This window comes from Liolophura sinensis, chromosome 1 (assembly GCF_032854445.1).
Source record: "Liolophura sinensis isolate JHLJ2023 chromosome 1, CUHK_Ljap_v2, whole genome shotgun sequence".
Classification (NCBI taxonomy): Eukaryota; Metazoa; Mollusca; class Polyplacophora; order Chitonida; family Chitonidae; genus Liolophura; species Liolophura sinensis.
In genome coordinates, this window is record NC_088295.1 from 58,926,846 (window position 1) to 58,997,489 (window position 70,644).

The window sequence follows — 70,644 nt, forward strand, 5'->3', positions numbered from 1 at the left end:
GCCCAAGCGTAATATAACGCAACCAAGGGACAGTTGTCAAAAATGCATACGAGCATATTACCCACACAAAATCCCCTTTAGGATCTGATCGTACCCGTCTTCGCTAACGGTATGACGATTAATTAAAATCACACCCAGAGATTTAAACTGTCCTGTGAAGGAATCCTGACTAGGTCACTGTGTGGTTTAGTCACCTAACCACCGATGACAAAACGATCACCCGAGCAAAGCAGATGGGTTGGCCAGAAGGGACAATAGATAAGGCCATACTTGAGCGTTATTCGCTCTGTGATAGAACACACATTAACCTCACCAACGGCTGGAGGAGGAATAGTTTCCCAATTAACCACGTGGTTTTGACGACCTGACGTTCAAACGGGTGTGTATGTATACAGTGGTATTATGTCAGCTTGAACCCCCATTTTCCACTCTGATATAGTTTAGATCGCCTCGAACTGCCGCGACTAAAACACACCGATTACCCCCAGTCTAATATTAAAGACCGTTTTAATCAATTAATGGCCACCGTACATAGAGATGGGTATAGGTAGGGAGAAAGCCAGAAGCAAAAACAGTATTTACCCTTTGCTCTGCAGTCTTGGGGGTGGTTTTTGCAGGTAATGTTTTTCGCATAAAAGGTCATTTTTTCATCAGATGCCTTTTGGTGACCATTGCTCCTATGCTCTCGGTCAAGACGGTGATAGCAAGGTTTTAACAAAGTACCATCCACAGGTTAGTGCTGAATCTAGCATGAGAACTAACCAAACGCCCTGGGTATTTTCATGTGTAAAAAGAACATTGCATAGACTAAATTCTGCATTCCCAAATCTTGATTTTGGTGACTATCAAACATTATACCAAATTATAGCCCCCTTTAAACCTTACAGACATAGGAATATGATTGTGTATTAAAAGAAACAGCTTAACAATTCCCCCTCCCCATCTTTATGAAAAACGAACATGCTGCATTATTTTTGTTGGGGTGTGTGGCGGGGGATGCTGGTATTTATTTTGTCGATTATAAAAAATGTATCTCAGTTGCGCTTTGATTCCAACTGCTCATTTATCCAACGTTGCGATCTAATTCAACACAGTGAAGATACCGTCCCTCACAATCGTGAGGCAACTTGCCTGAGATTCTGGACGTTCTGTCCATATTTACTTACAAGAGAAATACACCCTCTGTAAAACGTATGAAACCTGGAGAGAAGGCATTTGATGGAATAACCTTGACACACTAGCTTTTGCATTAAATGAAATCGTCACATAACACCCAGGATCTAACAAATTCTACAAGGTGAGATGCATGTACATGTACACTCCATGTGCGGGGACAACCAGTGCGCACTGATCAAGGGGAGACCACTTTTCCAGCAATTGTGTTCATGAGAATTCCATGCCATACAGGTTAACCATTTCCAATACATGTACTCACTGTTACAGAAGGTTTAATCAACATTTGCCTCACAACGCCAATGCACTGATTACGCATGCATTACTTTACAATCATCCGTTAAATATAAAATACAATGATAGCTTTGGCTGAATTAGATCGCGTTTCTTATACTCCATTACTTCGGTATACAGCCTTCCATCAAACAATTCGTCATCCGAAATTAATTTTAGTCTCCTGCGGTATCTCTGCGAATGTTCCGGGTTTCACCTGTGCTCTGCCCGGTTCCCTCCTTCCATAATGTTGACCCACGTCATGCAAGCGAAGTGTTCTTGAGTACGGCATAAACGTATGTCATATATGTGCACAGAAATTGTAAAACGAACATGTAGCACATATGTGCGGAATTATTGAAGGCTATTAATAGAAGCCTATTTATTTATTTTGATTGGTTTACTCAAGAATTTTCATGAAGATGAACTATTGCCTTTTCTTATTCAAACAGACCACCTGACTAAGAATGTCATGTTCTCATTTTATGTTAGACAATACGCAAATAGCCGATCCGTACCAAACTCAAACTTATGTATAGTATGTATAACAGAGGTAAATTTTATGGGTGGAAGAAACCAGAGATCTTCGTTAATTACCTCGCTCTTCGCTTAAAACCGTATTCAGGCGAAACAGCGAAAGTTGGATTCGAACTTGCCACCACATTTGTTAAGCACCTGATAGTTGCAGAGAGTCAGAACTTAAACCATCTTTCAACCAGTGATGTACCTCTGCATGCACATGTGCAACTGTGATTGAATACCTGTCTTTGGACAAAGTGTATTTCGCGTGATTCCGTCAATTCCTTCAGACTAAACGCCAATCTTGCTGAAGGTTATAATCCGCACATTTCGGTGGCTGCCAGGTATCATGTAAAGACACAATGTATTCATCTGTGGGTGCTTGTGTGCTAACGTCGTACTGAACAATTTTTTTAATCATGTGACAACAAGGAGTCATTAGATGTGTGTATATATAAAGTGTCTTCTTGAGGGAGGGCGGGTCCATGCCACCCAAGTGCCACTGCCACTTGTGTATCATGCCGAAGACGTACAAACCAGACACGATACACCACCCAGTCACATTATACTGACAGCGGTCAACCAGTCCTGTTTCCTTGCTACAACCTCTTAGCGCCATTTTTAAAGTTAAAGACACAAGTGAATTTTTTGTGAGGACGTATGACATTAAACACCAATAAATAAATAGTAGTAAATAAATGAATATATATTCCTTGACCTAGGAAGAAATTCTTATCAATCAGAATATGATGTTTTGGGGGAAAACACCGGTCGGACCACTTAATTGAAAAATATATGTACACATGTGACTTTCCACACGTATATTTCCGAAAGTATTTTTGTATCAGTTTTAAATTTCAATAACACATCAACTAAATAAACAATACTCAAAAAAAAAGAACCCAATACGACAAAAAAAGATAGTTTGGTTTAAACTCACAGTTTATTGAACAACAACTGAACAGCATCGGTGAGACATAGACCTATACATATGATGTATTATTCAGAATTAAGTGGACTGGTATAGGTTCGAACCTATATCTGGTTATATACATGTATACAGAACTATATAGACACAGCCCTGCGCGCGCATGCATGATGTTGTGGAGACTCGATTCGCCTCATATACGTGTGTATGTACAATCACAGCTATTTGGAGTGGCGCTCTGGTACCTTCCTGACATTGGCATCTCTTTTGACATGAATGATATATCATCTGACACACAAACAATGCAAACATTTTACTCACATGCTTTTAAAAAATATCTGTTTTCAATATTAAAACCAAAAAATGTATATGAGTAGCGTAAAAGTCCGCGTAGAAACAACTGTACTCGACTACTGGTCATCGGAGGTTCCGGTTGCGCAGGCGCAGAAAGCGGCAGAGATTCTTCGTCTCAAAGACTTCAAGGTCTTGTCTGTAAAAGAGGAGGGACATTTAAGAATATGCAAGGACAGCCATTCATCGCGTAATTAATTATATTGGTAAAATATTATACTGTGGAAAAAATAGTCTTAGATATGCCATGTCGCCATGATATATATTTTGTCAGTATTTGTAATTCCAATTTCTAACTGATTCTAGCCCAAGTTTCAGATTAGCGCTGCGTGTTTGTTTGGAGCAAATGTCTCACCTGTTCGGTAGATGGCGCTACGAGGGGAGATTCGCAGTCTTGCGAAAAAACTTTTCACCTAAAAAAGAAGACATGAACACTATCAACATCAGTTTAAAGTAAATTATACTGCTTTTAGCCTATACACAAGGCCTGGTGCCTTTCTTCTGTATAGTTTTTTTTTTTTTTTTTTTTTTTTTTTACTTCTTTTACTCGTCACATAAACATGCCATTTTGTGTACGTAATTATCAACATTAGTGATAAATAATAAGCTGGACGAATACGATAAACAACTAACACTATCCCATAGACTATTAAAGTTTGACTAAATTTCAAAACCACAACAACATCAACAGCAACTCACTTTGGTAATCTTTGATTTTTTCATCAAACGAGTGTCGACAGCTTCGTTTTTGTGAATGTTGACACTTTTAATAACTCTACAGTCGGTTATAACGTCCGAAGTGTTGTCATTGCAGTCCGATTCAATCTTCAGGAGGACTTTTGGTGGAGAAAGACGCTCAGCAGCACGTGGGGATAGCACTTCCGATAATTCAAACGGACACTCAGGCACAGGACGGGTAGAAACTTCCTGTTGGACATCAGAGAAAATGATTTTAAATCAGTTTATGGATGCAGCTTGGATTAAGTGTCAGGAAATTGCATTTTCTTACAATTCTTTGCTTTCTTGTTTTTTTTCCCATTAATTCTTACCATGTGTTGTCATCAGTCTGCGAGATGATTTTGTATTGACTCGGATATTGTGGAAGCCACGCATAATTTATTCTTGTAATACATGTATGGGCTTACTCCATTTAATGTTATCTATAAACAGTATGAAGAAAGTTGTTACTCAAGAGAGATTGAATGTATTGATAATGACCGTATCTATGTTTTTGTATGGGGGTGGGGGTTCGGGGGGATTCTAGAGCTGGCCAATATACATGACACCAACATAAAGTGTAAAAATGAGAAATGTCTTCAAACACTTACCATGGTGTCCAAGGCGTAGTGGTCGGGGAAGAATTCGAGGGCTGAAACAGAGGAAAAAGTAGCACGAATAAATAATGTGTCATCAACTTTACGGCAGTGTGACGGGGGTGTGAGGGGATGTGACAGTGTTGTGAAGAGAATGTGTATGTAGTGTGACGAGAATGTGACAGTGGTATGATGAATTAATGTGACACCAATGTGAAGGCAATGTGACATTGTTATGACGAGAATGTGGCGACAGCGTGACGGTAATATGGCTATAGTGTGATCGCAATGTGACAACAGTGCGACAAGAATGTTACAACAGTGTGACGAGAATGTGACAACAGACATACAACGGCGCGGCGGGAATGTGACAACAGTGTGGAGAGAATGTGACAATGTTGCAGCAGTTTGACGTGTGACCTTACAGTGACACGGATATGAGATCAGTGTAACGAAAATAAGATATCAGAGACTGACCGAAATCTGAGCGTAGCGTGACAGGAATGTGACAGCAGTGTGACAGTACGCGCTACGGTCTCTATTAGGGAACACCTGTTTCTCAGCTGAATAAATGTATATGCATTACGCAAATACACTTTTGTATTTACCTTTGGATATTTACTTCAATCAGATAGAAAAAATGAAAAAATTAGAACTGAATATATACTTGAGATGCACGTATCAAGAAATGAACTGTAGAAAGTACAATAAAACTTACGAGTCTTTCCAGTAGTCTTCCTTGTCTTTTCCAAAGAGGTGAACTTTTCCAGAACTCTAGTTGCAAAATTGTTTATTTTTTCTGAAACAGAGACAGAAATACATCTTAATAAATACTTAAAAAGACGTATCAGAACTGATTAAAACGATAGTTTTGACTACAAATTACATTTCATCTTATTCAATAGAAATTTTTGCATAGCTATGCTTGAGTGAAAGATTTACTAACTCACCAGTCAGTTGCTGAGGACACTGCTCTCTCCAGTATAGATATTCCAGTGTCTGGCTCGTGTACTCCATGACGTAATCTATACATGGGGGATAGAATTAATACAAAATGTTGTATTATTTACTTTTGTTTTACTTATTATACAGAATTGGACTGATGTTTAACCCTGATGCAAAAAATAAAGACTGTATTTAGATTTTGGCATTTAATATCTGTAGAAAAATCAAAAAGTAAATGATGAAAATAAAATGTCTTATCGTTTTTTTTTTTTGTAGAATATAGTCTGATAATTAAAATAGTGTTAAAATGATAATACTGTGTGATAAAAACGTATTTTACTTCGAGCATAATAATTCACGCAAGAGCGGTCAAGAATAAAATCTTGAGAAAACGTGAAGCATTACAACAGTAAACGGGCGATACATTTTATATTCGTAAAGGAAACCAGGTACGAACTACACAAAAACGGTCACATTAAATTTCACCATCAAAAGTCACAGAAGGCAAAACCTAAAAATAACCCTAAGTGTCAATAAATGTACTAAATGTTTCCTAACTCACCTCTGTCTGCCATGAGAACCTCTGGGGTGATATCTTTCTTGCGGTGAAGTGTGGCACGTTCTCTCTCCAGAGCCACAAACAAGTACAGCCAATACGTGTACTCTGTTAATAGAGAAAGACAAATGACTAATCAGGGCATTACGTGTAATCTGTTTATAGAGTAAAACGAGAGAAAGACAAATGACTAAACAGGACAATACCTGTAGTCTGTTTATAGAGTAAAACAAGAGAAAGACAAATGACTAAACAGGACAATACCTGTATTCTGTTTATAGAGTAAAACGAGAGAAAGACAAATGACTAAACAGGCCAATACGTGTAGTCTGTTTATAGAGCAAAACGAGAGAAATACAAATGACTAAACAGGGCAATACTTAGACTCTGCTCATATACCAAAGCGATTAAACAACAAAACTTGAAAACTTTACCCTTAATCACTTCAGCCTCTTCTTCTTTATCAACAGGCATTGTGCTTCCAATATTTTTGGTTACAAGAGTCTATTCTCTGAAAGGAAATACAGTACAATATGTTCAACTGTTAGCTCTACATACAGTATATCTCTATGACATTTTGCTAAATCTTGTCCACTCTTGTCGTGTAAATGGCAATACATGTATACATAATCAAAGCATGTACTCAAGACACGCTTAAATTACAATTATACAAATATGCATTTTTACATCGGCATGCTCATACACAACAGAGAAGTTAAAATTCACACAGGTATATGAGAAAGTCATTTCGGTTTTATATTGTAGGCCTATATCCCAAAATACATGCTTGTTTTACTGTGTTATATCTATCCGATTTCATCTACTTAACATTAAAAAATGATTTTATCTAATCCTTTACTTGGAGACACAGTCCTCCTATTACAAATCAAACATTCTATGTAAACTTGCCGTACATAGAAGTAATTAAACCTTCTGATTTCGAATGCATCACACATACGATGTCGCCTGTATGGGTTGACCTTGGGTATGTGTTGGCAATAACAATACCATGACGTAACCGTTTGTTCACGTCACTTAATGACGTCACAACGATGCTATTATAACATGGCGTAATATGTTTTTCATAAGAACAGTGACGTCATAACTGAGATAGACGTTACAGTGTCACGTTCATGTAGACCTTCCAACTGATAAATTAATAATATAACTGAATGCATCACACTGGGTCCAGAAACTAAATTTAGCCGAGCTTGCAGCTCCTGAACTTCAGAAAGATTACTTCCAATTTAATTTAGCCAAATATAATAAAGGCCATGGCCCTGAAAACTTTTTAAGCCATATAGGCCTACTAACCACGAGGATAGAACAAATTTGACAGTTTGTAGGAATATTGGAATGTGTTATTTTTGAACCTCTTCATAAGGATACATGATAATAATTGGTATTATCCGATACACCAAGAAAAGTTTGGATGCCTTCTGTAAGAAGCAATTCACAACGACTCACATAAAATATCGGCTCCAAACCGCATTTGGTTAAAGTAAGCAAAAGGTTCAGAAACCAAATTTAGTTTTAACGTTCATTAAAATGTAACTCAGTTAAAGATACGTGTGATTAACGTGTGCACCTATTGTTATATTAGTATGCAGGTGACGCTTTGAACAAATGTAAACATTAACTCACCTTTTTGGCGCTTTGCAAATGTGTACTGTCAACAGTGGCACGATTCATCTGAACTCTAGAGTTTTGACGCCTTTGGTGAACAATAGACTTACGTGGTCAAACGTCATTATATCTGTGACGTCACAAAGCGTCACAAACGTCACAAATAAACAATGGTTATAAACTCCCAATTCGCCATTCTTCGGTGGTTTCCGCTCGTCTGAGGATTTAGAAGCCTTGCGCACCACACGCAGATTACATTTCTACATACAGTTTTTTTCTTAAACGGTGATCTCGGTATATATATCTAAAAAAACTGTTGCACGCACTGATTTACTCAAAATTTGAAACCTCATTAATAAAACATCTACAGTATACATATACAGTCTGAATCAACTTTATATGCTGTATCTGCATGCATATGCTTAATTATAGGGCTTGACAAATACTTGTTTAGAGACTCCAAGCAGATTTCATGAGACGTATCTTGTACACACATTGTACTCCGGTATACAAGACTTCTTGTTCTGAAAATGAGTTCTTCGATTGTGCACACAGTATACAAGCTGGTACCCTCATACATGGACTGAACAATGTTCACATACATAAGGGCTATACAGTCATATATACACTGTATTCTTGTGGCAGGACGAGCACATGGAGCTAAAGTGATGCCGCCACTGAAGTAGGCTATCATGTCGAAGGCACCAAACATGACACCCCACCCAGTTACATTATACTGACCCCGTGCCAACCCATCCTATTCCGTTGCTCTAAGCTTTCAGTGATGAGCGCCAGGCGAGGAAGCAACAATACCGTTTTTCAAGACTTTGGCATGCTCGACACGGATTTGATTCTAGGTTTCCCGATTTCGAGGCGGAGGCTCCAACGATTAGGGCACCAAAACGGTCTGTACAACATTCGGGATTGATTTATTTTTCTTATATATTGGCTTTAAACAAATACTGGGGATGGGAACTATACAGGGGGAGTCCATCGCCTGACAGTTTTCAAGACATTTTTTTTATTGTGCATTGAAAATCGACATACAAGCCTTGTTCACAAAGTTAAGATCAAGCGCGAGTCCGGACAGTTTCGTGGATTTTCGAAAAAAATATGGCCATGATTTTGTCGAAAATAGAGAAAGTTGGGAAACCACCCAAACCTTGATATGGAACTTGTCTCGACGAAGTCATACACTAAGTCGTAATCCAGTAGGTAACAGGTACATGTAGGAAACTAAAAACAGGATTGGTCTTCAGAGAACGATTCTTTGAATTGACGAGAAGGGACAGATCACTGGACACGTTGAGTATATACATGCTCTTTCAACCACAAATCTGAATTTTGTGCCTAATTATTAATCTATGCGTGGAAACAGACATTCGCACACACAAAAAACCCTTGCGTTGAAATCTAGCAACAACTTGTTTCATTCAACGCAGAAATGTGTTACCCCAACACAAACACGAATCAAATAAATGTCAAGTCCACACGTTTGTGTTACAAAACAATAAAACGAAAACAAGGTCTTGTGTTAATTCAACACAAGATAATTGTTCACATAAGACAACACTTTTATTGGAAAGAACACAATTTTGTGTTCATTCAGCACCATTGTTGTTTATGTGCATACCTACCGTCAATCGAGATTGGTCAATAATCGCAAGTCCCATTCCTCAAATTACGTTTAACAGACAGCATCACAAAGAAAAACATGAATGTACATAATCATACAAATATAAGCAGTTCACACTTTTCACTGATGGGAAACGGCAAGATAAGCAGTCCACAATTTTCAATGACAATGGGGAACGTCAAGATAAGCAGTCCACAATTTTCAATGATGATAGGAAACTGCAAGGTAATCTGTCCACAATTTTCAATGATAGGAAACCGCAAGATAATCAGTCCACAATTTTCAATGATGATGGGAAACCGCAAGATAAGCAGTCCACAATTTTCAATGATGGGAAACTGCAAGATAAGCAGTCCACACTTTTCAATGATGATGGGAAACCGCAAGATAAGCAGTCCACAATTTTCAATGATGATGGGAAACTGCAAGATAAGCAGTCCACACTTTTCAATGATGATGGGAAACCGCAAGATAAGCAGTCCACAATTTTCAATGATGATGGGAAACTGCAAGATAAGCAGTCCACACTTTTCAATGATGATGGGAAACCGCAAGATAAGCAGTCCACAATTTTCAATGATGATGGAAAACCGCAAGATAAGCAGTCCACAATTTTCAATGATGATGGAAAACCGCAAGGAATGTTCCACGTCAATGAATGAAATCAGTATCCAAATCCCAAACCAAACTAGCAGTAAGCATGTAGAATCATTCAGTCAAAGACCAGGTCACGTTTTTATTTTTTTTATTTACCTTAACAAACTACACTTGGCAGTGCTTATCTGTAGTGATAATTAAAAGGGCTAGTACATAGAGGATTTGTAATATGCAATTTCAGGCATAACATTCTGCAAATTATTTCACAGAAGAGAAAGGAAAACAGAGAAAAAAACCCAAAAAACAAAAAAACAGGTACAAAAAAAATTCAAGAGCTTAAAATATTTCTCAAAGTCAGCATCCAATTACTAAGTAATACAAATGAAAACTAATAAGCTAAGATACACAAAATAACCACATAAAGCCATATATTTTCTGAATGTGTTATTTCGAATCCCATATGCCTTCCAATCTTCATGAATAATCATTACGGAAAAATACACACCCGCAACAAAAAGATAACAAACCATAGATCATAAAAGGGTAAAAGTACGCTGTGAGCTTAATTTATGATCAGAAAAGACTTTTAAACAAGGGGATAAAAAAAAAATCAACATCTGCAGAGGAAATCACTATTACATCAGCCCTTTCAAGTGCCATTAACAGATACGGTGCTGTGTTTTACGGCCTAACAAATGTCGCCAGGGCATAACATATGTCGCCCCACAGTAGAACTGCCTTCCATAATAACACGCAGCGTTAAACAAGACAAAATGTGTAGCCAGTGTTTCACATAAAGGATTATCCTGGTCAAATAATCACACGTAGAAAACGTATATAGTCACTCGACTTTTAAGTGACTACAATAAATGTACAGCAACATTCCTGGTGCACTAAATTACAATCACTGTAAGACTGTCAGCAACTTTATACATATCTCATCAACACATGATACACACCTTATATATCAAGTGAATGTACGCAATGACAAGACACACTACACATGAACAATGAATAGAATAATATCAATGACGCTGGTGACTTTCCAGTTACGTATTAAACAGTGTAATTCTACGTTAAATTAAATCCTTTATTCGACTGTAGTGCATCTACACAAAATCTATTCTTAATTCTAAAGCTGAACACATAAAAAGACATTTCCTTTAAATCGCCTACTGCGCCTTCTTCATTTATACATACACATGGTGAAAAATTAAAACTTCATAAATCCGCTGAATTACAGTGGGCCATTTTCCCAAGTCCATGTAACTTCTTAAAGAGTAACCATCACAAAGTTTTTTGGCTCTCTGCGCTGCATCTCTTAACAAAGTAAGTGGTGATAGGAGAAGACTCCATATTCAGAATTTGTAAACTGGACAATCATGAAGAAACAAAACATTTTAACTGAGCATTTATCATAGTTACTGTGATTAAAAAAAAAAAACACACACACACACACACACACAGGTCCACAATCTAAACACTTGACCGGCAGAGGGAATTTACACAGAACACAAAAGCGCACAACAAATTTTCCTGATGAATGAAGAAAGCACAGAAAGAGAAATTCCATTCATATTGACCTCATGATTAGACAGTAACGAAAAACGCCATCCTGATTAAGTTTCGCTTTATGGAACTAAATACATGCAGTGCATTACTGTCCAATTCCATTCCTAAGAACTTCTAACAAAACTTGAACAAATAGACATGACGACAACAAAAATAAAAACAAGCACTGCCCGATAGCATTTGAAGTCAACAAACACAGCATAAGCATGATAATACCGGTGTCTACGACAAAACAACTTCATCGACTCAAGCTCACCTAACCAGCAATTTGCTAGTACAAAAGTTCTCTTTTAATATATACATCAAGGAGTTTCATGCTTGAAAGCTTTGCCATGATAACCAGATAACAGGGCTGGGTGTTTTATTCCCCTTGTAAGCTTGTATCAACATGTTCCTGCACTTTTACTATGACTATAATTAACATTATTAGACAAATGACACACACACACAAAGAATAACAAGAAAACACACGTGCACAAAGAAATCTGGTATTCAGCTTGGACTTGTCCGCATCTTGAGCCCTTTTTGTATCGCCCTATGAAAAAAAGAGTTGTGGTGAACATGTGACGTACCTTGTCATCTAGCTAATCAAACACACCTGAAGTGGTACAGATAATGTAGTTGTATGTACGATAATACATGCTTAATAATCTCCTTTAAACAAAATTCAGCATGCATCAAAAAAAAAATTTCAGATCATTCCAAAAAAAAAATGCTGGCTTTTGAGCAGAACATAATCTAGACATAAACGATTCCTGATATCAAATTAACAAATTAGTCCCAGCATCTAATTGATTAGTAATGACAATCCAAAATGCAAAAAGGTATTAAAATAAATATATATTTACGTTAATATTAATACTTGAACCAGCAAAATGTTACCTTAAAAAAAAGCAAGAAATTAACAATTACATTCACTGATAATCTTCATAAACAAAGTCTGAACAATTTTAAAACCAATTCATGCAAGTGTGACAAAAGGTGTTAATGAAAGGATGTACCATAGTTTTGGTGTGGGAAAAAAAAAAAAAAAAAAAAAAAAAAGGTGGAGAAATAAAAAGTGAAATGAAGTAAATCTTTACATCGATAATTAGATCCATCTGCTAAATCTTCACTAACAGTGTCTTTCACACATTCTTCCTTTTTTGCAAACAAGCACAGCACTTACTGTGTACTGACAACTCACACCAGGAAGCCACAGAAAGTGCAAACCGCAAGCAGCATGTGCTATGTGCAGTGCTATCACTCACAACGGGTCCAATTAATGCCAGTCCTCCCACTTACAAAGTCACCCAGTGCAGTTTTGAACCGCTCACCAGCTGTCCAGTCTCGGGGTGTTATGTTCGTACTCTTTAAGTCATAATCAAATTAAAGGACTAGTGAATCTTGATGGCCTTCCCTCACCAAATGTCAATGAGGTATGCCATTTCACAAAACAGTATTTTTATCAGGAAGTTTTGATCACCAGGTTCTTCATTTTATCTTCCACGGAAGCTAGAAGCTCTGGACTTAACATCAATTCGAAATGTTTCCAGATTTTCTTCTGCTGTTGCGCGGTACTTGGCACCTGTTTGGAGAGGTTCGAGAATGAAATGGAATCCACTGCTTCGGCCACATTCTGTACAAACTGCGTCCTGGGGAAGATAAAGTGTTAGGAAAATCGGCAAATAAGAAAATCAGCAATCAAGAAAATGAAATTCGGGGCAATCTTTCACTGCTGTTTGAATTTGGTTAACAGACTAATATAATCCAAGAATGTGGAGTGTAAATAATGGGGGAAAGGATGAAGAAAGAAAATGACACAAACAATTCTAAACTAAATACACTGGTGTCTTCATTTGATGTTTTAGATGTTTTACGTTGGACTCAAGAATATGTTACTTCTATGGCAGCATTATTATGGTGGGAGGAATTACTACAGAGTTTGAAAAACACAACGAGGTAATTGTCTCAATTAGTTTTCTTCATCAAAAGATTACTAACTTAGAGAGTAAATATGCATAACTGCCCAATCAGATTAATCATTGATTTCAGAGTACCCGAATTCTTCAACCACCTCTGCAATTAATGATTTGAAATAGTCTGACTATGAAACCTACATCTTCCGTGACACAAACAAATCATTTTTAGTGTCATTTTCATAATAATTGTATGCATTAATTCCACTGGGCTTTTGACGTGAAAAAAGGTTGAAGATTTACAGCACATCAAGACAACAAAAAAGCCTTCTTGCTAGTGTGTAATCCTATTTATTTATTTATTTGATTGGTGTTTTACGCCGTACTCAAGAATATTTCAGTTATACGATGGCGGCCAGCATTATGGTGGGAGGAAACCAGGTAGAGCTCGGGGAAACCTACGACCATCCGCAGGTTGCTGCAGACCTTCCCACGTATGGCCGGAGAGAACCAGCATGAGCTGGACTTGAACTCACATCGACCGCATTGGTGAGAGGCTCATAAGTCATTACGCAGCGCTAGTGCACTAACCAACTGAGCCACGGAGGCCCTGCACTAACCAACTGAGCCACAGAGGCCCCGTAAGCCTATTAAGGAATGGGTAAACCCGAGACCTATAATCGAGCACGCTACTTCATTTGTCGGCTTTGATCTTGTGACTATATATCACAATATTTTCCATTTGACATGTTATACTGCATAAAGGGTAAAAATGTATTTATAACACGGGATTTATTTTACTAATTCCTTAATTCAATATGATTACAGTAATTGACCTAAAATTTCCCTCATGACCAAACTGCACATTCTGACTCATTATTACAATTCTCTGATCTTTGAAAGGTGCTTTAAGGTTTGCTTGGCAGATAGGATGATATACTACTGGAAAAATCTAAGTTTCAGCACCAAAAGTAATATTTCAACACATTTATTTGCCTCTTAACATTCAATTTTTTTTTAACAAAATTTGAATAATTTTACCTTAATGCCATTTCATTTTCCAGGATAACCGATTTAAGAGTTTTTTCCTTAAGCAACCTATTTCTTTGAAAGCAGAGAGTTGTAGGCAATGCATAGCCTGGGAGCATGTTAAAACTGGCCTTTTACACTGAGTAGTCATTGTTTAACTCACCATGTGGACTGATGCTCACTGTCCAGGTCAATAACTGAGGTACTGCAGTAAATTGTATCACCCTGAGCCAACAATGTGTAGATCACAGAGCTGCCAAACTGAAAGTGAAAGTACTTAGTGTGACTGGCATCCAAAGATATAATACCACAGAGCTTTGTGCATTGTGTCTTAAATGGGATTTGTCTCCTACACAATTCACAAAATACCTATTCAATCCAGATGCAGATTAGCTGTAAATTTGCTTCAAACATCATTTTGCTCATATCACCATATCATCTCCTTGTAGTATGCCAGCCCAGACACAGATGTATTTATAGTAATATGGTTTGAAATTGAAATGAAGATAAAGTCTGCCACTATATACACATAGAAAAAATGCTATAGGAAACAGTTATCACAGAAAAATATGTAAAAAATGCAATAAAGTTTTGACAGCCGAGAAGATGAAGTTCAGCATTGGAGTGAGTGAGTGAGTGCTTGGGGTTTAACGTCGTACTCAACAATTTTTCAGTCATATGACGACGAAGGAATCATTAGGGTGCATGTACGTGTAATGTGCCTCCTTGTTGCAGGACGGATTTCCACCGCTCTTTTATTTAGTGCTGCTTCACTGAGACGACTTACCGAAGGCAAGTAAGCTGCCCCGCCCGAGCCATTATACTGATACGGGTCAACCAGTCGTTGCACTATCCCCTTCATGCTGAACGCCAAGCGAGGAAGTCACAACTTCCTCTTTTAAAGTCTTAAGTGTGACTCGATCAAGGATTGATCCTGGATCTACCGGTCCGAAGCGGGCGCTCTACCAACTGTGCTATCCGGGCCGGTAGTTCAGCATTGGAAACATGGCACTGGCGGACAATTCACTCTGAGTAACCATGTTGTAGAAGCGCTTATGAACTTGATCAATCACTAGCGCTGAAAGCGTCATGTGATAATTGGCTGTCATGTCAAGAAACCTATTAGCTCTCGATTGTCATTGTGGCTTCTGAAAGTGGATTCGCAGACATCGATGCAATAAATTGTATTTTGCGGTCAGTTTAAGTGTTCATGCATTTTGAACAACACATTTCTGAGCAGGGAACTGAGAACGTCTGCACCTGTCACAATGCGTGCATGCTTGGCAAGATACTGCAGTAAGTTGTCAGGGTGAGCTGGCAAGACAGGCGCCTCTGAAGAGTCATCGCTTGAAGAAAAATATTCTAACTTCGCATTATTTTTCCTTAGCAAAGTCAGATTTATTACGAAAATATTTCCCAAAAATCTCAATGAAAGGGTCTGTCATCAATCAGACGGTCCTGCTATGTTTGATGAATTCTGGTACAGCCAGTTAGGCCAAATGCTTACACCTATGCAGGACGAGTAGGATCGCTAAAACAGGACGCTTGTGTCCACAAACATTGCCCTGACCGAGTGCCAATAAAAAAGAAACATCGGCCTTTTGAACATGGAACAGAGCTGATACTCTTTGGTTGGGTATCAGGCAATCTTGTTTGTATTTTCTCACTGTCACATTGTTTCATACGAATGGTACGAGAGAGCCCCTAGATTTTGTGACGTCACTCTAGATAGCTATAAAATGGCGAAATGGCGTCACCAAATAAGTGGTTAGGTACTGATGATTGTTTGCTATATATTTTGTCGATAAGCAGTGTAGAATTTTTAAAAGATTTTTAGAACATTTCTGGAACACTACTTTATTAATTCATTTAGCATAAGTGGCGGACTTTATGTTCACTTTAAAGGTGTACCCACCTGTTAGCCAGTGATATTCTTGAATTCTTAATTAAAATTTAACTTGAAACCATGTTTTTCCACATTAGGTGGGGACAATCTCATTTATTTACATTATTGTTGTTTAATGCCTTGCTCAAGAATTACCCAATTCTACAATTTTATGGGTGGAGAAAACCAGAGGTAAACACAGACCTTAGAAAGTTAAAGACAAATAGTTCAATACACGTATACAGGCGGAGACCATAATGGTGGAAGACAGAATGGTTTTCAACAAATGTTAGACTGCACAATGGCCTTTGCAAACATCCTTGACCGTCTTGTCTTACCAAGGCCCCATGAATAGTGAAAGTAAGAGAATCTACAAATTTTGGGTCCAAGGCCAGGGTTGAACTCAAACTTTTTGTTTCTAGCGAAAGGCTGTACTGATAACATCAGACATCAGTGACCCACACTATTAGAGTATATGGTCACAAAGCCGACCAATACATGGTGTAGACTCTTATACTGGCTGTCCAGCAGACGTGCTAGTATTGCTAAGTCAGTACTATCACCGGACTTAGGTCTGAACGAAGGTTTTCCACTCAGGTAGAAAATACAAAGGTTTAATCTTACCTTGTTCTGTAAGGCCATGGAGACGGCTTTGGTAGAGGTCTGTAGGTCCAGTGTGAGTGTGGTGAGAGCCTCTAAATCACAGTTACTGATCACCAGGGCTAACGACCCAAACAACAGCGGTAAGGACTGAGGAGAAAAAAGGTTTCGTATGTATTCCATGTAATTATTCAGTTTTTCTTGCTTTATGATTTATGTCATGAAAAAGAATACTTCAGACTTCTATGTTGGCAGTTAGGATTTGGGTTCAGACTCCATGAAAAGCTACTATCAGCTAAGGTTGCCTTAAGACACAGTGTTGCTCAATGGGTCAACACCAGAATTAGGGAATACAGGCATTGATTTTTATGAATAGTTGTATTGAGATTTGTTATAGTAAGGAGGCATAGAAATCTGAAGTGTGGCATGAAGAGAATTTCAAGTGTAGCAGAAATAAAAATATCAAACTCAGTTTGAAGTTTTTCTTTTTATGTTTTTTGTTTTAACACTACAGTCCAAAACAAAACCTGGCAAGAACTTAATCTTGGAGAGCTGATAAAGGGATTAGACAAACACAGCAAACATCCATTAAAATTTATCTTTGCAAAAACACTGACAGTAGGCATTCATCACTGTGATACAAGCTATGTCGCAGGTCAAGCAAAGAGCCTTGGGCACTGCTTGATTTCACATTAACTAGTTCACCGTTGGGTACTGCTCGTCAGTTTGCTACGGCGTGGTCACTTGCTTTGCACCAAGTCCTTTGAAAAGCTGGCTGGCAACGCAAGCTGCCTGTGTCGGTTTGGTGACAAAAGCTCAAGACGATGGATACGTGATTAATGCGACACTGAGGAAACTATCTTTCAATTTGTCACTATACTTTTGCTCACAGCAAAGCTCTAAAAGCTTGATATTTTATGTCCTATTACCTCAGGTTTGTCCACAGTGCAACCATTTATTCCAAACAAACATTTTGATTTACTCATAAAACCAAAGGAACCATTGCCGCAAGAATCAATGTCAAAGGGCAAAGCAAGGTCATCATCCTTTACTTACATCATCAAGAACATCCTTCTTCATCAATGTAGGGATGTTCCTGAGCACTGCCCCTGCCATTTTGATGGATTGTTCCTAGAAATGTAAGTCCATTTTACAACTAAATCATATCCATACTGACATCTAGTATATGCCCCAAAACAACCAAGACAGAAACCATCAGACAAAACAATTTCGCTTTCAATAAATTCAAACTCCACTGTCAAAACACATGTAAAATTCTTGCATGAGCTTGGAAAACAATATTACAATCGTTGTCAACATTGTTCACCTGATTTAACATCAGACAATGAACAAGACTTTAAGTATATAAAAGGTGACCTAGGTCACAAATTTCAGTGAATATTAAAACTGATCTGCCAGTATGCCAAGGAGTTAGTAGAATACAGAATGCTTATATCAACGGGAAAAAATTACAAGAAATATGCTGAGAGATAAAGAAAAACCAACCAAACAATAACATTCCACGCCCAATCATATTAAGAAAGTAAATGCCACCTGCATGGGTGTTATAGGAGAACTGAAATGTCAACTCAGAAGAGGGCTAACCTGGTCTAATAAGGGTATAATTCTTGCCAGTAATTTTCTGCCTTTTCTCACAGTCAAAAGTCCTCCAAGAATCTCATCCTTCTTTTCTGGACAACACACTGTTCGGTAAAGCTGAACAATTTTAGCTTTTCTTTCCTCTAGCAAAGGTTTCCTAAAGAAAGAAGATACTTGTTTATATCATCCTTCAAATACACCTACAAATATATAAAATGGCCATTATAAGAGAAGAAAACAAGAAGTTCAAGGGCAAATTCCATGAAGCGATTTCTGAATATATACAAAATTTTCGCACTTAGGGTGTTGAGTATGGATCAAGACGTTGAAAATTGCTTGTTAAAAACTAAAAATTTATGACTTTTCATGTTTTCTACCATATGAAATGACAAAATCTAAAGATCGTTATCAAAAAAAAAAAAACCCCTCAGATACTGGACGCTTGTTCAAGATACTCCGTTCAGATCTACACATACCTTGATTCTTCTGGCAAAGCTAAAACCCTTTTTTCAATGTCGTCTATTTCCAACAGTACGATGTAACACTGCAAGAAACAAAATACCAAGACTAGAATTAATTGGTGAATTAAACTTACTGGTGGCCATTTTCAGCTGAGTGCAGGATGCTTTTGGACAACTGACAATCTGACATGCTACAGTCAGGCACAGGGTGCAGAATAATTATTTGTGCCAATTTTGATGTTAGGCTCACTGAATTAATTACTGGACTGGTTTCATACCATACCCTATCACTGATCCCATCAATTACTTGACAGCGGCCAGGTGTATTACCCTTGACAATATCCCAGGCAGGACTAATGCATGTTGGCAGGTATGGAACGAGACAAATCGTGCATGCCAAAGCCAAAACCCATGCCACTGTTTTTCACCTTCCATGTTAGCCTATCTGTTAATACGGTGGTGACCACGCAGCATGCACTTTATAACGCACATCGCCTTTAGCCATGTGATGATGCCGTGACAAATTCTGGCTCCGTCTTCAAGCTTAGTGTCAAATTTTTATTTTGGCGACCAAATTTTACTTCCCAGTTGAACCGACTGATTTTTGGTATATACTTCCCAGTTGAACCGACTGATTTTTGGTATATACTTCCCAGTTGAACCGACTGAGTTTTGGTATATACTTCCCAGTTGAACCGACTGATTTTTGATATATACTTCCCAGTTGAACCGACTGATTTTTGGTATATACTTCCCAGTTGAACCGACTGATTTTTGGTATATACTTCCCAGTTGAACCGACTGATTTTTGGTATATACTTCCCAGTTGAACCGACTGATTTTTGGTATATACTTCCCAGTTGAACCGACTGATTTTTGGTATATACTTCCCAGTTGAACTGACTGATTTTTGGTATATAATCAATAGGTTATTGACAGAATCCAAGCCGATGTGGACAAGCTCTACTTTTGAATGGTGGAAGCATCATGAATTGGTCCACATAAGCACATATTCATTATTACACAAATGTTGGGACTCAAGAATGGATTTTTTGACCACTCCTCATAAATCTCAAAAGGCCCACCAATCCATTCATTCAAAGAAATTTTGCTCGGAAGCCAGAAAAAAGCTTACACAATCGGCGAAAAAAAAAAATACGTACAAGATAACAAAATCCCGTATACCTTTTCAATATCCATTAGGAGTTGCCTGAACTTGCGGAGTTCCTTACTGACGCTCTTTGTCTGTCCCTCCGGCTCGTTTGACGGCACCATAAGAGGTTTGAGGTCAATGATCTGCCGAGGGTTGTGAACACTGGAGGAGGTCAGGCGGCCCAGGGAGCCTTCAAACTGAGCTGTAAAATAAATATATTGCTCAATTATCTCACTGATGTTTGACGCCGTATTGCTGTACTTCACCTTATCAGTATAAAAAATACACTTTCATAAGCACATACCAGAGTTTTTTTCTGGTAACAAATTAATCGAACTTCCCAAAAATTTTTTAAAAAAGTCTTAAGTGACCATGTAATATGTATATATCAAGTGATATATAAAGTGAACATATGAAATTATGTCACCTGAAAAGTGCTAAATTTTTAAGTGAAATGCAGTAATTGACTGTGTGTGTTATAACTACAGTAAATGTTGCTGACAACACAGACACCCAGAGCAAAACTTTTTGGTCTCTTTTAACTGGGGGGGGGGGGGGGGGGGGGAACCCTAAATATGAGTTATGTTAGGGTTAGGAGAACCCCTATATGTGTGATATGTATGACTTGACCTCTACTTCAGCCAGAGTTAACAAAAGCCCTAAATGTATGTTCAGACAGTTCTTGTTTACCTGGTCTGTAGGATTTTGCCTCTATTTTAGCCAGGGCTGGGAGAACCAATGTGGGATCCTCTTCTCCAGTTTTATTTCCTTCAAGTTTTTCTCTTGCAAGTCTTTCACGAGCCTTCTTCTTTAATGTATAATTCTGCAGTACAATCGCCACAAAAACATATTACAAATTTGTATATATTTCTCCCCCATCTTAATACAGCGATAAACCTATTGACAGCTTATCAACACGTACAACTGAAAAACATACCAAAAGCAAACCATGTCAATCTGAGGCAGCTTTTAAATGACACTAAAACTGGTAACATTTTACTTCCAAATTATATAAATTTCACCAAGCATTTTTAATAATAAAAGGATGTTTTTTAAATTCGGAAAACAAGGAACTCCCATCCACCTGTCGCACAATTTATTACTCACTGTGTAATAAAAATCATCAAGATATGGGTTTTCTGTTTGGAGTTGTAATAACTGGATTTTTATTATCCAATCCTTTTCCTTCTTGGTCATCAGTCCTGCATATTCGTCTACTTCTTTTAGGACAAAGTTTCCGTTCGTGGGTCTTGGGCGAAAGTTAAAGGGTTGCTTATGTAACGATCTGTCAAAAAAAAAAAAAAAAAATATTATGAAAGACTGCCAACAACATTTCCTTACATTTCTCTTTTTTGTGCTCCAACATACATTTTACTGATGCCTGTGACAAACATCACTACTAAAGAAGTAACAAGAAGTTGAACATTGTCCATATCAATTTTCTTGAAAGGTGCATACAAACCTATGAAATAATCGGATTTAAAAGGAAGTCTCCTTACCACAAATCTCTTTGATCTCACTTTGAGTTTTACATCGCATTCAAGACCATTTCACTTTCACAACGACGGCATGCATTATGCACAAATCTGTTCAAGACATTTGGCAAATATTGTTAATTTATGTGAGATTACCTGTTGAACTGGTGTTGTTGTTGGAGCTGCTGTGATTGCTGAATGCCTCTATTCCTTACCAGATGTGCTGGGTCACTGTATGGCATTGGGTACGGAATTCTGGAAGAAAGTTCAAATCTTCACATGTTTATGGGCATACACAGAGTACAACAGGCACCACTTTCTGCCATAGGTTTAGCCAGGGGTGTCTCAGTGTCTTTGAGACACCCTGTTCGGCGAAAACTAACATGGGAGAGAACGGAAAAACAGGACAGAAAGTGGAACTGAGATGGCCTGATTTCAAACTCTGGCTAAATCTATGCTTCCTGCCTACACAAGCTATTTACAAGATACTAGCATATGAAAATGCTTTTTTCTCAACACTTGAATCCTACAGTGCTTGAGAATGACTGTGCCCCTTAACCTTAATAACAGCTAAACTATTACAAGGTCTAACAGGGATAAACTGCTTGGACAGATGACTCGACTTGTTTTAGATGCACCATGTTAGCAAATTCAAACCTTTTGACTCAACATGGGGCCACACTGTGGTGTGTTAGTTCATATTATCAGCCTATTACGTGTTACCCTCTACTGTTTTTCACCAAACTCCTCACCTGGGTGGAGCGACAGGACTGCCGTATGGGCTCTGTGCCCCAGGGCTTCCGTACGGCATCCCCCTTCCCCCGACCATGGCGTGGGGCATTCCATTGGGCATGCCTGGGACAAACTGATTTGGCGTTGCTGCTCTGGTGCCTGAAACACAAATTCAACTTGGCATGTAATTAACTGTTTTCAGCTCATCAACTAAAAATTTAAATGTATTTATGTATGCTTGGGTTTTTATGTTGTACTGATCTATATGTTATATAATGACAAGGAGTCATTAAGTGTGTGTACATATTGTATCTTCTTGTAGCAGGGCAAGTCCATGCTGGCAGTACTGCTGACAAAGTGATGCCACCATTGAAGTATCATGTGACATGACACTCCACCCAGTCACATTATACTTACACCGGGCCAAACAGTCCTCTTTCTCTGCTCTCTCAGTGATAAACATCACCGGAGGCAGCCACAAATACCATTGCTAAAGTCTTTGGTATGAACCGACCTGGGTTTGATCCCAGGTCTTCCTAGATGGATGCTCTAAGCATCAGGCCACCGAAGGTTTAAAAAAAAAAAAAAATGATTTTAAAGAGGTCAAGTAATGATGATGGAATACACTGATGTGACACCAATGTGACCCAACATGAAACTGATCAATTATGATAAATTGTACTGAATCCTCAAAACTTGCACACTTTAACAAGAATATGTATTAGGCATGAATTCAAATCTAGGCAAAAAGCCTCTAATATTTGAACAGTTTGCGATTATATGCAAAAAAGGCAAACAAATAATCACTTGGTTGCTACATTTATTTATTTAATTGGTGTTTAACGCCATACTCAAGAATATTTCACTCATACAGTGGAGGTCAGCATTATGGTGGGAGTAAACAGGGCATCGCCCCGGAGCGAAACCCACGACCATCCGCAAATTGTTGCAGACCTTCTCTGGTACAGTCTAAGGAAGCCCACATGAGCTGGACTTGAACTCACTCCGACCGCATTGATGAGAGGGTCCTGAGTGGTTGCTAGAAAGTCGAACCCCAAAACGATATTATGCCCTCAAAACAAAAATATCTGCCCATTGAAACATTTAGATCTTTTCCAGCGGTATGTTAAACATTTTGAAATCAAAATTTAGTTGAACTTGTTATTGTTTCAATTTCTAATTTGCATATCTGGTCTGTATGTAGCGTATATATATAAAAAAAAAACATTGAATGGAACAAAAAACGTGTAATTTACAATTCATTACAAATTTTACTCATCAGTTTCACAGCAAGTGGGAGAAACTGGCGCAAAAGGTCTATGACAAAGGCGAGTGAATTTAAAGACGCAAATAAAACTACAGCTTAGTGCTCACTCAGATTTAACTGCTCAAGGAGTAAAGCTTGTGCAATGGAAGCAATACCCAGCTTTTCTGAAAAAGTACAGTTGAATTAAGTATGGCAACCATAGAAACATAACAAGCTCTAATCTGGAAGCATTAAAGCTGTATCAAATAAGAAAAAATTAATTTAACATCAGAAATAATGACATCACGCAGAAGGCAAATGCTGGTGTATATATATATATATAAATTTTTTTCATTACTTCCAAGTAAAGCTTTGGTCTAAAAAAAACCACTATGGTAGACATCTTAAAATCTCATTGGCAAGCATTTTAAGAATTAAGCAGGTGTGCGTGTAAGTAATGATTTAAGTTTTGTCTTTAAAATATATAATAGCTATATGTACTGATACCATTTACTAATTATATATCAAACACACAAAAAAAATGTCAAAATTCTTGTTTTCATCAATATACATCAAAGTAAATTTTAATTGACCAATCGTCATAAACCAAGGAAAGAAAAAAATGAGACTTTTGTTCAGCATGCAATAAAGAGAAGTCAATTAAACAACAGAATTTTATTGGTTTGAATTCTGTGTGTTAAGACGTATTCCAACCTTTCCGACCAAAGTCAACTGATTAAATTTGAAACATAACAATTAGCAGTACCGTTGAAGCATGAAAAGTGAAATTTGATTATGTCTATGTTAACTGAAATAAATTCAGCATTTTATGGGGCTTTATGAAAGGCAGAAAAAGCAGGCTTGATTAATAGAAAACAACAAAAAAACAAAGCTGAACTGAAATAAAAGAAAGTCAACTTGAAACAAAGAAAAGCAGAACAATCCCAGAACATACCAATAATTCCAAGAGTGAAGTTTGGGTTAAACTGTGGTTGGATATGGGGGGAGAGGAAATGGTGAGGGAGGGGCGGGGATGGGGAGAGGTATTCAAAACTGGGGGAGGGGGAAAGAGAACGGCCTGCAAATAAAAAGTGGAAAGAAAAAATATTTTAAAAAATTGGAATGAAGACAAATGAAAATTGTGGAAATGCAGTACCAGAAATCAAATTAGAAAAAAAATATTGTGCAATGCATTCATAGACAAAACCCCTCAACCTTAAGGAAATGTAACCAAAAGAGGAAGTTTTAATACAGGTACAACTATTGCATCTTGATTGAAAAACATTAAAGGTGGAGAAAACATAAAAATCACATGAAGTTCAGATGGACGAGTATGCAAAGCTAATTGTGAATATGGTCTTTATCTATATGGTCAATATTTTTTATTCATTTTTTTTTTTAAGGAGAAAAAGACACATGAAAATAATTTTTGCATGGTGGTATTTGAGGCCTCCTTTCGGTATATATAGCTGTTGTGTAATATACCCACCATACAAATATATTTTCAAATACCGTTTTCTCCTAAAAAAAAAAAAAATCCAAAAAAACATTAAAGACAATATTTGCAAATAAGTTTATACGCTCTTTCATCGGATTTTGGCATTATTTTTATGTTTTCTTCTCCTTTAATGACGAGTACTTTCAACTGGGTAACAACTCTTACTTCAGTATGGATTCATTTATTTTATTGATGTTTTATGCTACACTCTAGAATGTTTTATTTATACAATTGATGGCCAGCATTATGATAGGAGGAAATCGGCAGATCCTGCTGGAAACCCACAACCATCCGCAGACTGCTGTAGATGTCCCCAAATACCACCGGACAGGCAGCCAGCATGAGCTGGACTTTACCTCACAGCGACCACATTGGCGAGAGGCTCCTGGGAGTACGAATGGTTCTTCCTTATGACAAAGTGAAAGCCGTGTGAACTTGGGTTGAACTACTCAACGTACTGACAAATGATAAAGTGTATAAGTGTTCATCTACATGCCCAGATGTAGTGCTCATCTGAGTTTAGTGAACTGTGATCACAAATTCCGAGAGATCTCGTCAACAAGTCTGTCATAAAATTTAACTTTCAGTGACCTTGAAAAAGTGGGTCAAGGTCACTGAAAATCAATAGGGCTCTCCCTCATGACAGTGCCAGTTTGGTGAATTTGGGGCTGTTTTGGGAAGGTAAGAAACTATGATCGCTACTACAAGGTCAATATGGGCTGAGGGGTAAAAAAACATTTTAGTGCATGTTCATTCAACTTACTTGATTCATCTAGTGTAACTGGCATACAACTAGGCACTGAAAGTTGTGCTTTAGTTTTTGTGCGCTTACATGTATATATGTACGTATGTACATGGACAAGTTTCTATGGCAACGCTGATGTATTGATCCGCTTTCATCGAACTTAAACTTCTAAATGGATCTTGATTGAAACATCCTCTGCATTTAGATCGTCGTCAGTCTATGGAATGAAGACTACGCCATTCTTTGACTTGATATGAGCTTGCCCACATTTTGATTCAGATCAGGGTAAATCTGAATAAGTGTTTTAGTGTACACGTGTAATTACAGATTACAACAAAAACGTGAAGATTTATGGAAAAAAGTTGCTGCAGAATGTAGATGCTATTAACAGAACACACTGCTTTCCGTGTCTTTTCATACACTTTCTGTATGTATTAGTAATGCATGCATTCTTGTCGCATTCATAGAATACAAGTAAAATGCATTCAAATCGTGAAAACAACATGATTCAACATCAAAAAGCTGATTCTGAAAATCGCACTCTCATTTAACAAAATCACAAATCCCAGGACTTTCAATACCGGACGACACTGGCACAACACAACATCAAGTTCCGAGAGCAACACATCATCAAGTTGCGAGAACAACACATCATCAAGTTGTGAGAACACCACATCATCAAGTTGTGAGAACAACACATCATCAAGTTGCAAAGTAACACATCATCAAGTTGCGAGAATAATACACATCAAGTTGCGAGAGCAACACAACATCAAGTTGCGAGAGCAACACATCATTAAGTTGCGAGAACAACCCATCATCAAGTTGTGAGAACAACACATCATCAAGTTGCGACATACCGAGGATGTTCATGGGAGATCCTCTGCTGAATGGTGGGGTGTGAGGCATCATGGGAGAACCAATCCCGGGTACTGGTGGAGTTATCCTTCCTCGGGGTACGACCTGGGCAGGGGACATCCTGCCGTCTAGAGAATTCCTGGAGAGTGGGCTCATCCCTGCAGGCAACTGAGGAGGCTGTACGGAAGGGGAAAACATGTTGTACAATCAGTTTATTGTTTACTGCTCATCAGGAGGCGACTGGGAAAGTCAATTTGCATTATCTTTTTGAGCGGGGGCCCGTTTCACAAAGAGTATAATGGCTAAACTTTGACAATTTTGCTTAAACAAAAACTATAACCTTAAGCTTTTGGTTTTACATTTTGAAAGTTAGTCCAAAATTCCTAGATAGCTCTGGAGATGACTAGGAGACAGTAAAGTTGACTTTAACAATGTAGTATTTCCCATTCTTAAGGTTTATTTACTGATACTTAAAAATAGGAATAAATCACCTTCTTACAGCGCACAAATGTTTTTTGAAGCTCACAAAAAAACCAAAACGCAGACGTTGTTGTTGTTTCACATGAAAATTCTGTTGTGAGAGTTATTGCCCTTTCTTAAACTGTGACAAAAAACAAAACTCAAGGAGAAATTTTCTCTTTCCTGAAGTAAAACAGTAGCACTGACCAAAGTAGGGAGCTGCATGTTATATTTTCTACAGAAGTAGCAGGCTGTAGGTAGCTGGTAACTGCTTTCTCGTGAACCCCTTGTAAATGTATCACAAATAATACGAAATTGTGAACATAACTCTAGTACTTCATTTGACTGCATTTGATTTACCAAAAAAAAAACAACAACAAAAAAACACACATATTTTCAGTTTTTGATGGTCCTTCACATGATGCTTACTTCTTTTTTCATGTTTTCTTTCTATCCGAGCTTTTAAGAAACATACCCTTCAAGAATTTTCCTTACCATTTGAGCTTTTAGGAAATGTTGTATGTAACTCATTTATTTTTCCAAAAAAGACACCACAGCTAAGCTCTTACTCCTTTCGTTCCACTAGAAGGCCTGTGCACAAACAAATGTCTAAAATCACAGGGAAGTTCTTGCTTAAAGTATGTACCATTCATTATATTAAAAATAAACCAAAGATCAACTACCACATTAAACTAGACCTTGACCATTGACCTCGGGATTACCTGATGGAAGTCAGCGGGTGATGTGCGGCCATGTAACAGTGGGATAGGCATCGGCATGGAGAAGGGGGTGGAGTGCTCCTGTATGGGCTGGTGGTGATATTCCTGGTGGGTTTTGTGAGTCCTCATCGGCAGTCCCTCCCCTCTAAGCTGTCGCTCTAAATCCTCCGCTGATATGACTTTCGGGGCCCGGCTACCCAGAATCCGTCCTTCCAGTTCCTCCAGGGTCATGGCCTTGGGCAGATTCCCAGTGACTGCTGGTTTACTGCGCACAACAGCCGGTTCCTTTTAACAGAAACGTATGCTTACTGTGAAATATTCTTGGGCAAATTTCTTTTGACATTGATTGGCTGGCATGATATATTGGCAAGTTTAGACTCAGCCGAGTCATCGATACTGAAACATACAAACTTGTCATGTTGCTGGACTCTTCAGTAATTTGAGGTAATATCTGCTTCTTTAATACAGAGGATTTCACGGAAACGATCGTTTTGTTCAGTATCGGTTCCCAGGTTAAAAATTCACGCAACAAAAGTCCGTTTCCCACAAAAAATGGCTAGGCTACTCACTCAGTACTGCTTAGTAAACACTGAACACAGTTAATTGTCTGAAGAGTTGTCAGCCTCAAATTGTGGCTCAGGTGTTACCAATAGACCACAGATCATTAATTATATGTTCACAATATAACGACCAGAGAATCTAGCTTTTCCTTATCTTACTATCTTTGGACCTTGTTAACAAAATATTAACAAAATATCAGCTTTTGCTTTATAGAATACAAGAGACTTTCAATTCCATGTTTATAATTTTGTCTTAAAAATGCCAAGTAAGCAAATATGTTTGTCACCAAGATCAGATACTATCTAGCAAAAGGTTATGTTCAGCGAGCGCTCAATGTCCCTCTCCATAACCCAAAAGGTATACATCACATCCCGGCATTTCCACTTTTTGTTTCTGATCCTTTCGAATTTCTGACGATTTACTCTTTCCTGATATCAACTCACATCAAATGTTGGTGTTCTCGTTGCTTTTGCATAGTCAAACAGACTCTGGATATTGTTGACTTGCTTCGTGAAGTGGGACTCCTTGGCAGGCGAACCCCAAATATTCCGACTGGTGGGAGAAACCTGTCAAGGGAGATAAACCTTCCTTTAGTACATGTCCCATGACAAAATCACTGACACAAATGATATCACTATGTGCAAACAAATATCTCTATATTCTGGGATGAAAAGGTTTCTCAAATATCCTCAGCAATACATTTTTCCTTTCTTGCCTTATCCTGCAGAAGAGTTAAAAAGAGTTTAGATTGTTTCTTATCGTGTGTCCAAGATCAGATACTATCTAGCAAAAGGTTATGTTCATTGAGACAGACCTCTCCATAACCCAAATTGTATACATCACTTCTTGGTTCAGAGTCATCATTTCAAGACATCAAAAATCGCTGAATCAGCCATCTGCATTATAGGCCGGGGTCCCTTTGTTCTGTATTGACCAGATGTAGCTGAGTTTTAAAGCATGCTCCCAGTGTTGAAGAAGAACGCAGTTAACTAACAACAATGCAGACAGATCTGTACATCGTGACTAAAAGCTACTGGAATTCTTCAACCTGTTTGCATATTTGCAAGATGTTTATTCAGACAAATTCTGACGGAATTATTCTGTGTAGACTGATGAAATCATACCTTCAGTACAGCCGTGAAATTGGCTAATCCAACCAATATAATAATGTCTCGAAAATCTAAAGTGCGTAAGTTGCACTGAAAGTAGCTCGCTCACACGCGAAAAGGTCGAGGAATTGGGGTATATATTTTTGGCCTGTTCGGAAATTTCAGGAGACCTTTCCAGTTCTTCCTCATTATGAAAAGGAACAGAAGAGCAAAATCAACAGATAAAATTTTTGTTGGTATAAAAAGTCCATTCATGTATTATTTTCCAACTTACCAGGGTCTCCATGTCCATAAAAGCAGGTGGAGAGGATGGACCAAACAGCTCATCCAGATCCTGAGGGCCCTGAACATGGATACAAGCAAAAACATACACATATTTGGACAGGAAAATGCTAAATGTACATGGTTGTAAAAAAAAAAAAAAAAAAAAGCATTCAAAGTTTTTGTAGTAAACTTTTATCACCTAGAATGCAAATCTTTATTTCTCCTTTTTCAGAACACTTTCACCATAGATGCCACAGTTGGACATTTATGGCGTACTTGTACATTACGAAAAGACTTATCTATTCTTTTCTTCTCTCCAGGTAGTGATGACCTTGCTCATTGAGTAAGCTGCAGTAAGTCCACATTTATTACTCATGTAATAATTAGCAAAGCTAAACCTATATTCCTTTACAGCCATTTGACATTTACCCTGGGGATTGCCCTGCCTTTGGAAACGTTGATAACAGCTGGGTCATTGAAGTCGTCGTCATCTTCTACCACTAGCTGACTGATGTTCTGTTCTAATTGCTCCTACACATGAAAAACAAAAAGGAATGATTTCACTGACTGATTGTGCCATACTCCAAAATATTGCATTCAAATGAGAATGATGAGTTTTGTGGCTGAAGTAAAAGTGTGCGAATGAAGCTGTTGTTGTATGTATGTATGCGTTGGGTTTTATGTTGAACTTAATATTTCCGCCACAAGATGATGAAGAGTCATTCGGAGTGTGTATGTATATACTGTGTCTTCTTTTGTCTGTGTCGCCAAAGTGCTGACGCCACTAAAGTATCATATCAAAAACACCAGACATGACAACACTCCCAGTCACATTATATGGACACCGAGCCCACAAGTCTTGTTTCCTTGCTCTAACCTCTCAGTGCTTAGCATCAGGCGAGGCAGCAACTAGTATAATTTTTAAAGTCTTTGGTATGACCCAACCTGGGTTTGATCCCAGGTCTTCCAACAATTTTGTTCTATTGAAGGTTGCACTCCAACTAAACAGGAATGAATGTGATCACTAGCAGAGTTAGACACAATAAACATATTAAGAGGCAGTGCTTGACCTCAAATTTTTATTACAACCAAAGACTCACTCCTGGTCTAAAAGTATTGGTTGTTATTTATAAGCCAACATTGTTCAAAGACAAACAGAATGAGTGCTAATTAAAGGAAAAGACCTTTAAAAATCAAAGTAAGCATCACAAAATAGGCCACTTAAAACTATATATGTATATATATATATATATAATGATGGCCTCCCACCATAATGACAAGCATGTATATATATGTATATACTTTCATTTAATTTTTTAGGCTTGTGTGAAAAGAGGTAAAGGCATTCAACCATTTGAATTCTAAGGTGGGCTAAATAGACCATACCATGAGAATTAAGGAACTCTGACGTCACAGTAACTTTTTCCAACTCTACCATGTCTAATCAAGGCTCTGAATGTTGGAATAACTCTTTACCTATGACTAAAAGATTACTGAAAAGGTGATGTGATGTCAGAGTTCCAAGATACTCTTATTTTTATTTACATATTTACTAGCCTTTTGAGGGTCCAAAGGAGAGTCAGTTTACTGAGAGAGAGCATCATGTCTGTTTCATGTATATATATTTATACAGGTTACTTAAAAGAATGAGGGGGCCTCCGTGGCTCAGTCGGTTAGCGCGCTAGCGCAGCGTAGTGACCCAGAAGCCTCTCACCAATGCGGTCGCTGTGAGTTCAAGACCAGCTTATGCTGGCTTCCTCTCCGGCCGTACGTGGGAAGGTCTGCCAGCAACCTGCGGATGGTCGTGGGTTTCCCCCGGGCTCCGCCTGGTTTCCACCCACCATAATGCTGGCCGCCGTCGTATAAGTGAAATATTCTTGAGTACGGCGTAAAACACCAATCAAAAAAAAAAAAAAAAAAAAAATAAAAGAATGAAGTTATTATTATATACATAACTCAGTCATATTTTCTATGAGGTTGTCATTATCAGCCACTCAAGTTTCTGATTCCCTGTTAGCTCTATGCATCATCGATTAGACGATAATTTAGCTGTAACACCCACCTCTGGACTTAGGAGAGACAATTTCCCGCCATGCTTGTCAAGTCCTGGCTCAATAAGCTTCCCTGCCAACTTCTCGTGCTGCTCTTCCCAGTCTCCATCTACAGTCACACAATAGCTTAGTCAGACACAAATGACTTCAGGCAAGGACTAGAAACAAACCTACGCAATACATAAACGTGACAGAGGTTAACAAAGTTATAAGTCATATAAAATCTACTTGAGCTGGCCCTGATCAGGTGCAAGAAAGTCAAGAGTTCCCAGAATTCACTGTGCTGTTCTGCATCTTACAAGGGAGTCCACTTCCCTTGGTATGGGGCTGCAAAAGCAAACTACCATCATAAGTTAAGCATTTTACCCTCTGCTGAAGTATGCATGTCACTCCAACACTCCGGCTGTATGTGGGAAGGTCTGCCGGCAACGTGCGGATGATCGTGGGTTTTCACCGGGCTCTGCCTGGTTTCCTCCCACTATAATGATGGCCGCCGTCATATAAGTTAAATATTCTTGAGTACAGCATAAAACACCAATCAAATAAATCACTCCAAGAGAGGACTTAAAATGCATCGTTGGCTAACATCAATACTTCAACATTTATTTGGTCATCATCAGGATTATTTACAAGGTAAACAGCTACTTCTTGAGAGCTTATATACATGTACATTTATCCTGATAGTGAACTGTTATCACTATTAAAACACTAGCGAGTTCAATCACACAACAGCAGTAACAATAACTATCAGCTACAATGGTAGTTATATACTGAGCTTTGACTATGAGAAGTTCATCAGTGGATCTAATGGATTACCTTCTGCTCCTGCACCAAATGTTTCATCATTCAACTGATCTATCTCTTCCTCTAGTGGCTCATAAATGTCTTCAAACTCCCCCAACTTGCCAGCTCCTAATGCCTGCAACGCATATGATATATTTACTTAATTCATGGTTACCATCAATCATAATATAGAAGTTTTGGCTTACTTGATAACACTCCAGAGATGAAATGACGAAACTGAACTCCAGGTACATCATGTTCATTTAGTTAAAACTTAGCACACTTTGGAGTCATCTGGAATCTGAAAAAGTTTATAGTTTTCCCAATCTCTTATCTCTTTGCTATAACAACCATCTTTCTGGCCACTCCCATATCTCCAGTAATCATTTAGTGGACCTAACCCTTCGTTCCACATCTTTTTTCTTCACCATCATGGGTTGGCAGTGAGTTGAAGTCCTTTGTAAATGAGGTCTAGTCCAAAATAGGTGTAAACGATTTTTCGTGTGTGGTCAAATGCAAGACATCAGCCCCAAATTCATGATAAAGCCAACAATTTCACAACTAATAAGACATGGAGTGCTTCTATTCTGGTTGAACGCTTCATCCAGAAAATAGAAACGGTGTCAATGCGAAATGGCTGCAGTTTCAGTGATGGCTGTGTCATGAATTTGGGGAAAACATGCAATTACCAAGGGCAATATACAGTAAGTGAATATGATTACCCTAACTCTTCAACCTATTCACCCACAATTATGACCAATATTTTCACAAATTCTGAGAAAACTATGAAGTGTAGAGAAATAATCTGCAGTTTTATGAAGCTTGCATCTTAATTGACACAAATAAGTCATTCTTGGTGTCATTTCCACAATAACTGTTTGCAGAAATTCCACTGAAAGAAGTGCTTTGGAGGTTGAAAAGGTTAAAGATTTACAGTATAACAAGAGATGACTGCAACTCTGATTCGAGTGTCTCAAACACACGAGTCACATTGTGAAATGACATCAAATGTGTAGAAGGTAATTTTGTATTGCCTCTGTTCAAAAGAGTTGTATTTTCATCTGATACATTGTCTACTGACACGTGCATTGCACAAGAGGCCGGGGTAAAAGACTAAAACTAACCTGTCTTTAGAAATAGCTGTGCAAAAGTGTCTCCTGAATATAAATAAGTGTGATGGCAGAGAAAGGAAATAAAGCCAAAATGCAAACTTTTCAGTGAGATTCTTTGGGGAACACGACACATTTAGGCCCATTTCGCACTGTAACTGGCTGCACCACCTGAATCAGAGTTACTCACTTGCAACTAAACCGACGATGGACTTTTTTGATAAACTTAATCCCACTTCATGTGTTCGAAGTAATGTGTTCGAAGTAATGTGTCAACATCTAGTTCAATATATGAATGACACTATAATACGAGCCCAAGACATCGCAATAAGCGTGTTGTTGTTGTAGCAGCATTCAATTTTCATCCAAGCACGTGTCGTTGTCAAGTAAGAGACGCACTTCAACACGAATTCAGGGTGAGTTTATCCACTGGGTGGCAAAACTGTACCCAAAATCTGACAAAAGAATAATGAAACTACAACGAACACTATGAAAATCAACATAACACCTACCGACGAGTCGGTTTCAAAGCCAAAAAACGTATCTGCCATCTCAAGTCATCTTCCCGAACTTTCACTTCTTCTTGACTGAACCATTGATGTGTACTCTCTAAAACAAATTACAAGCCATTGGATCAACATACTATTGAATGACATCCAATAAATTGTAAAATTTTAAGGAAATTAATACTTTTTGATTACCATATGAAAATAAAAGACAAGTTGCCGGGGGCATGAAAAGACTGTCTAATTTATATATTTTGGGTAGAGAGTATTATTGTATTTCGTCCGAAATACCTTCCACCTTTCCGCCATTTTTTCGCTACACAACGGAAATTGCCGAGACGAAGATGTCGTGACGTTTTAAAACTAAATAACTGACTTAACACGCATGTTTATGACTTTTGTTTCACGTACGAAGTGCAGATGTGTTCTTAAGTTTATATTTTCCCTTCCTAACTGCGTTTTCCTGCCGAATCGTGGACGCCAGCGGGCCCTAAAATCTTCGTGATGTCTGAAGTCGACATTTCCGAGGAGATGCCGAACGGTGACGATTCAGCGTTTACGGACGATCAACACCACGTTTCGGGTTGCCGACCATACACATGAGCTTCAGGTCACAGCGGCAAATGCCATCCCTGCAACGCATGGAATTGCTACCGAAGGTGTTCCGGTGTATGTGGCAACCCCACAAGGACTCTTGACCGCTGAGCAATTTAGCCAGTCTCATCAAGCGGATCCGAGCATAAAAACTACCCACATTGTCATTCATGATCAAACTTTAGATTCACCTTTGAAAACCCCTACCACCCCTATTCCACCTCCCACCCCAGCCACACCTTTGAGTAAGGCGAAAGGATTTAGATACCAGTGGGACGATTCAGTTCATGCTGACATTTTGCCTGTCAGGGTGTAAAAACACCAATGGTGAACTTCACAAACATAAATTTGGTTCAGGTAATCATCTCAGTGAAATGACCTGAAATTGCAAACTTTTTCACATTTTAGTTTCTCAATTTGAATTAACTTTTGCAGGGGCTAATTAAGACTCCACTGACTGTTAATTTAAGAGTTTTACTAATTAAGATGTTGATACTTATTTCTGGTATGACTTGTTGGAAGTTGAATAGTGCTGATTATGCCAGAGTGTAGCTTATGTGACGTTTAATTAGGCCTAGTCATTTTTTAGTTATTTACCAGTATTTATTTGATTCGGGTTGTACTCAAGAATATTTCACTTCTTGACTGGCCAGCATTATGGTGGAAAGGCCAGGGGAAACCAACGACTGTGTGCAGTTTGCTGGCAGAAATTCCCATGTATGACTGTTACTGGTTATTAAATTAACTGTTCAACAAATTCTTTGGATCCCATCAATACATCTGGCTTCTGTCATATTTTGAAGTGTTCTTTGGAGTAGGTAAAAGACAAAAAAAAAAAAAGAATGTGAAAATGTTATGATGATTATATGCAGTGCATGTAAGCTTGTGACAAGCAAATATTGTGGAAAATTTTCACTTTAACCATATGAAGTCAGGGTATGTTCATCCACTGTCATTTAATCAAATTAAGTTGAATACAATCACAGCTGTTTAGGAGTTTAAGTAAGCCACCTCTTTCCCCACATGTCTTATTCTGCCTTCTGGCATAGGGTTACAAGTTGTTGTATCATTCTATTTTAAAGCAAACAGGTGTCATTAATTGAGACATCAGTGTCGGGACAAAATAGGTGTTATTGTATCATCTGAAAGGGAAAACTACATGTATGCTCAAAGAGTGATAAATTGATAATGGAACTAAAACCTTTAAGGATTATAGGGGTCTCTGTGGCGCAGTAAATCAGGAGTCTCTCACCAATGTAGTTGCTGTGAGGTTGTCCAGCTCATGCTGGCTCCCTCTCTGATTGTAGGTGTAATTTTCTGCTATCAACCCACAGATGGTCACATGGGTTTCCTACCACCATGATACTGGTCGTCCTCGTATGAGTGAAATATTCTTGAATATGATTTAAAAAACCAATGAATAAATAAATTTAAAAAGTCTAAGGATTAAGATTATATTGCATGATGTCAAATTTTTTGTTGGGTACAGGTGGTCGTGGACGTTGCATTCAGGCTACAGACGGTAACTGGCATACGCCTAATGAGTTTGAAAGCTTAAGTGGCAGAGCGAGCAGTAAGGACTGGAAACGGAGCATCAGGTACGGCGGGCGTACTCTGCAGTGTTTGATAGAAGACAACATCCTCCACCCGCATGCCACCTCCTGCACGTGTGCAGCTTGCTGTGATGACGAGTCAGTGGTGAGTTGGGAACTCGGTTGGATCTGACCATTAGGAGAGTTTCCAGATTGCACTCTTTTATCGTTAAAGGTAGAAAAAGTAAAAAATGTCTGGCAACATTTACTGTAACATAGCGTTTGAAGAAACATTTCACAAAAAGTAATTTTAAGTAGCTGAACAGTGAAGAAAATTGATGAGTTGAACGTGAACTTGAGAAATTTTTCTGAAGGAGAGAAATGTCATTTATGCCTTTGGAACAAGACGAGACAGATGATCGGTAGCTTAATGTCAAGAAGGGTTGCCTACATTTTCACAAGTCACATTATACAGTGTAACTGTGTTTACTTTTAATGACGAAAGATTTAAAACTGGAAACTCCCCTATTGTATTTCAGAGCTATGTCAGGGTGTAATCCATGGATTTTAGATGCAAAGCAACATATTGATTAAACCAAGTTCTGTCTCACAGTCTGGTGTTAAAAATTAGTGTTGATGAACATTTATTTTGTTTGTGTAATGTCTTGTCATTTACTTCTTTACAAGAAATATGGAGAAAAACCAGAATTCACGTGATAGGTGTTTTTTTAATGTTTTAGACGGGACCAATCCGATTGTTTGTACCTTACAAGAGACGAAAAGAGAAAGTGAAAGTGGCCCGCTATCACCATTTTCCAAAGTTGCAAGACGCCCTAATTCTAAATCTCCAACTGGCATCCCCTAATGAAATGTCGAAAGATGGTAAGATTTACTCAAAGAATTGTGATACTTCTCTCCCAGTTAAATTTTGATGCTGTGTTGTCCAGAATCACTTTGTTAGAGTTTATATTTCAGCTGAACTTAGGAAGAGGGGGGGCGTCTGTGGCTGATGGGTTTAGGCATGCCAGTGCGGCACAATGACCCAGGAGCCTCTCACCAATGCAGTTATTGTAAGTTCAAGTCCATCTAATGCTGGCGTCCTCTGTGGCCGTACGTGGAGAAGTCTGAATGGTTGTAGGTTTCCCCCGAGCTCTGTTTGGTTTCCTCCCATCATGATGCTTGCCACAATTGTATAAGTGAAATATTCTTGAGTATGGCGTAAAACACCAAACAAATAAATAAAGACCATGATGGAGCCCATGTATTTGCATTTATACAGTGTTATACTGTTAACAGTTATTGCCTTACACAGAATTCTAAGAGAATAACAGTGAACAGAAACTTTAAAATTCAGATTTTTTTTGAAAGTCAGCATTGTGTGAGAGTTGTGTTTTGTGTAACATCACACTTTAGCTGAAACACATTTTTGTCGGGAGAATACATATATTTGCAATGAGTTTTTTTTGTTTTTTCACCCCAAAGCTATTTTGTATTCTGCTGTAGGTAGTGGAATGCTTGTTTCTATGGCAGTCACACCAAGGACAAATGTGATGAATATGGCGAGGCCTATTGCCGTGGCGGCAGGTGACAATGGAGAAACGGTTCACATTGTCACGACAGACAGTGCTGGTAACCTCGTCACAGGAGGTCAGTGGAGACCTTGTTAACCTATAGCCAGAGACACACTAGGTGGATTTTTTTGGCTTGTAGGGATGAACTGAATTGCCCGCGAAATAAGCCGATGATATTCACAGGGTAGTTGGAGACACTAGGTGGATTTTTCCAGCGATTGTGGTCATTAGGTTATGTCATGTGACCTAGAAAACCATGTGACACAAACAAAATTTCACAGTTCAACCCAATTCCGTGTTGTTTGATTAGTTAGCTCGATTGCCGAAATTCGCTGGAGAGGACACACTGAACAGATATTTTTTGCGTACCTGGCTTTATGTCTCCTGTGTTATTTAAACTAACAATGCTTCTGCTTCATTGTAAAATAACGAAGAGATCCCGAACGTTTGTGTCTCCTGAATGCTTTCATAAATGTAGACGTGAAATCTTTTTGAATACTGTAATTCTTCAACCTTTTTGCAAGGTGTTGACTCAAGCATATTTTGAAGGTATGATCCTGTGTTGACAAAAATTGTGTGCTTTTGTGAAGCCCTGAAACTGGTCAGTCCAACCAGTGTAGTTTTGAAGTTGCTCTTTCATATGCGAAAAGGTCACAGAATTAGAGTGCATAACACTAATCAGAACATGTATGTGTTCATCTTCAAGCCTAACACTGTTTTTTCGCTACGCTTTTATTAATTATATCACTCCAATTACTACCTTGATCCAAACAGCTAAACAAAAGCCATCTGCTGGAATCCAATCAGATGCTTCCATGCTTTCATCTTTTTTTTTTTTGTTTTTTTGGAAAGATGCTGTTGTCATGACTCCAGTGGCAACGACCAATCAGAAACAAGGAACTCAGAATGTACTGACTATGGATGTGAACGAACAGAAGCAATGGTGGCAACTAGAAGAGGTATGTCAAATGGCAGAAAAAGAATAGTGAAAATGAAATTATCTGATTTTCTGCTTTTTGTTTTTTTATCTCGGTGTACACACACATATACTAGGATTGGAAAAATTTTTGAATTTTCTTTTTTATTTGCACTAAATCATGCATAGTAGTACATTATTGGCTCTGAATACATATTCATTGGTTACAATGCTAAAACGCTTTTGGGTTCGTCGATAGCCTGCGTTTTTATAATGTATTTTGAGGTCCCGAAATTGAACGGATGTGCTCAAATTAATGTAATCTGATGGCCTGTCTAAACGTAGCATACTTCTTTTAGGACTGCTTTTTCTAATCCGCCATTTTTGGTGGCCTAAATTGAATGGTTGTGTTTAGTTCACCATTTTAGTTCAAAATGGCAGAAAGAAAGAAAAAATGTGATATGGCAGTTGCCAACTCAGGTGCGTACTAATTTCCTATTTACAAGTTCGAGTTTCCATGCCCACTTTATGCAAATCAAGTGCTAGATGTACAGATCAGACTAAACACAGTGAGAACTTGAACACCATCAAATTGTCTTTAAGCTGGCCTTTTTAGTTTGACAATTCAACACAAGTGTAGGTGGGTTTCCATGCTTTTGATCGTGGTTGATTAATTAAGGTAGATTGACAATGTGATTGGTGGTGGTGGGGTGGAGGGGGGAGGGGTGTTGTCTGAAAATTGAGTGTGTTTGAAAATAATAAGTAAGCCAAAATGAAATTAATCATGACAGTTCTCGCAGGTTTTTGACAGGAGCAATGTTCTTTTTGGAATGAAATGATGAATTTTCACTTCAGATGGCAAATAACCTACTACAACAGGCTCAACAACTGAAGATTATGATAGAACATACAAAGATACAGTCACTGGCAAACAAAGAAGCTGCTCTACAAAACTTGAGAATGCAAATGGAGAAAGAGAAACAAGATGTATGTGGATCTATACAAGAGTTCATAAGGTCAATGGCAATTCTGGAAAGTTGTAGCATGTTGTTGATATCCAGTCTGTACAATGTTTGACTTGTTTTGTGAAAATCATCAATTTGCGGGATTTAACTTTTCTTTCTTCCTTTCTTTCGGTATGTACTACTGTTTTTAGAAGGGCCTGATTTTGGAAATAATCCTTGCGGATTTTCAGGGTTCTTAAACCGAAAATGATGTTAAACTGTCACGCCCAATGTGGAATCCAGTTCCTTCTTGGTTTAGCGTCAACTTTTAAGTCCGAAAGACTCTTCAGATATGTGGATTGAGAGGTTGCTTCCTGCGGCTTTTTCGCATTTTCTATGAAACATAATCCTGGGATATCTTGTTCAGTATGGATTTAGCACAAAATTTAGTGCTGTATAAAAAACTTAGCAATAAATTTAAGGAAGAGACTACCTTTTTCTCTTCAGTGAATAAAATACAAAAAATATAAGACTCATCGGGCACTTTGTTGGGCTGTAGTACAGTGATGTCAGAGATTCCTGTTTATTGCTAAGTGAACTCTGTTAATATCTGGCAACATTGAATACAGATATAGATGTACATGTAGTACTTTGTACATGTATAGTTATGTTGGACATAGGAATGCAGGCATCCAAGATTGTGTCGCAGGTAAAACGAATTTATGTCGGCATTGTGCTTCAGATTGTTCAATATGGTCAGAAATGTCCAGTTTAGAGCTTGTTCCCTTTTTGGGCCTCTGTGGTTTAGTGGTTGTTAGCATGTTTGAGCAGCCCAGTGACCCAGAAGCCTATCACCAATGCGATCACTATGAGTTCACATCCAGTTCATTCTCGCTTACTCTCTGACCATACGTGGAAAAGTTTGCAAGCAACCTGCGGATGGCTGTGGAAGAGCCTGGTTTCCTCCCACCATAATGCTGGCCATTGTCGTATAGAGGAATCATTTTTGAGTATGGCGTAAAATGTCAGTCAAGTATTCTCTTTACAAAAAGAAGTAAAAACATTCATAAAAACCATTACTGGACTTGCCATGAAATGGTTTTGTACATGGCATTTGTCATTATTTAAAGGTGGTCTTTTCTTTAAATAATTACACTGAAATAATTATCATGAAATAATTGACTCATTGTTATGAATTATTTTTCTTGATTTTCAGGCCTTAGGTGCTGCAAGGATAGAAAACCAGATGACCTTGTCAAGGGCATTAATGGAGGAAAGGGCCCAGAAAAGCATCGCTGTTCAGCAAGCTTTACAACAGGCTCGACAAGAATTTCAGGAGAAAATGGACTCTGTAGCAGTGGTGTCTGATGACAAGTGTACCTCATATAGTGTGAATTGGGGACACCAGGATGTCCAGAATAACATCTCTGGAATCATGGACGGCGAGGAAGAGCTGGAAAAAGACAAAGAGTGACCAAGACAGATTGACGGTCAACCAAATCAAAGAGTCACAAGCCTTTCAATTACATTTGTACAGGATTGGTTGTGCCCACTTTCACAAAGCTTGATCAGTGAATTTTTCGTCACTGTTTGGCGCTTAAACTCTGACATGTTTTATGAAAAAAAAAGTTGTGGAAAATATGATTTGCAAAGTTTTGTGAAAGTGAACCATGGTCTTGGCATGTATCAGTACTCCAAACCTGAAAATTATTTGAAGTTGATGCAGGACAGGGGCCACTTTCACAAAACTTCGTCATTCGGTTTGTCGTAACTTTTCTTGTTAACGTCGTGGCCTTACGGCACTATAACCCAGGCAACGTTTTTTTTAAGAAAAAAAATTACTATAAACATGACATAAGAGGTTTTGTGAAAGTGGGCCCAGAATGGCAAATCTTCCAACTAGTCACTTCATAAAAAAAAATGCATGTTGTTTGACATAACCAGAAAGTAGCCAATTGTCAAAATGGTATTTGGTGCAAGACATTGTTCTTGTCCTGCTGCTTACTTCCAGACTTGTACGCACGGCAGACTCAAGTCACAAACTTCAGTCACATGTTGACTGAAAAATTGTTGAGTACGACGTTAAGCCCCAACACTCACTCACCTGTTTGAAGAGTTCAATTAAGTTAGTATCCATTTGGTTAGTTTTGCAGTTTTGATATTGTTTAATCTGAAAGAGGCTGTCAGCAAGTACATGGCAAGGTCTTTAAATTGAAGAGTTTTGGGAAGTTTCTCCCAAATTGATTGTATGGACTACATCTTCTTCTGACTAGCATGTTCTTTAACTTGTGATTGACTTACACACTGTTACCTTGCTCCTAGATTTTTTTGGTTCCGCCTCTCTTTGATTCAAAGGATACATGAAACACTTGGTATTTACTGCCTAATACTTTGGGCATCATGTGGCATAAAGCAAAAAGTTTATGCGCTTTCTTCTTTGGGGGTAATAATGGTTTTGTGCTCCAGGTTTTGTAAGGCCCTAGCAGTCAGTCTGGAAACTAAGTAGCCTGCTTTGGTGACATCAGCGGTGATAGCTGTCAAAGCTGTTAAGAGATAGTCTGAATTAGGTGCACTAATAAACATGTTTATATATGTACAGTCTTAGAATAACAATTGTTGAACTCCGCCTTTATATTGACTATGGCCTTTTCTCTCTGCTCAGTGTTGATGATATTTCTCGCCAATCATACAGCTTATGGAGGACCTGGGACAGTTGTTCAAACCTGTTCTAAAAGTTAACAGTTAAAAGTTACACTTGCTGGGTACATATACTAGGATGAGAGCGGTATTTAACTTTTAAATTTAATGCAGTTTTGAACTCTTGTTCTTTAGTCAGTCAAGAGTAAGCCTATGTTAATTCCTCTGGTCAGACACCTTATATTGGACAGACTAAAGTTAGAACTATGTTCTCACACGCACACACACACGCACGCGGGAACGCACATGCACACGCACATGCACACAATTCAGTTTTTTTTCCAGAAGCAGTTCCACGTTTCTGCTTTTGTTATAGTGTTGGAAGTGGTACAAGCTGAACTCCATCTATTGGTGACATTATTAATGGCATTATATCTGAAACAGCTTCTCTGGGTACACGACTGTATTTAACACATGTTAAATATTGAAATTATAGGAAACTATATATATCATATGGAGCATTTATTTCAGGCATTACATAGATCTTTAATGCACACGTATACAGAGCACATTTTCTATGCACATGGTTACTAATGCACAATTACACCACAGTTTTGGATCTCTCGTTTGCATTCTCTTTATTCTTGAAATAAATAGGGGTTACTGTTCTAGGGGCGGGGGTGAGGGGGTGGGTTGGAGGTGGTAATTTCCATTAATGGCACCTTGTGGTAGGTCACATGAAAGGGATACATAACTATTTGTAAATGTGTACTCAATGAGATTTAACATATTTTGATACTTGGCTCCAGCAGTTGGGAGAGATTACATTTTGCAATGTATAATTAGACAATAGTTCACAGGATTGAATGCTGAACCACTTATTAAGTAAATATATATTCATCTTTTATCAGTGATGTTCAGATGTGGAGAAATTTCACAAAAATCTTCAGAAGATTTCTGTATAACACTGCGACACATACTATTAGTTAAATTCAAACTACATCTATAAATATTGGAGTCACATCTGTATATATAACAAATTCTCAACAATGACTTCTTTGGTGCAAAATTTTACTGGTGTAAATTTGTGAATGATATATCCTAGTCAGTTGTATATACACAGAGGCCTGAAAATCCTTGAAAATCAGAAGAAAAAAATATACGTGGAAGTCCTTGAAAAACAAAGGCATTGAAAGTCCATAACATGTAGGTTACTTTGTCACCAAAACATTTAAACCGAATGTATGTTTGAGCTTGTAAAAAAGTTGCTTCATGTTCAGTGGTTGCTAGTTAACAGTTTGTCCGTTACGTAATTTTTCAGATAATTACGTCCATAAAACTGACATCTGCATCATTAACAAATAGAACATATGTATGAAAAATGAATACATTTCGAAATATAATAGCTGTGAAAGGACCATCAGTATGAAAAGTGCATGAACCTTTGTATATGACACAAGCTTTGGTGCACTTGAACTATGACTTTAAACATGGTAAACAGGAAAAAAATATAAATTATCACAGTTCACTGCTGTTATTAGAATTTTAAATGTAATTTATATTATTTTGGTCTAATTTTTTTTTTTCATGAAGGGGAATGTTGTTTTTCATTGTACATGTATATATATTTGGGGAAAATTTTGTTGAGAGATGGCATTTGGTTTTGGATTTGGATTTGAAATCATTTAAAAGTATGAATTTCAGTTTTTTGAATGTATAGATCCACTCTCAGTTTATACAGGTATGGCATGTTACGGTGTGTTTCTGATAACCTCTGACCAGAACTAGACCCCTGTTAAAATTTCAGTGACCCAACTGTGGTTGTTCAAGATCTTACTAGATATCATTAGAACTACTTAAAATGAGTACCGGTACACCAAAAGTTATACTGTACATCCACTGAATCATGGGGAAGAACCGTATTCATGCATTTTGGGTGACCTTGACACCCACGTCATGTGTAGGCCTACTTCCCCATTGTGTAAGCTATGTGAATCCAACACTGATGTTTAAATATATTTGTGTAAGAAGCCACAAAATGATACCATGTCATTTATGTAAGCAAACCTGAACCAAATAGTAAAAGTGAAGAATTACAGTTTCACAGGAAGATGCATAATGACATTTTTTTCCTTGCTACTGAATTTAAGGATTTTCTCATGTAAGCTTCACTCAGGATAGAAGCCTAAAATCTGTCCTCTAATCTTTGTAAATGAAAGTTATATGTTCAGTTATCTGCAGTTCACTCTTGTATTGCATCATCAGATTTCTTATATCCAAGTCTATTTAGTCTTCACAGTTTCTGTAACAAATTTAATCCACTCTGTTTATTGCTAAATAACCGAATAGAAAATTTTATTATGCAGTCGTGGCAGTTATTCGTGTTACGGATTCTTGTGAATTTTGTAAAAAACTACTTGTTGACAAAGTGTGTACATGCACAAGATATTCACTGCTTCTCTTTGACAGTTTTCCTCATAAAATGGGGAGGTTTTTGTACATAAGTATCTGAGTATAGCCATCCCATGACCTCATATCCCTATGGTATGTAAATAATGATGTGATGTACATAAAGATAGCGGACACCTTTATAAGGTGTCAGAAGTTAATATTTTGAGTTACTGGATTTTTGGAAACCAGTGGAAGTTGTTCTTGGAAGTTGAGTAATTAAACTATTTGACATTATTCATGAGTGTATCTTGTTTTGTTTTGTTTCTTGCTGGTGCGAGAAGAAATGTTTTTTTTTTTTTTTTTACAAATTTCCGTTATATATTCAAAAAATTTACGCAGAAAGGAGTTCCCTCTGAAAGAAGGTGAAAGCATTGAAAAAGCTACTCTTGCCTCACTTAGGGTTTGAAGTGGTTATACACTGGAGACTCTTGGCAAAAAAATCAGCATAAATTGAATTAAATTTTTGTTATTATTTTAGAATAGCACAAATAATTACCTTATGCAAAATATCAGCATTGTCTGTGCATGTGTTTACCATTCATAATTGGTTCCTAAAATTTATGAAGCTGGATGTACAGAAAATTTGATTTGATAAGTGAATATGGATTTTTTTGGCCGGAAATCTCTGGTATAGCCAGAACTCTAATGTCAGCATTCTACCTGTTGTTACATGGAAGTGTCAATTGAGGGTCTTCCAGCAACCTGTGGATGGTCTAAGTTTTCCCCAGGTTCTGCCCAGTTTCCACACACCATAATGCTGGATGCGTTTAAGTCCAGCGTAAACAACCAATCAAATCAAATCAAATGGAAGTGTGTTTCGATGCCACACAGGTCTCATTGGTAATATAAGGTGCTGCCTTACTGGAACTCCATGCTGAAAGGCATGAAATTCATGTAAGGCAAAATCACACCATGGAATGAGATTGGTATGTTATGAGATAGACTTGTCCTCATGTCAGTCTTATTCATTTATCATTACATACATGTAACTGTATCCACCCATTAAGTTACACTATAGAGACTCCTGGATGGCCAGCAATGTACAGTATTCACCTATAGGTTAGCACATTTCATGGCCAGCACTGTACAGTATTCACCTGAAGGTTAGCAAATTTCATGGCCAGCACTGTACAGTATTCACCTGAAGGTTAGCAATTTTCATGGCCAGCACTGTACAGTATTCACCTGAAGGTTAGCAATTTTCATGGCCAGCACTGTACTGTAGTAACCTGAAGGTCAGCAATTTTCAAACGACACACTTTGCTTGATTCATCCACCTTATAGGGCCACATAAGTGTTTTCTGTGAACCTGAATTTATCAGAAAAACATCATGTTTTCATCAGGCCTTTTTGCTATCTGTGCTTCAGAAAATTAAATTTAACATTCCAAAACTCAGGTGAATTACAGTATCATCCTTTTCCCCACCAAGTGCAAAAGTAGAAACTATGTGTCCCTTGCTAGCACAATTGTCAATTTTACCCACTGGCAATCATCAAAGGATATACACAGGTCTCCTAATGTCTAGTTAATATCTGGACTGCAAGCTGATGAGCTATAGAAACTTGTTCTTAAATCATGGTTGTTGATGTTGGTTTGACTGAGACTTTTGCAGTCTTTCATAATCTTTCATGTCATTGCTTGTTCACACACACAACTCCTTGACCATGCAAACTAAGTTAATTTCAACATCTTGGCACAACTAAGTCAGTATCTGACAAAGGTCAGTGATTTACTCTGGGAACTCTGCATGGTTTCCTCTGACAGACAAAGGTCAGTGATTTACTCTGGGAACTCTGCATGGTTTCCTCCACCCATAATTCCAACATCTTGGCGCAACTAAGTCAGTATCTGACAACGGTCAGTGATTTACTCTGGGAACTCTGCATGGTTTCCTCCACCCATAACTCCAACATCTTGGCACAGCTGCGTCAGTATCTGACAAAGGTCAGTGACTTACTCTGGGAACTCTGCATGGTTTCCTCCACCCATAATTCCAACATCTTGGCACAGCTGCGTCAGTATCTGACAAAGGTCAGTGATTTACTCTGGGAACTCTGCATGGTTTCCTCCACCCATAACTCCAACATCTTGGCACAGCTAAGTCAGTATCTGACAAAGGTCAGTGACTTACTCTGGGAACTCTGCATGGTTTCCTCCACCCATAACTCCAACATCTTGGCACAGCTAAGTCAGTATCTGACAAAGGTCAGTGATTTACTCTGGGAACTCTGCATGGTTTCCTCCACCCATAATTCCAACATCTTGGTACAGCTGCGTCAGTATCTGACAAAGGTCAGTGACTTACTCTGGGAACTCTGCATGGTTTCCTCCACCCATAATTCCAACATCTTGGCACAGCTGAGTCAGTATCTGACAAAGGTCAGTGATTTACACTGGGAACTCTGCATGGTTTCCTCCACCCATAATTCCAACATCTTGGCACAGCTGCGTCAGTATCTGACAAAGGTCAGTGACTTACTCTGGGAACTCTGCATGGTTTCCTCCACGCATAAACCGGATGCCAACCGTGAAAAATTCTTTAGCAAAGGAATAAACACTAATCAAAAAGATAAATTAATGTAAAATCATATTTATAATAGGTACATTTGCACAACTTGTTTCAGTTACAAGCCAAACAGAACACAGGGTAAGTAGCTGGACATAAAATAGCTGGCTTCCTGGTATGTAGGAAGGTCTGTCAACAACCTGCGGATGGTGGTGTGTTGCCTTCGGATCTCTGCATTTTCCTCCCGCCATAATGCTGGCCTCCGTTGTATTAGTGAAATATTCTTGAGTACATCTTAAAACATCAATAAAATAAATAAAAACCAAAAGAAAAACCCAGGATGACCCAGGAAACCACATGAACTAAACAGCACCGTTTAAGTTTTCCAAATATTTATTTAAAGTTCACTTCTGCTATACACAAAGACTCAACATAGGTGCAATTAAATATTTTATATTTGTGATACAGAAATGACTGATCCTAGGTCATCCACACAGCACCAATACTTTCTGGGCTTTTAAAATTGTCTAGAAAAATAAATTGCACACTGATGACATGGGTGGGATGTGGATGGGGTCAAGTAATCGGTTTCCAGTGCTATTTATAATTCTATTAAATTCTGGAAAAAGAAAAAAAAATCTTGCAAGCATTATGCAAGATGATTATGTCAGATGAAAACTTCTGAATCATATTGATTTATTTATTTGATTGGTGTTTTACGCCATACTCAAGAATATTTCACTTATACGACGGCGGCCACCATTATGGCGGGCGGAAACCAGGCAGAGCCTGGGGGAAACCCAAGATTGCTACAGGTTGCTGACAGACCTTCTCACTTACGGCTGGAGAGGAAGCAAGCATGAGCTGGACGTGAACTCACAGTGACCGCATATTGATTTATTTATCCGGTGCTTGAGGCTGTATTTCAGGAATTATTTCAGGCTTAGGGCAGGGTGGAAACTGAAGAAAACCACCCTATATACCTGGTAGTTCGTTTATGAAAAAAATCTAGTTTAAAAACAAAATGTTTTCCTCAGCTGTTGTATCTTCTTCACAGAATAATGTAATTTTTGGACCAAAAAGGTGGTGATCTGCATGTACAAGTTTTGGTTGAGGTGGCTGTCGTAATGTACATTGTTCAATGATACCGAAAACCCTGTTCATGAATTACGCACAAATATCATCTCCCCAATTCTTTGCAAACATCTTCTTTTACCTCGAGGCATACCCAAAGCAAAGTTGCATGTCATTCGCACTGACACAATTTCATTCTCAACTGTCTGGTGGCAATGGTAGCCTGACACAATCATCTGTGGCACAGGATGACCAGTTGACCAACAGATGCTATTTTAACACCTGTGAAGAGTTGTTTCCCAAAAGCAGCAAAGTTGTCTCCCCTCACACGATTTCAGGACAGCTTGAAGCTGTATTTGTCAGACATTTTCTTGGCATGGTCCATCGCACGAATGTTCACCAGTAGCTTACTGATCTGCTTGATCTGCTCTCTGCAAGAAAAAAAACAAAAACCAATGCAGTTTAGATGTCTGACAAATACAGTTTAGATAAAAAAAAATGTAAAAAAAAAATGCTTTTGTCACAATTAAGATTTTTGGGACTGGTGTTTGATCCCAAGTTGACTTCGTGTGCATCTTGCAATCACCTTGGTATTAAACCTGAACTTAGTGAACTAATAAAAATAAAACATTTAACATGACACAATATTTTTATCTTAAATATATGATTTAAACAGATCAGCATCAGCCTGTGAACTACACCAAAGTTCAACGTAAATTCTCAACATGTGTCTATAATTATCCTACATTTTGACTGTAAAGGATTTATGAAACTGTTTTTTTTTTTTTCACTTATCAACATGCAGTTTAGGGTATATCCTAACATACAATCATACAAAAAAGATTTCAAGCCTTGTTTTTACAAGATGAAAATAGCATTAAACTCCTATTTCTCCAATCCCTGGAAATGAAGTAGCCTGCAGTCATGAGTGGTGTGGTATCAACAGTTATACAACTGTGCGAGAGAGCAGTCTATGTTAGGGGCACTGAAGCTAGAGCCATGAAGTCCATCATAGACGTCATTTCTTTAAATGTTTCTCTATTAACGAAAAAATGTGTATAAAATATGAACCACAACTGAAAAAATATAAATGTAAATTTTTGGGGTATAATTTTCTTTATTTCCCACTTAACCATAATGCTTGTCGGAGAAGTGATTTAAAAAAAAAAAAAAAAAATTCATTGATCAGTTTTTCTTTCTTTCAAAAACAATATCTCAGGGTATCTTAACTAAATATATGCATACATTATCAACAATTACACAAACAAGGCTTTTTTTTCTGGGTCATGGCTTACCTGGCTTCTTTCTGCTCACTCTCCTTCTTGGCCAGGCTGCTCTGGTAGAGAGTTTCCGCAGCATAGTTCAGGTAGCGGCAGATGTTCTCCAGCTGTGGGATCGTCTTATCTCCGCCCAGCTCATAAAACCAGTCCTTAGGGAATGTCGATACGATCTGAGGGCAAAGACGACAGATGTAATTCAACAATACAATCGCGTTTTCATAGTACACCATATTATAATTAAGTAACCAGAAATTTTGCCTGGAAAAACGTGCGTTTTTAGAAGGAAATATGGTGCTGAATCTGACAGTTTTCCCCAGAATATCACCTTTCAACACCTGACTTCCAAACCTTGAAGCTCCTTTCTAAGACGTCAACACATTGCTCAGAAACATCATTTCAGGAACCTAGACTGGCATCTAGTGAGATAAACTGCCTATCAGATAGAACACTTCCTGCTATCATTGTTTTTATTTAGTATCTCATAGCACTATCCCATCAGAGAGTACTGGCAAACTGCAATATCACGTCACAAACACCTGGCATGATAATATACCTCCTGTAGTCACATTCTACTGACACCATGCTAGTCATCTTCCTTTTTTTGCAATTTCAATTGCACAGTGCAGGCGTCATAAGTCACATGGTAATTTGGTACAACCAAATATGAGATAAATACAGCAAAAACACTGATCTCTTGTCAATAGGAGCCAGCAGTTTTTACTTACAGCTTGGCATTTGATCAGAGCATTGCTATTGACTCCAGAGTTCTGAAGGCCTAGAATTATGTATCTGTTCAGTAGGCTGTCCAGAGCCATGTGCTGAAGGATGGGGGTGGCCAGGATGCCCTGCCAGGATAGGATGTTACCCAGAAGCTGAAACAATACAACAACACACAGAATAATACAGGGTCATGTGCTGAAGGATGGGGGTGGCCAGGATGCCCCGCCAGGATAGGATGTTACCCAAAAGCTGAAACAATACAACAACACACAGAATAATACAGGGTCATGTGCTGAAGGATGGGGGTGGCCAGGATGCCCTGCCAGGATAGGATGTTACCCAGAAGCTGAAACAATACAACACACAGAATAATACAGGGCCATGTGCTGAAGAATAGGGGTGGTCAGGATACCCTGTCAGGATAGGATATTACCCAGAAGCTGAAACAATACAACAACACACAGAATAATACAGGGCCATGTGCTGAAGGATGGGGGTGGTCAGGATACCCTGTCAGGATAGGATGTTACCCAGAAGCTGAAACAATACAACAAACCCTGAATAACACAGGGCCATGTGCTGAGGGATGGGTGAAAATGCCCTGCCAGTTTTTTGTGTTGTGCACTTTGACATGGTAATTATTCTGCTGGCAAAACTTATGGCAAAGTGATGTATAAGTTTCAATATGATAAGATGAACGGTTTTGTGACGGAATTACAGATGGGATGCAAATGTGTAGTTTCTTCTGGTTAGCAGCAGGGGGCCTAATAAAACAGGTTTATGGGATGAACAATAGAAATAACTGATGCCCAAAATTTAATTTACATATCAGCAAGATACTTGCAAAAGCAAAATTGAAAGATAAAGGGTTTTGTGACGCCAATGATAAAAGATAAATTAGATAAAAAAAAAGTTAGTGGATTTGGCTTAACAGTTGATAAAATCAGCTCACAGAACAGTATTTATTAAGGAAATGAAACACTCACTTTTATACACCCCCAAAACTGGCGCTGGAAAAACACAGCTGGGCCCGATGACTTGCTTTCTATTACACTGAAAAATTAATCAAAATTTGATAGAATCTTCCAAGAGAATGGCATTGAAATCAATCAGCTGTAAGTTCCAATTTTGTCGTCAGATTTTTACTCATTTGTTGTGTATATCACATGCCTATGATTACAATAGGATGGAATCATTTCGGTTATTTGAAGATTATTTCAATATAATACAGGATAATGGTTAAGAAAGTGGGTGCTTGATATAATTTGGAGAATCTCTATCCTTATACAGGATAAAGTAAAATTTCAAAACAGGAATCGGTGAAATTTCTCAAAAATTATAACAAGAAAACACGAAAAAAAATCTATTACTTACTTTTTAGGATAGAGTGGCATAAACACATCATCATCCAAAGTCTTTCTGATTCTTGTTACAATGGATTTCAACAATGTCTATGGAGAAAAAAAATAAATAAATAAAACTTAAACCAAAACATTGAATTTAGAGATAATCACCATATAACTTTGCTACTTGAATGTTTTAAAGCCATCCTTTAAGATACATACAACATTTGTACAGAAATGAACTGTGACCATGAAGAATCAAGCCAGGTGATAACATAATGCCTCCAAAACTAAAGTAAGAAAGCAATACTCCTGGTGGTTGGGGTGCTGTGTGTGTGTGTTGGGCGGGGGGTGGGGAGGTGTGTAAATCGGTTGTGGTACAGCAATGAATCAACCTAATAAGCCAACAAGGTCCATTGAGGTATATATAACTGAAGACACTTTCTCTTATCAAAAAATAAAACTTTTTCAGCTATGATTTTACAGTACCTGGGTATTTTTTCCATGAGAATTGATGTGAGGGTAATCGTTGGTCAGTTTTGTCATCAGATTGACCAATCGCGACGTCTGTGATGTGGACATGGGGTCCCAGACTGACTCTACTAATGCTAGAGGAAAAGAACAGGAAAATTGTTATAGTTAGCTTAACATAACACGACTGATGACTGATAGTAATTGATTTTGCAGAACAAATACCACCTGAATAATTCAGTTGCATTCTGCAACAGAGCCAGGCCCCATGTGTCATTTAAGCATCTATGCTTTGTGATTCAATTCTGAAATGCCACACATTTCAAAATATTCTTGCTCATACAACATTGAACATAAGGTCCATATAACACAGCCATGAAGACCTTTATGTGATCAATCGAACAGTGCCAAATACTGTAAAAAATTACATTAAATATTCATCTTTTTTGTCCATCGCACATTATGAAATATCATATTCATTATAAAGTTTTTAAGTTTAAATTTTCCAATATGCAATAACAGAAGACCAAGCTACTTTTTCTAAAACCATAAAACTATACTTTCCATATGCCATTATGGCATATATTTATATACCAGATGTACATGTATTTGAAAGGCTTCAGAGGGTTTAGAAAATAGTATCCAAAACTTTACCTGTAAGTTTTGGGACAAGAACCTTATCTACTATACTTGGTAACAATTTGACATCATCATCATCATCAACTCTGTGGAGGATAACCTCCTCATCATAACCATAGAACAGCAGGTCATTGAACCAGGCAGACTCCTCAAAGTCAGCACAACTCTCCTGTAATTGGAGGAGGGAAAGGTCATGGTATTCAGCATCATTAATGATGTTGTCAAACAATATTATGAATATTTTCAACCACACCAGTGCAGGAATATATGACCTATTTAGGAAGTACCGGTATGAAATTTAAAAAAACAAAAACAAAAAAAAACTGATTGTCAAACTTCAAAATAGGATGTGCCCTGTTTGGATTTGCATAAGAAAGTCACAAAAACTATTTTCAAAATGACTAACTGTTCTCAAATTTTCAATTCATAACTCCCTATAAGTGGACGTACTGTGTAGTGATATTTATGTCACTGGGAATCCCCCAAATTTTATATACCACATATCAAAACTTGGAGTAACTGCATACTTTGTGGTACTATATTTAATCTAGATTCTGGTGGATTCCCGCAAAGCAAACCTACAGGAATCCGTTTAGATTCTGGTGGATTCCAGCAAAACAAACCTACAGGAATCCATTTAGATTCTGGTGGATTCCCGCAAAGCAAACCTACAGGAATCCGTTTAGATTACCGTAAAGAGTTACAGAAATAAAGGCGTGCACATTAAATAGGTTTATGTATTTGACCCGCTCTCAGCTATACAGTAGTAGGTAATTCAGCTACAATTCAGCAAATGTTAGTGAACTAAACTAAAAACTTACGGTCAAATATCAAATGAACTATGGATAATTCAGAAATGAAAAATGGGTCATTCATGGATTTTGTCTCTACAAAAAAGCCTACCTCAAGAGGGTTCCAGTTGACTAGCTGTAAGCGCAGCAGTGGGTTGAAGAGTTTAGGCAGACACAGGCTAATGTAAGCTTCTCTATACGATTCACCCTGTTTTCTTCTCCACTCATCAAAACGCTCACGAATGGCATCCAGTCTGTGGAAATCTTCTATTACATCATCAAATACAATGCCCTGCTGTTCTAATATCCGCTCTGAAAAACGAAGAAAAAAAAAAAAAAGTGGTGAAAATCAGTGAAGACAAAAGATTCCTTTTGGTAAGGCAAAACAGTATTTAATTTAATAAATCCTCAGCTTACCAAAACCATTAACGAAATTGCCGTAACTTTAGTTCAACTCTTGAAACTTTTCTATATATCCCCTTTACTTGTGGTTTAGTATTTTTCAAGAGGTATATATTTGCTTCCTTCTGACTGATTCATCCATTCTATTGGGTCAGCTAAGCGGTTTTTGTGAAGTCTGATGAATTTCTCATGAGAAAAACTCAAGTGTTGGCATCCAAAGTAGCATTTTAAAGTGTTTAAGAATATGCTTCTGAAAAACATTACATTTCTACATACCAAACCTAATGTGAAATACAACATTGTATATAAATGTGATCCTACATGGAAGTTAGTATTAAGATGTATTTGTTTTATCACTTTTAAATATTTATCCTTTACAAGATGGATGAAAAGGGAAATAAGATGTATTTAAATTTTTTTGTCCGCCCCACCCTCAACCTAAAAAAACCCCAACAGATTCTAGCCCAAAAACTAGATCAAAAAAGCTAAAAAAAGGATCATAAAAATATTACTTTCCCAAAGACATATCCAACATACAAAGATATAAACAAAAGTATCACAAAACTAATTTTAAAACTATTACAACTACAATATGTAGTTTGTTTTGATCCACATCTCAATTAAACTAAAACACAACAAATTGTTACTTCATGTTTTGAGAAATTTGTGCTTGTCACTTTCATGACAAGTCGAAAATTTATAAAGATTTCTATCCACCTTTAGCCATCTTAAACTTTGACATTTCTGATTTGCTTTCTTCGTCATCTGACGATAATCCGTCATGATGTCCACGTATGTTCTTTCCCTCTCTTGCTCGTCTACGTCTGGATCTGAAAATACAAAAAATAAACCAACCCCTGAAGGTAACCATTTTGCTTCCAAATTCATTAAGGTACCCACTGTTTAAACACAATGGCTTGGTACTTTTTAAGTTCTCACTAACATGACACCATGAATTATTTGTTACCATTTAAGTTCTAACTAACATGACACCATGAATTATTTGTTACCTTTTAAGTTCTAACTAACATGACACCATGAAATTATTTGTTACTTTTTAAGTTCTCACTAACATTACACCATGAAATTATTTGTTACTTTTTAAGTTCTCACTAACATTACACCATGAACTATAGGTGTTTTATGCTATACAAGAATTTTTCAATTATAATGATAACAATCACTGTGGTGGAAAGAAACCCGGGGGAAACATTCGGCCTTCCGCAGGTTCCTGACAGATCTTCCCTATGTCCTTCATGACAGTTTTATTTATTTATTTCATTAGTTAAGAATATTTCACATATACTATGGCAACCAGCATTACGGTAGGAGGAAACTGAGCAAAGCCCAGGGGAAAGGAAACCCACAACCTCTCGGAAGTTACTAACAGACCTTTCTATGAACGACCGAAAACGAAGCCAGCATAAAATGAACTCGAACTCACAATGATAGACAGTTTAAAATCTGAGAAATAATTTATGCATGTGATGAGTTTATAATTAATGGGTAATTACATGTAACGAATGAGAATGTCTTTCTTTGCATAACAGACATTTATCCCATAATAATTACCCAAAATAAATAAAATACACCCACTTCCATCTTTCATGTGGTTCATTAGTTTGTCAGATGTCTTACAAATTTGTTACAATTTAATAAGGCTGGATGCATAGAACAAAGGAGGCTGTACACTAACTTTCTGGCTTCTCGCTCAGCTGTCCTCCTCTGTCGGGCTATGTCAGCATCCGTTTCTTTGAGAACGGCGCTCCCTTTATCTGGAAATAAGACAGGTGAATATAAACCCACATGTATAACTGACAGATGCTTGGGGTTTTATGTCGTACTTAACCATTTTTTCAGTCATATAAAATCCTCATGGCATGGGTCACGTGTCACTAGTACCGCAATGTGGTTTTTCAGCACAAAAATACTTGTAATTCGTGAAATATTGCAAATTTCAAAAAGGCAGTGGAGAGAATTTCAGAGGCATCAAATTTATTAGCGCAAACCAAACGATAATATTAGTAGAACTCCACATAATGTCTTATATCATGTTATTCACAGGGCTGTAAAAAAAAAAACAAAAAAAAAACAAAATGTAAGAATATACAAAAAAATTCGAGAAAAACGGCCATTACACCACCTAGATTTGGTTGCCTTTACTTTCCACCTCTAACACATTTGGTTTAAACCAGCATCAACATGAACACGGTTCAATATTCTGATTCGTACACTAATTCACTATCAGCTTTATTGCCTGTATTCTTCTTCCGATTCTACATGCATTTTAAATTTCAAATTTAAATATTATCCACATAAACTTGATATATGGGTACATAAATATTCGTTCAAATCATAAGCATCTGCTATCATTTAGGCAACAAAATGATGAAAGTTGTAAGGGCAGATAATGGCATGAATGTGTGCCTACAGAACAATTTTGATAATATATTAGTGTCTCCTAACGCCACAGTTTCTATGCTTGTATCTGTTTCAACAGAAATATTGTCCTGAGGTATATGCATATAAATGTATGTGTGATCAGACAGACATAGGCTAGAAGTTGTGGCTGTGTGACAAACGTACACTGCCCATACTCTGGAGGGATACCGACTTGCCATGTAGTCCTGACACTGGTCCTGTACGTCTTGCTGCCGGCGTTTCACCAGGGCCTGGGCACGCTGACGTAAGAGCTCCATCATCTGATCCTCAAGCTGGTTGATGCGAGGCACCTACAATACAACACAGCAGTTATTAGCTAAGCTGACAACATAAGCGATGAGGAACTATTCAAAAAAACATTTTTTTTTATTCTAAATGGGTGTTTTAAACAACATCACTAATCTATTTCTTTATTTCCTTGAATGGGGTTAAAGCATTGGTGAAGAATTTTCTCCTTGGATGATGGCAATCAGTTTTACAGCGGAGGTATATCGCAGGCGTTAAACCATTGACCCTTGGCAAATAACTGACAAATTTTCCTACATGTAATGCACAGATGTACTTCATATTGGTCTGAGAATGTAACTGTGAAAGACCAGTTCACATCTATAAGAGTCTGTCACCAATAACTGGACTGATCTTACACAACTTTATTGATCACATATGTGCTGAACATCAAGCACCTAAATTTTTCACTTTACAGCAGTCCTGTTTGTTGATGGAGGTAACTGTAGTGCAGAGAGTAAGGCAAGGGCCTTTAGACAGGCCCTGACAAAACTCCTGCACGGAGAGAAATTACCAAAATGCTATAAGTTTGTTCAAGAATTAAGAAGAACATTACTGTAATTCTTCAACCTTTTCGCATGTTTGCACGGCGTTCATTCAAGCATATTCTGAAAGACTTATTTTATGTAGACTGATAAAATTATACTTTCTGTGAAGCCCTGAAACTGACCAATCAAACCAATTTCAAAATGTCCATAAATTACACTGCAATTTGCTCATGCATATGCGAAAAGATTGAGGAATTAGGCTAACAAAGAATTTTCTTGAAAACGAAAATCATTGGAAAAAGAAAAACATTGAAAAAAGAAAAACACCGCCGTAAGGAAAACATGGAAATAAAAAATGTGTTATTATTAGAATAAAATTTCATTTTTCTAGCACTTACTGGATGAATACTGCTATTGCAAAAACATATGGATGAACTGAGAAGTTGCAAACTCACTATTTACTGGTCTTTTGATAGTTTTAATAAAGATTACTGGGGACCATGTGTTATGATTTACAGTTCACCAATTATGAAACAATTATTAGGAGAACCATCACTTGGTTATTTAGACATGTAATTATTTCTCTGATGCAGCCAAGAGGGTCAGAGGATGTACAAACATGTCCTGTAGATTTACAGGCTAATGGTTTAAACTAAGCTAATGGTAGAGCAAATCGAGAGAAAGAACAGCTCATGTTTACCTAAAAACCTACAAGGATTCAGTAATTTATTCCGCCAGTAATCAAAACGAAATCAGACAGACAGAGAGACAGACATGGCCCACCCTACAAGCTTAATGTGAACCCACCTTCTCATTGAGACATTCAACCAAGTCTCTCACATACCCCCTCATTTCTTGGAAGAACCTATAGCGCTCTTCCAAGCCGTCAGTGCTGCCCTCTGCCTGGGAGATGCTCGTCTCGGTGTCTTCCAAGTCCTGCACTAAGCGATCTTTCTCCGCTACATGATTCTTGTGGACAGCTTCCATCGAGTCCACGCTGAAATACATGGCAGAAGGGTAACATGCCGTTTTAAGTTTATCAGAGTTTATCAGAGTACAAACAATTTTTAACCTTATCAGAGCAATGAAACAATATGCTGTTTCCAGTTTGATCAATATTTTGTTTTAAGTGATGCCAGAGTGAAGAGACAATATGCTGTTTTTAGTATTGCCAGAGTGAAGAGACAATATGCTGTTTTTAGTATTGCCAGAGTGAAGAGACAATATGCTGTTTTTTAGTGTTGCCAGAGTGAAGAGACAATATGCTGTTTTTAGTGTTGCCAGAATGAAGACACAATTTGCTGTTTTTAGTTTTGCCAAAATGAGGACACAATTTGCTGTTTTCAGTGTTGCCAGTGTGAAGAGACAATATCCTGTTATTAGCAATTCGTGTGACAGAATAAAAATGCTGTTTTCAGCATTATGAGTGAAGGTACAACATGCATTTTTAGCTTTACAATAGTTTTACAAGAGTGACAAAATGTTAGTTTTACGAGATGGCTCTTTGAGTCACAACAATGCGTGATACACTCCCACAATGTTACTTTTATTCTTGATTTTGTTCTTCATTACTGTTAATGTAACAACATACAAAGACTACTGCAAACATTTTTCAAAACACTTCATGTATTACAATTCTTCACATATCTCTTAAGTAATTCTTCAAGTTTACAGCTAAATTCCAGATCATTTGAGGCCACTGTGCCTGGCTTCCAGGTGAGATTGAGGTATTGCTTGTCTTAAGCTGTTTTGACAGTGTGATTGCCACTACATATGTATCATATAACAAAGCAGTCTTCAAAGCAGACAGTGGTATTTACCGCTCTTGTAAGCGTTTTCTGATGATGTCGATGGTAAGTTTTGAGGAATCTCCACCGGTGACTGGCACTGGGGTGGGGAAAGACGACTGGGCAGGGGCGTAAGGTGTAGCTGGGGCCAGGCTGGCTGTGTACTCAGTGCTGTAGTAATCTAGCTGAACCCCAACACCTGTGCTGTACCCGTCAGACGGAACAAGTACCTGTAAAACAAATATCAAGTGAGAAAACTATAAGATCATTTTATTCATTTGCACAGCAGTTCTTGGGTTATGAATGGTAGCCTTTGGTTAAGCAAGGTCTACTGTTTAACGTTTTGACAGGGATAGGGAACAATGCACAGTATCAGGGCAATGAACAATGCACCGTATCAGGGAAATGAACAAGGCTCTGTATCAAGGGAAAGGACAATGCACAATATCAAGAGAATGAACAATGAACAATATCAGGGGAATGAACAATGCATAGTATCAGGACAATGAGCAATGCACTGTATCAGAGAAGACCGGGGAATGCACAATACACAGTATCAGGGGAATGAACAATGCACACTATCAGGGGAATCAGGGGAATGCACAATGCACAGTATCAGGGCAATGAACAATGCACAGTATCAGGGAAATGCACAATGCACAGCAGCAGAGCAATGAACAATGCACAGTAGCAGGGCAATGAACAATGAAAAGTATCAGGGCAATGAACAGTGAACAGTATCAGGGCAATGAAAAATGAACAGTATCAGGGCAATGTACAATGCACAGTATCAGGGCAATGAACAATGAACAGTATCAGGGCAATGAACAATGAACAGTATCAGGGCAATGAAAAATGCACTATATCAGGGCAATGAATAATGCACTGTATCAGGGAAATGAACAATGCACAGTATCATGGGAAAGAACAATGGACAATGCATAGTATCAGGGGAATGAACAATGCACTGTATCAGAGAAAACTGGGGAATGCACAATATCAGGACAATGAACAATGCACAGTATCAGGGCAATGCACAATGCACAGTAGCAGGGCAATGAACAATGAACAGTATCAGGGCAATGAAAAATGCACCATATTAGGGCAAAAACAATGCAAAGTATCAGGGCAACAAACACTGCACAGCATCAGGGCAATGAACAAAGAACAGTATCAGGGCATTAAACAATGCACAGTGTCAGGGCAAACAACAATGCACAGTATCAGAGCAATGAACAATGCACAGTACACATGTAAGACTGCCGCACCTTATCAGGAATAAGCACATGAAATCTCATAAAACATTCACATCAGACAATTCAGCTGAACACCCATAGACTAAAAGACTTTCCAGCTGTCAGTGTAGCACTACAATCAAATCTTTGCGCTGGGAATGAGAAAACCAACCGTGAATGTAGAAAAGCTTAAAATGGATAATGAATTTGATAAAGCATTTGTCTCTTAATAGCCTTAATAACTGAAATCTTGAAAAAAGTTTTGACATATTTTCCATCCAATTGGACATGGTCTTACCTGCTGGGTGCTGACCCCTTTCCTGATCTGCTGCTCCTCCCACTCTCTCTCCTGGTCACTCTCTTCTCCATCACTTCCTACACAAAATACACCCCACACACATCAATATAGCAACGTATCACACAACATGATCATCAACAGTATGTACAACATGACCATCAACAGTGTATACAACATGACCATCAACATTATGTAAAACATGACCATCAACAGTATGTACAACATGACCATCAACAGTATCTACAACATGACCATCAACAGTATCTACAACATGACCATTAACAGTGGATACACCATGGCCATCAAAACTGTATACAACATGACCATCAACAGAGTATACAACATGACCATCAACAGAGTATACAACATGACCATCAGCACTGTATACAACAAGACCATCAACACTATACAAGACCATCCACAATGTACATAAGACCATTAACAGTATGTACAACATGACCATCAACAGTGCACACAACATGCCCATCAACACTGTATACAACATGACCATCCACACTGTATACAAGACCATCAACACTGTATACAACATGACCATCAACAGAGTATACAACATGATCATCAACACTGTACACAACACATCCATCAATATGAATAAAAGCACACAACACACATGAACACACATATAACTGAATGATGAAAACTATTTATTTACTTGTTAAAATACAAGGTCATTTTATTATAGCGCAAGGTTGCCAAACCGTTGCACTATAGCAAGGCTACACTGAATTTTTTATTAACTTATTTCTTTAATATGTCAAAAACCATAAATTACCTAAATTTTAGCCCACAAAAGTGTGTGTTTTTGAAGCAAATAAATGTCACAAAATATTAGTTTTAGTGCAGAACTTATATCATCCACCTTCCAAACAGACCTTGAAGCACTTTTGCAAAACTAGACTCTCACATTCAGGAAAAAATAGCAAGTTAGTCACTAACTAACAAAATTTTAGGTCATTTGGGGTATATGTACATGGTTTGGTTCATAGGGGTAGAAAACTGTAGTGTGGGGGAAGCCACTTTGCATACTAGAGATCTGCCAGGCCTTCTAAGGTGTGCTAAGCCTACAGCCCAGTCATATCAACAACTTCGCAGTCAAATCTCATTACACTCACAAGGCTAAGACAATGAGTGAATTCAAATCAGTAATCTTGGCTTCAAAACTGGTTCCATTTTACCCCATACAACTGACAAGAGCCAGCTTATGGCCTTCAGATAAGAATATAGAGAGCCTGGGCCCAGTTGTTCAAAAGTATATTCAAAGTTAATCCAGGCTTAAATCTTAACGCCATTCACATCACGATACAAAGTGAAGTCTGAAGTCTGGACTAATGTTAATACTGGAATTGAACAGCTGGATCTGGTATATTGTCACGGTGCACTGACCATGCTCAGCTGCTAAGAACTCGTCCTTCATCTTCTGTCTCTCCTTGGCAAAGGTGTTAATGGAGAAGTCAATTCTGCCTTCCTCATCATCATCACTACGGTCGTTCTCATCATCTCTGTTAACAAAAATGTCGTAAGTGCATAAGATTTTATTTGGTGCCCAATTCTATACTCCTGACCACAGCTACCATCGGTCAATTTATTTGGAGTTGGGAGTTTTTCACCAGTATTTGACGAATACTCACGAATATTTCACTCATAAGACGGTACTCCACATTATGGTGGCAGGAAACTGGGCAGAGCCCAGCAGAGAGCCACGATCATCCGTAGTTTACTGGCAGACCTTCACACTTACGAGCAGAGACAAAGCCAGCATGAGCTGGGCTTGAACTTGAACAGCAATTGCATTTGTGAGAGGCTCCTGGAGCATTGTGCTGCATTAGCCGCTAACCACTTGGTTATGTGGCTTACCTAGCCTTTGGCTTAGTTTTAGTTTATGCCGCACATAATTTCACATCTAAACACCACACCCACTATCAGAACAACAGCTGATCATCCACAAAGGGCTGGAATGCGACAAATGGAAAAGAGAAGTCACCCAGAATAAACTTTAGAATCTTAAGGAAATGTTTTGATCCTGAACCGTTTTTATATTATTCTATACTCCACAGATTTTACAGTGCAATCAAGAATTTTTCGCTTATATGAAGGCCATAATACTTATGTGTGCAGAATACCAGATGTAAATCATTGCACCACGCTAAGCACCTAAGAACTCTTCATCTCTATAATTTCAGCCTTATTTGCTGGATTTATTTTCATCTTCCACCTGATGGCTTTATATATGTGTGCCGTTTCTTAACTTCTTATTTTTAAGATACCCACCTGATCAACCGAGATCCACTGTTCTCATTGTTTTCCTCAATGGAGACAAAGTCACCCATCTCGCGTGCCATCTGTCGACGTTTTCGGATCATGTGAATGGTGTTGGCATCAGGAATTTCTCCACCTATACAACAATGAACATTCGTAATTAAGAATAAATGCAGGCATACGTTGATTTGTGATCCTAAACAACTAAGCATCAACCATATTCAGTTTCAGTACACATTATTTATTTATTTGATTGGTGTTTTACGCCATACTCAAGAATATTTCACTTATGCGACGGCGACCAGCATTATGGTGGGAGGAAACCGAGCAGAGCCTGGGGGAAACCCACGACCTTCCGCAATGTGCTGGCTGACCTTCAAACGTACGGCCACCAGTACGCATTATATGTCGACTATGACTGGAGGCAACTCTGTCACCTGACTGTCATGTGACTTGTTGACTCCGCCACATCACAATGACAACTGTGGGGAAACTGAGTTTTATTGTGCACAAGCAGATTGATCAACTTGAGCAAGCCTGCCTAGATCAACTTAAACCAGTGCCCGATCCTTATACTAACAGTTGCTTCCAGTCGCAAGGTGCAGAAGAGTGTCAGACAGACAGCTTAACGTCTGATTCCATCGCTACATTAAAGCTTGGCTTTGCAGTATACTGTGTTCTAAATACAGAGCCAAATGCAACTTGTTTAACTGAGAGGAGTGAGTGAGTGAGTGCTTGGGGTTTAAAAAACGAAGGAATCCTTAGGGTGCATTTAAGTGTAATGTGCCTCCTTGTTGCAGGACGGATTTCCACCGCTCTTTTATTTAGTGCTGCTTCACTGAGACGACTTACCGAAGGCAAGTAAGCCGCCCCGCCTGAGCCATTATACTGATACGGGTCAACCAGTCGTTGCACTATCCCCTTCATGCTGAACGCCAAGTGAGGAAGTTACAACTTCCTCTTTTAAAGTCTTAGGTGTGATTCGACCAAGGAACCTGGATCTACCGGTCCCGAAGTGGACGCTCTACCAACTGTGCTATCCGGGCCGGTCATTAGAGGACATTTGGCCCATAATTCATGCTGCAAATTGGATGTACAGCCATGTGTCTGACGTAGGCCTGGTTATGCGCCTTACCAACAATGAACTGATAAATCATATTAGATGCTTGTTTTTCAACATATAATAAATGAAAGCAAGCATTCCTTAAATTTATTATGATTTTGGGGTGTTTGGCTTAATTTTGGCATGCATAAGACTTTAAAAAGAGAGAAGTCCTGCAAATAACCCTAAAAATGAACAATCCCTCAGGTTTTGGCATGATAACAAACATAAGAGTAACCTATTTTGAATGTTCTAATTTTACTTTTCCTTCTTCAGCCAACACATGGACCTCATATGAGGTTAATACCGTGTCTTCAACAGCAAGATCCATTTATGAAACCATGCCACTAGTATCTGGCTAATTCACTAATCATGACATTAACATATCATAACTGTACGTACGCTGTAACAAGGCCCTGAAGGTGTGAGACCCATCCCCTTCACCATCATCATCTTCATCGTCATCATCACTGGGGAGTGCCGGAGCATCGCCATTGCCTAGGTTACCAGGCTTCTGCTTCTCTCTTAATTCCTAGTTAAACACCAATACAATGCAGGACAAGATTTATAATAACTATCAGTTTGGATTCCTTTAAAGCATTCATCTAGACCTAGCTGACTTATTTCGGATGTGACCATAAACTGTATCACCAAAGTCTTAAAATGATAGCAGCGGGCTCTTTATAAAGCATTCCCACTGTCCAACAGGCCTTTATTGTGGGTTAAAATCCAGGTCCTGCTTGTTTGGCTGAAGCTTTCAATTAGGATTTCAAATCAGTTCTTGTCAAGACACCTGGCAAGGTGCACTTAATTCCTTGAGGCATGTCTCTCTCTCTCCAAAACAGCATATGAACACAAACTTAGCCTATAATAATGCATGTTATCAGAATCATGAAATGCTTTTTTTCTCTGTTTTTTCTTACAAATGATGAAGACGTCTACAATGTTATTTAGTTGATTTGATTGGTGTTTTACGCTGTACTCAAGAATTTTACATGACAGCCTGCATTACCATGGTCTACAATGTTGTCTACAATCCGCTTTCAAATCTGCTATCTGCTGTCAAATGCAATAGACACTGCTTTATGTAATACAACCTTAAGTTGGTCTGCAGCGTAATCTCCCTCTACCACTTGGCCAACATTGGTCTCTGTTACTTCCTCCTTTTCACGCTGACTCTCTTTCTTGAGCTGTTTTGCTATTCGTTTACTGTGGCTTGACTTTTTCACCTTGAACACCTCTGTTTCTCCTGATTAAAAAAAAAAAAAAAAAAAAAAAAAAAACAGTTATAAATAAGTGTTCAGTACTTCATGGATCATTGCTTGTGTTTTTATTGAGGTTTATTTGACTGGTTCTTTAAACCGTGCTCAAGAATATTTCACTTATACAACGGAGGCAGCCGTTATCGTCTAAGAAATCTGAGCGGAGACAGGGAGAAACCCACACCAATCCGCAGGTCGCTGGCAAACCTTTGCATGTGCGGCCGGAGAAAAGACAGCTGGACTTGAACTCACAACGATCGTGTCAGTGACAGGCTCTCGAGTTATTGTGCTAGTACGCTAACCACTCTGCCACAAAGGACCCCCATGGTTGAGGTTTAATGGTGCTGTCAACATCATTCTGCTGATACAGGTATCATAGTCCGAGATTTCTCTGGCGTCAGGTTTGGCCATTTTGTTTGGCCATTAATGGCCCAACACCAACGTCAGACTGTGCTCCAAATAAAAACCTTATGCAGTTTCCGTGGTAGTGTGTCATAGTGTTTGAAACAAAAATTATGCATCAAATACATCTCCATGTCTAAGTTTGCAGACACTTATGTTAATAATATTTTTGTCTGTCGATTTATCGTAAGCGCGATGTTGGTCTGTAATTTATAGGTTGCAAGGGTTCAATATTCCTTTGTGATGCTCAAAGCGAATGGCTGCACAGATGGTCTCGACATATTTGACAAGAGCAGGTAACTGCATCAGGTATTTAAATGAAATGCGCTCTGATGGTGGCTTGTGGCCATACTTGGTGGAACAAAATTTTGCAATGATGGATTAATGTATCTCTACATAGTCATCTTTTAGCTTTTTCAGATATGCAGAAAGTTGAAAGTCATATGTTTAAACACTCTAATCCTGAATTTTTTTTTTTAGTCATCTATTACTGCTGCAGCATAGGTTCAGTGTGAATCTGACAGTGTGTCAGCTGGGTTTTAGCTCTGCCATTCCAAAACATCTAATACAATGGTGGATGGGTCACTCTCTGTGGTATCAATTTGTGAGGAAACTTCTAAGTGATTCTGCAGGAGTGTTCTAGTCCTGTATGATATTACTTATTTCCACTGGTATTTTATACAAGTATTTCGATAGGTTGTGATATTCCGCACGGTTGTGACACGGCACGTCAGAAATAACTGTGCCCCAGATATTGTGTACTCTCTGTAAAATTTAATACTGTAACTTTAATTCTTTTGATAGATCAAATGGTACTGATTATTAATTACATACTTCCGAACTTGTTGAACACTGTATTATTGTCACAGACATTCTGCAATATCGTGTTATTGAGTACTTAACTATAAAATATGGTTTGCACCATGCGCTTTGAGTTCTACAATCGGAGAGGTTTCGATACAGATGCACGAGCGCATGAAATCGGGATCTGATCGAGACTTTAACCCCCACCCCCCCAAAAAAATACCAGCATGCTTAGATATCATGTGAATTATAAGGCTTGATTATTTAATTCTGTTGGGTGAAAACGTAAGATGCACGACATGCCTTCATCATCTTCAAAACTCAAGAGCTTTGTTGACTTGTCCCCTTTATCTCGTTTTTTCTTCTCTTTCGTCTTCTTCTCCGGGACACTGGGTGGTGGTGCAGGTTTAACAGAAGCTTCATCGACAGTGTTATCGATGGAGACATCTTCTTTTTCCTGATCAGAGTCGCTGTCTGCGACTTTTCTTCTAAAATTACGCTTCGGCTTCTTGAACATGCCTGCCATGAATCAATTTAGCTTAATAGTATTATGGGATGGAACGTACTATTCAAAACTATGACCGCAATATAATACGGTTAGACGGACAATGGAGATACAGGCAGTACCACCGTAACATGGTAATATGAACATTGTCTCAAAATTCCTGTCATGTTATCATACAACATGTAATGCCTTTTTAACGCCTTAAATGCTGTTCGGACGATGCAGCCAAATACTTTATACCAGTAGGCCTTGACCTAAGGTAACACAGAAAATGCTACAGAATGTTCATTTTCTTACACAAAAACACTAGATGTGTGCATTGTAAATGTGGGAAAAGATAGAAACTCCTTCACATTCATTACAGTAACAAATACTTTTTATAAATAGGTTATCATTAATGGTTTGGCTAAGTTTTATCTGCTGAGTTTTTTCTCTCTTAAATTTATTTATTTATTTATTTATTTATTTGATTGGTGTTTTACGCCGTACTCAAGAATATTTCACTTATATACGACGGCGGCGAGCATTATGGTGGGCGGAAACCAGGGGGAAACCCACAACCATCCTCGGGTTGCAGTGTGTGACCCACAATGACGTACTAATTGATCAACTAGAGAGGTCGGCCTGTAGTTTCCTTCACCAAAAAAAGTTGTCTGCCATCGTGTAAGTGAAAGATTCTTGAGCCTGGCATTAATCAATAATTAAATAAATAAATAAATAAGATGTTAACAATATATATCATAATAATAATATATAATAATAAGATGTTCTTGAAAATGATGGTCATGCAGCCTGTACTTCGCAATCATAAACCTAGCTAGTCTCCATATAGGACAAAAGTTATTGCTTTCTATAAATGTGGTGAAACATGAGCATTTTTTTTTTATATTATGTATTTTTAAGGATGTAGATTTGAATACAGAAATTCGCCACCCTCTTTGCCACTAAGGTTTAAGTCCGTTTTCGATTTTTTCGGGTCAATATTTTACTGAAGTTTTATACCGGGTGGGATACCATTGGGATTTTCCAAACAAGACAGGGAGGGAATGTTATTTCTATTTTTTTTTACTCATCCTTTTCTCACTTAATGTTCGTGACATGAGGTGACAATCGACGATGGAGTCTCCTCAAGGGTTTACGGAGGAGATAAACTTTCATGATCTGGAAATGATCCAGGTTAAGTGCGACTTTTTGATGGCCATTTAAGTTTTATATGGATTGCTTGATCAACAACAACAGCAACAAAACAAATGATTGCGGTTTTTCAAATACCGGTAGCTTATCTTTCATCATGAGAAAAATACCTGCATGTTATTGCAGTTTTCATATTAAAGCTAGGCTGTAATAGATATTTAAACCCACATCTGTCAGCAAAACAGCTCCGTCTCTTCTTTGGATGTGAAACAGGTTATCTGATACTGTTACCCCCTCCCCTCCTATTCTGTATTGTTTTTATTCTTTTCTGGTGTTTGCGGTAAATTCAGACCACACTAACAATCGTGTGTTTCTGCCTATATGTTGGCTGACATAACCATTTTATCCATGGTAAATTTCAATATATTTACATCTATTTTTAAGTCATAGACTTTTAGGAGAAGCAAGAAGTTTGAGGAGTCTTGGAGACGACAGATAGTGCCAGGCAAAGCAGATGTATTTTAGTATTTTTTAATATCTAGCTGATTCAGTGATTTCCATCATTATATGGTAATGTGATATGAATATGGAAATATACACCATATACCTCCATCCATGTGTTTCCTTCATAGTACAGATCATGTATTCACCTGCAGAATATAATCCAGTGTGCCAGAGGTTTTAGGTTAGAAAAGGATTGCTAATGTTCACAAGGTTCTAAGTAATGGATCTTTCACAAATTTTACATGCTAAGTCAGAATCTTAGGCTAAGCTAACCATCATATACAACGTCTCTCATAAAGCAAGAGGAATGAACATCAACAAGTGATGGATATATTATGAATTTGTAAATAATACCAAAAATTATGTATATATAGTCTTGGTTTTGAAATCTTACCAAGGAGCCTCTGTGGCCGAGGGGGTTAGTAGGCTAGCTGGGCGCAATAACCCAGGAGCCTCCCACCAATGCGGTCACTGTGAATTTAAGTCCAGCTGATGCTGGCTTCCTGTCTGGCTGTACGTGGGAATTTCTGTGAACAACCTGCAGTTGGTCGTGGTTTCCTCAGGGCTCCACCTGATTTCCTCCAACCATAATACTGGCCGCCATCGTATAAGTGAAATATTATTGAGTACGGCATAAAATGCCAATCAAATAAATAAATGTTAGCAATAAACCCAGCCAAAGCAGAGTGTTGACGATGTTTTTCACCGACGCATTATATCCCTGCTGCATGTGAAACTTATATGCAGGGGTGGGGGTGGGGGGGAGACTGCTTCAAACATTCGGATACATAAATTAATGAAATGTAATTGGATAGGATAGGATGGATCTTCAATAAATGCATAAATTAAAAAAAAGCTACTACTGATAAGATTTGATCAAACTTGAATTTCAATTCTTTGACAGTTATGGGAGATACATACAACAAACATTCAGTAGTTCAAAGGTTATTGCCGATGGGAGAGGATAAAGCAAATACGTTTGACTCTCTTTCTCAAAACGGAAACTTCAGATTTGTAGCTGAGATGCCATAAGGAATATTCCAAGTTAAGGCATTGTGATTGGTCAAAACTAAGACATGACTTCCATGTCTTTGATACATGTACAAGGAGTTGTTAGTTCGGCCACAGTTCAGCTAGTTGTTGTATGATTTTTAACAGGCCTTAACTTATGTAAGCTTTGTTTTCACAAACAGCGCACATAACATTGTTTTAAAAATGGTACACAAGCAAAATCTTTTGTTGTATTTTCTGAAGTGTTAATTTCTACTTTCAGGTCGTGGGGGAGGGTGCCTTGGTGTGGTGAGTAAGGCTCGACTGAGAGGCAAAGTTGTTGCAGTGAAGTTGATCCAGACAGAGTCAGAAAGGAAAGCATTTTTGACTGAATTAAAACAGCTGTCTCGTGTCAATCATCCAAACATTGTGAAGCTGTATGGAGCCTGTACTAGCCCTCGAGTGAGTGTTTGTTTGAATCATAGGGAAGGCGCCTACATGATGTATGTTTTTTTTGTTTTTTTTCAGTGTGGCCTTGCTGATTTCTTGAAATCCTTTGATTTTGAATTATTTATGGTTACAAGTTTTTAAATAATTACTTTAAGGAGGGGTGAGTTTGAATATGGTTCCTGTTATAAAATATGCAAGATACATATGCATGTAGGTGGTTGGGTGCAGTTGTTTTTTGCATACATTGGGAGGGGAGGAGGAACGTGTAGTTGGCTGGGTGCAGTTGTTTTTTGCATACATTGGGGAGGGGAGAAGGAACATGTAGTTGGCTGGGTGTAGATGTTTTTTTGCATACATTGGGAAGGGGAGAAGGAACATGTAGTTGGCTGGGTGTAGTTGTTTTTTTGCATACATTGGGAAGGGGAGGAGGAACATGTAGTTGGCTGGGTGTAGTTGGTTTTTTGCACACATTGGGGACTGGAGGAGGTACATGTAGTTGAGGGACTGTCTGTGCAAGGTGTTTTAGAATATAGGCTTCCAGTTATAAAATATATCAGACGCATGAACTTGGCTGGTTG

The 70,644-nt window shown here is 38.1% G+C and overlaps 4 protein-coding genes across 4 annotated transcripts; 1 reads left to right on the top strand and 3 right to left on the bottom strand.

Moving 5' to 3' along the window:
* Positions 1-2,899: 2,899 nt before the first annotated feature.
* Positions 2,900-7,833, bottom strand: LOC135461251 (uncharacterized). Its single transcript, XM_064738255.1, has 9 exons — positions 6,973-7,833; positions 6,493-6,569; positions 6,065-6,166; positions 5,508-5,582; positions 5,276-5,356; positions 4,573-4,613; positions 3,944-4,171; positions 3,600-3,657; positions 2,900-3,383 (listed from the first exon to the last, which is right to left on the bottom strand). Exons 2-9 carry the CDS (start codon positions 6,530-6,532, stop codon positions 3,304-3,306), a joined length of 705 nt encoding a protein of 234 aa, XP_064594325.1. The 5' UTR covers positions 6,533-6,569; positions 6,973-7,833; the 3' UTR covers positions 2,900-3,303.
* Positions 7,834-12,538: 4,705 nt separating this feature from the next.
* LOC135472637 (protein PAT1 homolog 1-like) lies at positions 12,539-34,321 on the bottom strand. The gene is made up of 20 exons (XM_064752244.1): positions 34,236-34,321; positions 32,648-32,750; positions 31,843-31,940; positions 30,210-30,311; positions 29,791-29,859; positions 28,851-28,973; positions 27,850-28,131; positions 26,671-26,845; positions 24,523-24,645; positions 22,342-22,480; positions 21,746-21,844; positions 21,222-21,399; positions 20,805-20,937; positions 20,147-20,316; positions 18,977-19,044; positions 18,507-18,657; positions 17,958-18,032; positions 16,926-17,051; positions 14,580-14,677; positions 12,539-13,123 (listed from the first exon to the last, which is right to left on the bottom strand). Exons 1-20 carry the CDS (start codon positions 34,272-34,274, stop codon positions 12,937-12,939), a joined length of 2,538 nt encoding a protein of 845 aa, XP_064608314.1. The 5' UTR covers positions 34,275-34,321; the 3' UTR covers positions 12,539-12,936.
* Positions 34,322-34,558: 237 nt separating this feature from the next.
* LOC135471172 (deformed epidermal autoregulatory factor 1 homolog) lies at positions 34,559-41,884 on the top strand. The gene is given in 9 exon segments (XM_064750270.1): positions 34,559-34,823; positions 34,825-35,133; positions 35,135-35,180; positions 36,313-36,521; positions 37,096-37,237; positions 37,859-38,002; positions 38,779-38,885; positions 39,698-39,829; positions 41,003-41,884. Coding segments are annotated over 9 exon segments (1,437 nt in total). The 5' UTR covers positions 34,559-34,733; the 3' UTR covers positions 41,261-41,884.
* Positions 41,885-47,763: 5,879 nt separating this feature from the next.
* LOC135478229 (PAX3- and PAX7-binding protein 1-like) lies at positions 47,764-67,026 on the bottom strand. The gene is made up of 19 exons (XM_064758504.1): positions 66,787-67,026; positions 65,113-65,264; positions 64,418-64,547; positions 62,926-63,049; positions 62,041-62,156; positions 60,637-60,713; positions 59,137-59,333; positions 58,124-58,313; positions 56,716-56,833; positions 55,798-55,876; positions 54,819-54,931; positions 53,812-54,011; positions 52,924-53,077; positions 52,288-52,406; positions 51,830-51,906; positions 51,442-51,508; positions 50,461-50,607; positions 49,751-49,905; positions 47,764-48,886 (listed from the first exon to the last, which is right to left on the bottom strand). Exons 1-19 carry the CDS (start codon positions 67,007-67,009, stop codon positions 48,790-48,792), a joined length of 2,535 nt encoding a protein of 844 aa, XP_064614574.1. The 5' UTR covers positions 67,010-67,026; the 3' UTR covers positions 47,764-48,789.
* Positions 67,027-70,644: the final 3,618 nt, after the last annotated feature.

Coding starts and splice junctions, on each gene's coding strand:
- LOC135461251 (XM_064738255.1), bottom strand. CDS start 6,532: ATGCCTGTTGATAAAGAAGAAGAGGCTGAAGTGATTAAGG. Junction 5,583..6,064: donor GGTTCTCATGGCAGACAGAG/GTGAGTTAGGAA, acceptor CCCCATGTATAG/ATTACGTCATGGAGTACACG. Junction 3,658..3,943: donor AAAAATCAAAGATTACCAAA/GTGAGTTGCTGT, acceptor CTTCTTTTTTAG/GTGAAAAGTTTTTTCGCAAG.
- LOC135472637 (XM_064752244.1), bottom strand. CDS start 34,274: ATGGCAGATACGTTTTTTGGCTTTGAAACCGACTCGTCG. Junction 30,312..31,842: donor TGTCTCTCCTAAGTCCAGAG/GTGGGTGTTACA, acceptor TTTCATGTGTAG/GAGCAATTAGAACAGAACAT. Junction 26,846..27,849: donor CACCCGCTGACTTCCATCAG/GTAATCCCGAGG, acceptor CCTTCCGTACAG/CCTCCTCAGTTGCCTGCAGG.
- LOC135478229 (XM_064758504.1), bottom strand. CDS start 67,009: ATGGCAGGCATGTTCAAGAAGCCGAAGCGTAATTTTAGAAGAAAAGTC. Junction 64,548..65,112: donor ACGCTGCAGACCAACTTAAG/GTTGTATTACAT, acceptor GTGTTTAACTAG/GAATTAAGAGAGAAGCAGAA. Junction 63,050..64,417: donor CTTCAGGGCCTTGTTACAGC/GTACGTACAGTT, acceptor ATTGTTGTATAG/GTGGAGAAATTCCTGATGCC.